At 40.2% G+C, this 69859-nt stretch overlaps 11 protein-coding genes across 13 annotated transcripts in view; 2 read left to right on the top strand and 9 right to left on the bottom strand.

The window, feature by feature from the left end:
• The window catches only part of LOC117150841 (ATPase family AAA domain-containing protein 1-B), a 2006-nt gene extending 1562 nt beyond the window's left edge, over positions 1-444 (bottom strand). For 2 of the 3 annotated variants that reach the window (XR_004460792.1, XM_033317910.1), the window contains exon 1: positions 1-440. This exon is cut by the window's left edge and continues 897 nt beyond it. Coding sequence is in view for 2 of the 3 variants with exons in the window: in XM_033317910.1 (XP_033173801.1) it covers positions 1-279 (279 nt within the window). In the remaining variant the exon portion in view is untranslated. The other variant, XM_033317911.1, reaches the window with a different exon arrangement.
• Positions 445-2234: 1790 nt separating this feature from the next.
• Positions 2235-3526, bottom strand: LOC117144045 (COP9 signalosome complex subunit 1b). Its single transcript, XM_033309018.1, has one exon. The coding sequence runs from the start codon at positions 3421-3423 to the stop codon at positions 2329-2331; it is 1095 nt and encodes a 364-aa protein (XP_033164909.1). The 5' UTR covers positions 3424-3526; the 3' UTR covers positions 2235-2328.
• Positions 3527-4347: 821 nt separating this feature from the next.
• On the bottom strand, positions 4348-5507 carry LOC117150909. Its single transcript, XM_033318057.1, has one exon. The coding sequence runs from the start codon at positions 5310-5312 to the stop codon at positions 4524-4526; it is 789 nt and encodes a 262-aa protein (XP_033173948.1). The 5' UTR covers positions 5313-5507; the 3' UTR covers positions 4348-4523.
• A 20647-nt stretch (positions 5508-26154) lies between these two features.
• On the bottom strand, positions 26155-26555 carry LOC117137391. The gene is made up of 2 exons (XM_033298813.1): positions 26544-26555; positions 26155-26484 (listed from the first exon to the last, which is right to left on the bottom strand). Exons 1-2 carry the CDS (start codon positions 26553-26555, stop codon positions 26185-26187), a joined length of 312 nt encoding a protein of 103 aa, XP_033154704.1. The 3' UTR covers positions 26155-26184.
• An 812-nt stretch (positions 26556-27367) lies between these two features.
• Positions 27368-27855, bottom strand: LOC117150713 (aspartate and serine-rich protein-like). The gene is made up of 2 exons (XM_033317728.1): positions 27769-27855; positions 27368-27693 (listed from the first exon to the last, which is right to left on the bottom strand). Exon 2 carries the CDS (start codon positions 27648-27650, stop codon positions 27390-27392), a length of 261 nt encoding a protein of 86 aa, XP_033173619.1. The 5' UTR covers positions 27651-27693; positions 27769-27855; the 3' UTR covers positions 27368-27389.
• Positions 27856-29154: 1299 nt separating this feature from the next.
• LOC117150787 (heterogeneous nuclear ribonucleoprotein A1) lies at positions 29155-29644 on the top strand. Its single transcript, XM_033317833.1, has 2 exons — positions 29155-29223; positions 29287-29644. Exons 1-2 carry the CDS (start codon positions 29212-29214, stop codon positions 29611-29613), a joined length of 339 nt encoding a protein of 112 aa, XP_033173724.1. The 5' UTR covers positions 29155-29211; the 3' UTR covers positions 29614-29644.
• Positions 29645-29864: 220 nt separating this feature from the next.
• Positions 29865-31232, bottom strand: LOC117150786. Its single transcript, XM_033317832.1, has one exon. It carries the CDS (start codon positions 31112-31114, stop codon positions 30068-30070), a length of 1047 nt encoding a protein of 348 aa, XP_033173723.1. The 5' UTR covers positions 31115-31232; the 3' UTR covers positions 29865-30067.
• Positions 31233-37217: 5985 nt separating this feature from the next.
• LOC117150810 lies at positions 37218-42628 on the top strand. The gene is made up of 5 exons (XM_033317869.1): positions 37218-38532; positions 38620-38765; positions 38825-39038; positions 39272-40581; positions 40763-42628. The coding sequence occupies exons 1-5, from the start codon at positions 37218-37220 to the stop codon at positions 42620-42622; spliced, it is 4845 nt and encodes a 1614-aa protein (XP_033173760.1). The 3' UTR covers positions 42623-42628.
• A 10197-nt stretch (positions 42629-52825) lies between these two features.
• Positions 52826-53612, bottom strand: LOC117146506 (cyclin-dependent kinase 8). Its single transcript, XM_033312764.1, has 2 exons — positions 53449-53612; positions 52826-53295 (listed from the first exon to the last, which is right to left on the bottom strand). Exons 1-2 carry the CDS (start codon positions 53458-53460, stop codon positions 53008-53010), a joined length of 300 nt encoding a protein of 99 aa, XP_033168655.1. The 5' UTR covers positions 53461-53612; the 3' UTR covers positions 52826-53007.
• Positions 53613-54195: 583 nt separating this feature from the next.
• On the bottom strand, positions 54196-54665 carry LOC117143415 (heterogeneous nuclear ribonucleoprotein A1). The gene is made up of 2 exons (XM_033308115.1): positions 54558-54665; positions 54196-54489 (listed from the first exon to the last, which is right to left on the bottom strand). Exons 1-2 carry the CDS (start codon positions 54567-54569, stop codon positions 54268-54270), a joined length of 234 nt encoding a protein of 77 aa, XP_033164006.1. The 5' UTR covers positions 54570-54665; the 3' UTR covers positions 54196-54267.
• Positions 54666-59608: 4943 nt separating this feature from the next.
• On the bottom strand, positions 59609-61815 carry LOC117137382 (angiopoietin-1-like). The gene is made up of 3 exons (XM_033298799.1): positions 61774-61815; positions 59797-60755; positions 59609-59737 (listed from the first exon to the last, which is right to left on the bottom strand). The coding sequence occupies exons 1-3, from the start codon at positions 61813-61815 to the stop codon at positions 59677-59679; spliced, it is 1062 nt and encodes a 353-aa protein (XP_033154690.1). The 3' UTR covers positions 59609-59676.
• Positions 61816-69859: the final 8044 nt, after the last annotated feature.

Here is a 69859-nt window from a genome sequence, read left to right as displayed (position 1 = left end):
ACTTATATCGATGTCCTCAGGAGTCACCAGATGCGAAGCGATCATCATCTCGTGCTCATTAAAGTCACGGGCTCGAAACTTCTTTGCCGCGCCAGTCGCCGAGGAGTTCAACTTGCGCAGCTGCTCTTCCGCCGCATATTTCGCCTTACCCCGGATCTTATTATTGGGATCCAGCACGTTGATCATCCATTTGGCAGTGTAGTACGTTAACGCGCTAAACACACACACCCGAATTACGACGGCCAGGATGTGGCACTGAGTTCCCTCCTGCGAGTCCATTTTTCACACACCAATTTGTATCGACAATCTAGTATCGAATAATATATAAATGTCTTTTATAAATTACACATCGTTGTATTACTAACTGCCTTCTGCTACGCGATAGTGTATATACAACACAGATTTACGATACGAAAAATAATATAGGACTGTCAAGTGGAGTAGAAAAATATTCCTTTAAAAAGGTGTCTAAGTTCGCACAGACAAAAAAAACAAAAGGTGTTTTTTAAAAATTTGTTAAGATTAAATAGGAAAAGTAGTTCTGCTAAATTAAATAAAACCAAAGCTACCTACTGCATAGAATAAGGAGTAATAAGCCATTTTTACCCACTGTGCATTGTCCAGATGCGTTTTAATTTCTGTTTAAGTTTTCCGGGTTCTGTTCTGGCCTCTGTTCCTCCTGCAGGATCTTGACGCTAACCTGCAAGAAATGCCGGCAAATAAAACTGAAAAAGCCTGAATGGAGGGCGGAGAAGAATGTTTTCTAGTTTAGTATCTCTCAGCGGAAGTCAATGTAACAAAAGATAAACTTGTCGAGCCAGCTGCTGTTCCTTGTTCCTTGTATCTAGCTGCGAGAATCCATCGCTGTTCCTTCGGTATCCTGCTGAATTGGACGCAGCAGCCAAGGACGAAAGGCCAGGCCATAAGACGGTCAGAAGTATTAACTAAACACTGCAGCAATTTATCTGCGAACCCCTTTACCACCCAATTTACCCAGCCCACCGAACGCAGGTCAGTTCTGTGCTTTGTCTTGAAGTTATTTCCGCTGCCCTCTCCCTCTTCACGGAAATCGCTGTGCACTGTGTTGTTTTGGGCTTCCTTCCGCATTACAAAAGAATTACTCAACACAATGTCTGGCCGAAGTTTCCACTACTACGAACAGAGCCCTTTTATCCACCGTTTCTGCCCAATAGTTTTCATATTCCTGGCTCAGGTGTCTCTGTCTGCCACCCAAAAATTGGTATTTCGCAAAAGTCTTGTTAGCATTTTAATCCAACATTTTCAAGTCTGTTTGCGCCGATCAAAAATTAAATCCAATCTAAGCCAGAAAATGTTGTAAGTTAACGGAAACCAAAGAGAATTTCACAAGCGCTTACTCCATGTAAAACTAAACCTTGTCTATAATCCACATGAATTTAGTTAGATTGAGCTATTTGTCAATAAAATGAAACGAATTGAATGAATTAAGGCATGTTTAAAAATTTCTTTAAACAAATCTAATTAAATTTGAATGATTTAATTTAAGAAGTGAAATCCATCTTAAACAGTGAAGTGGCTTATTTTTTATGAGCTCTAAAATCTGATCTGTTCTTGACCTTTGCCCACTTAACAGAGTTTTCCAGACTTGGGCTCAGCTTTCGGCGAAAATCACCTTTATCCCGAAATAGAAAATGGCGAAGGAAGCCCCTACTGGGCATTATATCATACCGCCTTCGTTGGGCGCCATTATGGATGCAATTTCAGTGCGCACTTTGTGCAACATCTTTAAGCTCGTTAGCGTGCCGGGAACCTTTATGTTGAACAAACAGCCCAAGTTCTTCCACTGTCTATTCGCCTTTCACTGAGCTACTTTTGAAGAGTTCATAAAAATCACTTCAGCTATGCAATATTTCATGATTTCACCAACTCCTGCTCCCTCACTACCTTTCGCTGGATACCACCCACTATATTCGTAGTCCTTTCCCCTTATTTTGTCCTCTTTGTCAGATTCCAAGTTCGCTCGTTCGTTCTGCTGAGCACACGAAAAATTTAATTATATATTTTGTTGTTATTACTGTGCCTATATTGTTGCAAAAGCTTGAGCTATCACTTGGAAAGTTTTGCAGCATTCGTCAAAATGTGACAAGACAACATAAAAAAACATCCTTTAAGTAAGATGTTTTTAAAGCAATCTTAAAATAGCTGGCAGTATCCACCGGAAAATATATTTAAAAAAATAAACCTTTTAGGTTGGACTTTATTTGTTGTAAAAAAGAAAATGTTCTTTAAATCAATAGGGTCCCCGAAATACAAATGCATATTCGGTTTTTATATGTCTTTTTTTAGCCCTTATCTTGATTTCCGCTTTTTCACAGATTCCGTCATAACTTCCCTGTTTTTTTTCTTTAGCATTCTGGCCATTATCAAATCGTAAAGCGCACTGACATGGGGAGACAAATAAACATCCAGCCTGACATGATCTTCGATTTCGCGCAACAGAGTCATACAGGTATCGAACTCCCTCGCGTAGAATTTGGCCAATATGGTCCACATTTTTGGCGAAAGCTGAAAGAACGGCTTAAATGCTTCCGAGTTGATAGCGTCCAGCTGTAAGATTTCTCGATCAAAAGTGGCTAGAGCGCAAAGGCCAGCATATAAGGTAACGTCTTCGGGTGCCACGATTTTATCGTAGTCGTAACGCCCATACGGAGTACTCAGAAAATATTGGGCTGCAGACTTGTATATCTTTAGGCCCATATGAGCCAAACCGGCGGCGCAGCTTAGACGTGCTGGAACCTCCTGGGCCAGATTTTCAAAGCCATAGGCATACTGCTTGGCCTCATCGATGTAGGTGAGTACGTGCCACCAATTTTCCATGTAAATTGATACCCTTATCAGGTTCCGGAACATATTGATTACATTCTCGCTGCTGGTACAGTAGGGCCTGGCTCGAGCATAAAATTTGACCGCCATCTGCAGGTTTCCACTCTTCTCGTGGTGATCCCCGATCTCCTCTAGAATGCGTCGCACATAGGAGCTGCCCGAATTCGATTTCTTGAAGTTCAGTTCGGCGTCTAGTTCCTGTAGCATCAGAGTGGCCTCCATGATGTTGTCCTCCACCCAGTAGGAATCATAGGGCACCACCTCTCTCCCCCTGCCACCCGACGTACTCGGCTCGCTTCCACCGGTGGCATGAAGTTCTTCGTTCCCCTTGGACTGGGTGGGGTACTTCCTGTCCACCTCAACGCACAGTGTTTTGTAGAGCTCGTCGTACAACTTGACATTGTAGGTGGTCTTCACATGATTGAGGGCCAACTCGAGGGCAGGAACACTTAGCTCCGGACAGACCTGGGCAATGAACTTCAATCGGATGAGGCGGGGAATGTCCGTATAGCGATCAGCGTAGCTGGGCAAATGCAACATGGTCTCCTCCCCATTATCCATGGCATTGGCTGTTATCAAAATTTAGGAGGATCGGGAAATCAAGATGGAAGAAATTCGGAAACTCTTTCCGGAATTTGTTCCTATTTTAGTCTAAATGTTTGTGAATGGGAAAGAAGAGCGTTCTAGTTTTTTAAATGATATTACTAGTATACTCTTAATAAATTCTTTTACTTACCAACATAGTTTCTACTTTATGTTCAAAATATTAAAGCGTGAAAATGTAGTTTTTACCTTGAATCCTGTGAAGAATTATTTTTCATTTTTGATTTCTCCCCACACTTGGCGTCCGGGTATTTTTTAGAGCAAAGCATTTGACAGCTTAAGAAGCCGGCTAAGAGCCAAATCAATTCAACGCTTTGCACGATTTTCCTCCATTTCGGTTTTGGCCATTTTCGATTTGCGTGCGGAAGCGAAAGACCAACGACCAGGCCAATAAATTCAGCCAAAAGCGACGCATCAATAAACCGTTAACTAGCGGTAACAATTTCTTATATAAGTACGATTCCTTTCCCTTCGTCTTCCCCACTGATTTATGGCTCTCTGATGTCTGCGATTTCTCAAGTCCTGGTAATTTGATTTTTGCATTTTATCCCTACCTCTCCAACCAACCCTCGTTTGATCCCTTTCAATGCCTTTTGCCAATTTGATTTGTATCTGTATAATGGAATTTGGTTATTTCCCTGGGAATTGTAACCATTTCGGACAATCTGCAGATACAAACTCGCGTACGGACTGTTGCATATTGCATTTTTGCGAGCATGTCAGCGCACCCGGCACCAAATGCCAGCAACAAATTCATATCATCTCACACTAAAAGGTCGAGTTAACCAGGAACCAAGTCTAACCAAGTTTTTACCAGGACTTACTATTTAAGAGTAATGTGCAAAACCCAATACTAATGAATTTAAACATACAAGTTTTATTCATATCGAACATTTTTATTTCTTTCTTTCTTTAATACGAGCATGACAACATATAGTTGGGATAGAATTGTCATATGCTCTCAAAATGCGAAAGCATCTTTTGTTGCGATAGGCCTCGAGACATTAATTTAGTTGGGTCAAAACTTGGTAAAAATCCTTTGGTGAAATCGAAGTTGATTAGCCAAATCGGCGGCGGTAGTGGCGCCACATATCGCAGATGGCCGGCTTGAGCAGGCAGTTGCACTCGATGGGTCGAGGATCCGGGAAGGGATCGCGTCGACACTCGGAGAAGCTTGGATACTTGGTCTTGGGTCTCTGACCACAACGTCTAAATGGACGACGGCACTTGGGCGGATCGCGGGCTTCCTTACAGCAGTTGGGCATTTTGAAGCGCGGACATTTCAATGGTTTCGTAGCGCAGGGTTTAATGAGGTTAAGCTCCAGTTTGCCCAATACACACAAATCCTCGGGGCAGGGGGGCTTGAGCGACTTGCGCTTGCGCCTCGGCATCGGAGGCGGTACGGGGACGCAGTGGGCCTTCCGCTTCCGCCGCTTGACCACACATTCGAACCAGGTCCGCGGATACTTCCGTTTGCCCATGTCCGAGGGCTTATAGTGGGTGAGATCGATGGCCAACATCTCGGTGGCGCAGGGGTCTTCTAAACAACTTTTGCGCGAATCGATGAAGGCGTGCATCTGAAACTCTGGATCCGAACGGCACTTGTATTCGGTCCGCCGCGTCGTTTGCCAACAGGCATCGTATACCTTTGACCTGTCTTTCTTCTCCAACGGCTTTAGGTCCTTGCGCGGCAGCAAGGGCGCCTGGTAGCCATTCTCCCAGCCATCCTGGGAGTACAAATTGTTCTCGGAGTTAAAATGGCGAAGCGAAGACGGAGGCAGAAAGCCTAAAACCTGCTTTTGCAGCAAGTGCGACATGCCAATCAGCGGTTTGCTTTTGGCAAGCATTTTAATTTTGTTTGATTAAAAATTTTTTGCAGCGAGTCTTCAAATCAAAACGAGATAATTTTGGGTAAAAACTGGTACGACGCCACGAGCTTACTTCGATTTCAATTTCGCAATTTAACTACTGACTGCACCGCATTTTTTGTTTTAGATGTGCTCCCTTTGGAGCGTTTGAGAAGACTGCACGTGGGGTATTGTGCTGGGGTCAAATTATTGACATATGAACTGAAAGAAATCTCATGGATGTTTAGAATTTTCCAATTTACCTACTTTCCAAAATATGTTCAATGATTCCACTTATATCAGGATATGTTCAAAAAAAAAAACAAACAAACAAATCTATAGTGAACATGTGAACAAAAATTCCTTTTCTCTTGAAAAAATATACAGAATTGCGAAACCATTTTCAAGAGTCAAAGCTTCCGAATTTTCTGGTACTGCTTTATTTCAACTGTATAAAAGGGGAAGCAGAAAAACCAGGGCCAGGTTCCGACATGCCACGCCCCGTTAATGTCCACTGACAGTTACACACTCGCCCACTTGACCGCTAATCGAGCACCGCGGCTTTGAGCCTAGATTGCAATTAAAATCGATTTTCAACTTTGATCGGCGCTCTTTGATTGCCAAAGCTGCCCCTCCCACAAGCCCCAGAGCCGCCCACCAGCCTGCGTTTGACGTCTATTGTGTCGATTTGTGTCTGTCAACGTCTGGGACTCCAACATCCATCCGAGTACCGCCCTTTGCCGTCAGCCCTTTGAACAAATTTTAATGAAATTAGAAATTTGAGCGCGCCGACGAAAAACTGAAAACGATGTCAACGTTTTCTGGGGTACTGCACTCTTGTCCTCTCGATTACTTGCCAATCGTGAGCCATTTTTGACTTTGATTGCCGAGCCTGGGAGAAAGCGAGTCCCCATTTCTCAGCTATCAATCTGGTCGACTTTGATGCTTGGACCCAAAATCTGTCGGCGCAATTGCTACTTTCAATCAAAGGTCACTTTACAACGGACAGGTCACAATGGCCACGCCGAAAAAGTCAACTTCGCTCTACCAAAACAATTTTCAAGCCTCCATTCTTGTTATGCAGAACTTCTTTCAAAGCACTACTTCTAAATTGCACAGATTTTATTGCTTTTTAAAACGACCATTTTGACACATTATAAACAGGCTATAAAACACTCAAAAAGTGCAAGAAATTTATATGGCACGTCTGCCCTTGTGAGAAAATTTAATTATATTTCAATTTATTTCCATTCCTTTTTCCCACCGCAGGAAATTAGCACAAACAAAAGATGACTAAGAAACGCAGCCAGGAGTGAAAGAAGGCTTCCACTTTTTGCACTTCAATTTACTGTCTTTGACGCGGTAGAAGAAGCTAGACAGTGTCGGCCACGCCCCCAGAATCAGCTTCGGGGGCGTTAGCCACAACACAGTTGGTAAGTTGAAAGGAATGAGCAGTTCTGGCTGTGCTAATTAAGTTTGGACTTGTATTTAATAACAACGCTTTCTGACTGCCGATGAGTAATTAATTTAACACAAAGAAAAGTATGCAATTATCAATAGTCTGTCTTAATATTTTATTTTCTTCTTCTTTTAAAATATTTCAGAGAATTAAATTGTATGTATTGATAACTGTCTTTTATAAATGATAACATATGTATTTTGTAAAATACATGTAAATATCAATGTTGTTCTAAGCCGTACTTCATAGCTTTTATAATTTTCCTGTGAAATGTGTCATTTTTTGTTTTTTTGTTTTAAGGCTTCCCAAACTGGATCGTCCAATCAAAGCAATTATCCAAAAACAAAAGCTGAATTCAGACAGAAGTTGAACTGACAACTCAAAAAATGGCAGGCAACAAGCCAATCATGTCTAAATAATTGTTTATTTTCATCAAAATTTATTGTTCACTGCACCTGCGGCATGCCCCAAAATTGAGCACATAGACTGGTGCACAGAAAAGGGGCAGTTGTGTTTTCCAGACTTGTATAGATTTTCATTTGTACTCAAAAACATGGAAACTGAATGCCCTCATGAGTGTGCAAATTTTGTATATAATTTGTACAACAAACAAATGACTGCCAGAGTGAGACAGAGGCGCAGTGAGTGAGACAGGGAGAGTGCGATTTAGGCTTTGTTCTGTGTTGACCATTCAGCTTGGGTAAATAAAACATGTAAGCTGTTTGTCAAATATTTACCATTGAGGCTTAAACGCCATTGCACGCGCGATATCGGACACTTAAAGCCAACCTTTCCACATTGACCTGCGATAGAAAAAAACTGAAATATTCGTTGTGAATGCGAATCCAAATTTACAAATTTAAGTAAGTTTCTTTTAATTTAGAATTTTAAAATAAAGATGGGCTAAAAATTGTGTTGTTTCACATTTGCTTGCAAGCTGAGAAAACAATGTCCAGTTTATAAAACAATATATGCAATAATCAATATCATACTAAATTTAATTGGTAAATTATAGAAAGAACGTGATAGGGCCCTGAATTTATGAGGAGTTCGGCTGCTGTTTTTGCTCTGTACACCTGACATACTGAACAGGCAGCCCGAGTGGCTAAGTGGGAGGCGAGGACGATGAGCGGCAAAGTTCAAATTCAATTACCTTTCAAATATTTGCATTTTGCGACACAAACTTTCATCATAATGCTGCACAATGGCTGCCACTCGAACGCCACTTGAAAGCGGCCAGTGGGCGGTGGGTGGAGCTGGGCTGGGCTGGGTAGTGGGAGTAGGAGTGGGCTTGTGGTGCAGGCACGATAAAGAACAGACCGGCAGGAAGCAGCACTCAAAACAGTTGCCGCTAATGTCGTCCTTCTTCTTTTGGCCCAAACGACAGCGACCCAACGTCGTCGAGTTCGGAAACGACAATGACGTTAACTTTCGCCGCCTACTGTATCCCGTCGCTCCTCGTTGTCGCCCACTTTCGAAACAATTACAAAACAAAGGCCAGGGACTCTGAAACCCCTGCAGCACAGCACGGTCGACGTTGAATGTCGGGCGCATAAAAAATACGTAAATAAGCCAATTTCAAAACAGAAATTGCAACAGCAACTATGCCGTCCTTTTTCCAAAAGCTGCATGCAGCTCGGAATATTCTCAATGTCCCCACGGCAAGATGAAAGAAATTCCCAGAACCTGCTTAGGCTCACATTTAAAAATTAATATTCAAAAAATGTGTAATGCAGAAATCTCAGGAAATTACCCATCTGAAAAACAAGGAAGTAATTGCTTCGTAGGTTAATTATTTTGAGTATCTCACCAATCTTCTCTTAAATATACTTAGAACTTGAAAACAAGTTTTAAGGACAAGCTTAAAATATTTTTGAACTGCAATACGTCGAAGTCTCGACCAGAATTGCCAATTGATGCAAGCAGAAATTTGTCATTTCCGAAGCAGACATCGAATGCATAATGCATCAAGGTACATAGTCACTCACTGACTCCACACACTAACCCTATTTACATGATGAATTCTTTGCCACGCACCAATTGAGGAACCTAGGTGACTGGCGATAGGTCCGCACAGAGCATAGGTAATGCCTTCCGTCGTCCTGGCAGTGGTACTCCGCGTGCATAGGGCAAAATGAAACTCCCATCTGCATACATATAATATGAATTCTGCATGTACTTACATTCATCGTACGAATGCCCTCTGGCACGATATAAAATGCATAGAATTTTCCCTTTAGTCGATGCGTTTTGAGTAAAATTTTTATATTATGCATGGCGCTGTCTCAACAAATAAGCTGGAATAAAAAAAATGAAGAATGCAACAAGAAAAATCATTTGCACAGAAAATCATTAATTTTCCAATATGCAGAGTATATTTATAAACATGAGTTACTGAAACATGTGTTTAATTTTAATTTGGAAGTCTGAAGTTGGTACACTTATGACTTGTCTAATGTACAATACAAACACCATTTTCTTAATTATTTCTTAAATTTTTCGTTTCCTTTGAAAACGGATTAAAAGTTATGTCTTTGAATATATCCGAAATTTATGAGTCATGCCAGGGACAAAGCACGGGCTTAAGGAACAAAAAGAACAAGCTAATGGGGAAATATGGTATATGGGGTGCTGCTGGCTCCCCTGACGGAATATGGGTACTATTCTGTCCGATCTGAGGCGGCTAAATGTGCAGCTGCTGTCGCTGCAGGAGTCGGCGAAGGACAATGGGAGCTGTCATCTACAATGAAGATGAGCAGCAGACTGGCTTGAATGAGCTCGGTATGGAAAGTAGTATATGGAAAGTAGGTGGGGATGGGGATTGTCTGGCCGCCCTCTGATATTTGCAGCCTGCATGGCCAGCCGGGCAAACAATAAGGGCTAACATTTATACAAGCCACCCACATGAGCACATGCATGTATCTGTATGTAGGCACATGCGAGAGGGGTCATACATACAGTCCAATCCTTTCGGCCAAGTTTGTTTCTGTCCTCGTCATCGTTGCAGTTCCCTTATCCCAGCATTGTCTCTATGCCGGTTTAATCTGTGTCAAAAGGCGTGAGTTATTACAAGCCGGCCACGCCCACTTAGCTGCAGCCTGAATTGTGGGTATAAAATGGGGCTGAAATCCAGGGCCAAGTCAAAGGTTTATCTCTTGTCAACGGCTTTTGTGCTCACGGCCTAATCAACTCATTTTGATCGGATTCCCCTTCAAAGCTTAAGTTACCAGAAACGCAATCCGTCTCGTTTAGGGCAATTATGCATGGATAATTAAATAAGAGGCATATGCCAAAACTTTTACTTATGGCCCATGCCAGCTAAAAAGATCTTGGCTATAATGGAACCAATTAAAATTCAAATACAACTTCCATACCGACTCTGACCAAACCACATACAAAAAGCCTATTCAAAGGGAAATTAAAATATGATTATATGAGCATAAAAGTAACATTAACTATAATTAAACTAAAAGGTTCTGGCAAGCATTTGCAGTCTGATGTTGGAAGTTCCCCCTCTTTTACTTTAATGCTAATGAACTTATTCCGCATTTTGAACTCGAATGCGGAGCGTTTTCGCTTCACTCGCCCACACCTGCCCATTGCAAATTGGCTTATGGCAATCAAGGGTCATTAAACAATCGAATCTGCTCCTATGGTAGGTAAAACAGAGAGCAGGCTATTTCGAATATGAAAGGATTGCCGACGATGGTTGGTGACCTTTAATGGCATCCTTTAAACTTAAATGTTTTTCCTGAATTTATAAAAACTAAATAGATAAGTGTATAAATTAAATATAAACTCTTATCACCCTGCTTACGTAGAGTAGTACCTGTGTTAATTGAACTGAAACTACGAGTATGTGTGCAGGCGGCATTTAGTTTCTTCTGTGCACCCTATATTTATTAACCTGCGCAGAAGTCCATGGCCGAATGCATACAGTTGCTGTTGTCTGTGCTCTTCAATCGAATCCTGGTGAAATTTTATTAGTTCAACAATATATAAAGCTATTTTAGTTGATATCTGTGAAGTGGGCGTCGGAACCGCCCCTAGTTATGTACTAAAAGTACATAGAAATGGGGGAGTTGGGAAAACGGGAGGATAGAAAAATATGGCAACTAACTATAGAGCAAAATAACCATGAAGCTGTATGTTTTGCAGTTCACTGCATTCTGCTTATTGTACCAGCCACGGCTGCCCCTCTAACAACTTAACCCACTATTTTCTGTAAAGTACTTTGCCGGATAACCAAATAGATGGTATGGTATCAGCTGAACCCAGTTAGAAGTGCTTGTATTTGATCTTCTTACCTCCTGCCTCACTTGACCGCTTTTCAATTTATTCACTTTTTCTAGGAATGTTTTCAGCTTTTTGGCTAAGACAGGCTAAACTCTAGATAAGTTGTTACATTCCTCGGAGATGGGATTGCTTTGTTACCGGTGCATAACGATTTATTTAGTAGTAGCTTTTGGCAGTTCTTCGACACGTCGACTGGTTATTGGTTTTTAAAGGTTTTCAGAAGGTTTCGAAACCAGTCGACCGTTTATCAATACTTAAACAAGCCATCTCATAATATATAAACGCCTTACCTCAGGGAAACCAAGATTGTTTGTTTAACAAGACGTACCTATTAGGCAATCCAATGCTTTTGGCTCTTCTATATATATATTAACATTTTTTTCAAACTTTGTAACTTAAGTTGTGTAGTGGCATACACATATTTTCTCAGCTGCATGCACTGTGCGATAGGATTAATGACACTTAACATCTGGCATGGAGCTCAGAACCAATAAAGGAAAAAGCCATTTTCTATAGATATCTACACTGCTACAAAAAAATGTATTTCCGAACCAATTTCTCATCTAAAGTAGTTAGAATAAAATTTATATATATATAAAACTATTTTTTAAATTGTCAGGAAAAAACAAATTTCAAAAATTGAAAAATATTGTAGGTATTGGTAAATAAACGTACGTACCAATACAAATTGAACTTTTAATTATATGCATTTGCTTTATATGTTGAACTTGTCAGCACTGACGAATTTTCAAAAAATAATATAAAAGAGGGCCAACAATAGGGGTGAGGAGTTTGAGCTGAAAAGTGTTTCCAAGTTAAATGAAGCGCATCAAACGTCAGTCGATAAATTTAAAAGCCAAAGCTATTGACTTGCAGAAATAAAAGCAAATAATGCTCCTGACCAGGCAGAGTCAGCCAGGATGGCAAAATGGAGGGATCGAAGGATGTCGCATGGCATGGTGGAATGGTTGCAGGATGACTGGATGGCGGAGGCCAATCGCCAACCCAGACCCAATCAAATACAGGAGAGTGGAAAAAGCGATTCCATGTGCATGCTGCTGACATTTTGCTGACAGCGGCAGCAGTGGCAGTGGCAGCGGCATCGTCCACCGGAAGTCCAAGTGTTGACAGCGCTCTCTACGGACCGCCAAAGGAACTGCACACGAAACTTCAGGAGAGAGACCGAGGGATGCCCGGGCTGAGTGAAGGACAAAAGGAGGACATGGTGATTGGCTACTTAACTCCTTGGCAAACTCCTGACTCCGAATGGTGGGCGTGGCAGCAGCGTATGTGATCCAGCCTCTTAACTTCCTTTGCCCAACCCCAAAATTCACCCACACCTCCTCCAGCGGGCAGTGGACAAAGTTTGTCTTTTGCATGCTGTCGAAACTTTTATAGAAATTCAATTTCTCCTATATCGGTTCAATTTTATTTTGTTCTCGTCGAACTGCATGTGTCGCCGGGGTCTATTGAAACAATAAATTTTTGAACTTGAGAAGGGTATATGTCTAACCCAGCCGAGAGCTTTGACCCCAGCCCAATAAAACGTATAAAATGAATAAAAGTGTTCGAGCAGAAGATAAAAATAAAACAAAGTTTGCCCATTGCTAAAGGTATTGTGCAAAGAGTTTTCGAAATGTTTCAGAGAAGGAACAAATAGTACAATGTCACCAAGTTTATACAGAGGTGGTCAAAAGTATTTACACAACGAGCTTTTTTTTCAATTAGTTGACAATTGAAAAAAAAGCTCGTTGTGTAAATACTTTTGACCACCTCTGTAATTGGAAAATAGTTAATCAAACTATAGTAGTTTTAAGACGGCAGGTTTACCTTGTAAATACAGTTATACCCCAACCAATAACTTTGGTATTTACGTAAAACTCTAGAAGTTATAGCTTCTTTTGTTTTTTATTACATTGTAACAAACATGGCTTTGTGTTACTTTTTTAAGCAAATAAAATGCAGCTCAACATATTTCCCATTTCAGAAAACGCTGACACAATTAGTCAAATAGGGTTTCATTCACTCTAATTTGTGCTTTCCGCAAACAAATTGCATATAAATTGCACTCATTTATTTGCGGGTTGGGAATGATGTTGCAAAAAATGGGGAATCTACATAAAAATATTTCGTGGGAACATAAATTTCATATTTTGCAATTTTCTTCTACTCTTCAGGGGATATCATGGGGCTGCCACGCCCCCAACTACACCACTACACACCTTCTGCTGTCAGCAAATGAACAACAATATCATCAACACAATCAAAAGAAAAGGGAAGGACAACTTTTACCTTGTCAAATGACTTGCCACGGCAGGTTCCCCTTTTCGGATGGTATTTTTGATGAGCCGTACTTGCATTGTGCCACTCGGAGTGTCTACCAAAGTCCTGTTTTCCACGACATTATTAAAATTATATATTTGCATGCTCGTTGCAATTTCGGCGAACGTACGAATGCAAAAGAAATGGGAGTATTTGAATTTATAAATATGAAAAGTCATTTCAGTTACCTTTTTTAAACTAAATGTCTACCTGTTACTCGAAGAGGAACAGGCTATTCTTGACGCGTTGAAGAGTATTTCACAGAAAAAAAAAGAGTTTTTGAGAACATTAAATATATGTTCTATTGATCAAGACCACTGTCGATGTGAAAAAATTTTAATATTTTATTCTGACTTCTCTGACCAGTATCTCATATTTGTGAAACTCGGCTATAGATTTCTCTCTTCTTTTACTGGCTTTTCTTACTTAAGTATTTTAATAAAGGGGAAAATCAAACTCGAATTGATGTATTACATAGAATTGCCTCATGCACTTCATTGAAAAAAGGGTTTCTCATTACATAAGTGCATCAAAGCTGAAAATAACATGTCCTTTTAATCAGGGAATGGAAATCAGCTTTTAACTTTGTTTACCAGGAAGTGATCCCGAAAATTCCTCCACGCCAATGAGTTAAGTGAGATGTTTTCGTATCTGTGTGCAAAATGCTGGCTCTTGAATTTTTGTGCGCACCTTCAAGTGGCATAGACGTCTGCACAAATAAGCCGAGCATAAAATGCCTGCACAGATAGCAAATTCAGGATGCGGGAGTCGCGTAAACCAGTGGCAGGTGCAAGTGTTCGAGTCCATGGGTTAAATTAAATTGAAAGGCAAATGCATAGAGCCAGGAAATGTGAGCATAATATTTGCGCCTTGTTAGTTTGTCAACGCTCCGCTGGAGCTGAATGATGACGACGACTACGATGATGGCGCTGAGTGGTTAGCGGAAGGAGTCGAATGGAAGGGGGCGATGGGGGAAAATGTTTCACATTTAATGATATTTAACGTCCGACATAATTAAAATGCTAAACACACTGGCTTACAAAATAATGCATGTCTAAACTTTTCTTAAAAACTCATTTATGTGGCTTATAATAACTTGCTCAATAAGCTTTTTAAAAGCCTTTTATTCTAAGGACTTCTGGTTCTATATTTGATAATTACTTTATATAATCTTAGGGAAAATTTAAACTTAACTAGACCCACTCTACACATTCAGCTCTGTAAAGCAGTGTAATTATGGTGCAAAATAAATAGTTCAGGAAAAATTAAGTAAAATAAAATGCGAACAATTTCTGCTCCAATTTCAGCTTGGCATTGGACTACTGAAAAAGTTAAAGAAATGCCGCACCGAAAGACCAAAACCCCAACCATGCAACTGCCAGAATCACGCTTAAGCTAACGATTTATGTGAGATTCTTTATGTGAGATTCTTTAAGCGAAATCCAAGTCAATTAGTTTCCTAATTCGTTTTACGAAAAGGAATTTATCGATTTTATCTGCAGACGTGCAGAAAGTAGTTAAGACCAGTTTCCTCAGAACCTACTTTCTCCCCATACATTTCTGCGAGTGTGTGTGAGTGTGTTTCAGTTTGGCTGTGCATTAGTGTTGATAATGATGTTGGCTATGTGTGAGTTCGTGTGTGTTTTATGCCCTCTCTGTGGGAGCGTAAGCAATAAACCAGCCGCATTGTTCATACGCCGCGTGGAACTTTGTAATAAAAAAATTGGGGAACCAAAAAAGAAAACAACAAGCGAACTCTGCTTAATTAAATTAGATTTGAAATTGTTTGAAATTTCATTTGATTGCTTAACAGGACCAACTTATTCTTTACAGGTAGGCACTCTACTCAAATAAATAATAAGTGTACATGTTATTCTATAAACTAAAACACATATTATATGTTGCAAATGTTTTTTGAAAATCTACAAAATTTTTACGAGTCCTTTATTGGTCCTTTAATTTATAGCAACGCTATAATTCTATTCTAACCACATAGACTTCAAAATAAACTAAAATATTATTTAAAATTAAAAACCTAAGTTCATTCCGCATTTGTTTACATTTTCCAGCGCCTCTCCATCTCTCTGCCCTCGTCTCCTACGACATCCTTTCAACCCGCGACGCGATCGCAATTTGTTGGCCTTCAGCAGGAAGGAGTCTTGTAGTGGCTCAGGACAAAGTGGTAAAAGTGTTCCGCAGTCTTAAAGAATTTTTAATTGCTTTAAAAACAAGTTGAATGCTGTTTTATTTATTTTGGCGGCGCGCGGCAAAAGGAGTGCTGGCGAATGGGCGAATGGCAGGCCTGGGGGCAAGACGATGCCATAGACAAATTCCATTAAACTTTTGGCTCCTAAACTGTGTCAAAGTTTTGGCCGGGGAGTAGGCTGCCTTGGTCCGCTGGCTCAGGATAATTCACTGGAGAAGCTTAGGGACGGGGGACTCGGAAGCTCTCTGGGTAAAAGTTTTAGCGCAAAGTAAACTCAACTCTGAATGAAATGAAAATGCCACAGAGGCAGAGTCCAATAGGGTATAAAAAGCGGGGAGGATGCTGCCACTGCTGCTGGTGTTCTCGGTGAGCAATCAATTTCTGTTGACGTTGACAACAAGGCAAAAGTCCGGCTAAAGTTAAGGCCAAAAAGAGATGGTACCGGGGGCAAGGAAGATGAGATGAGATGAGACGCGACCGAGGCAACAAATCAAAGTCGAACCGATGCCGATGCCTCTTAAGACGCCTGTCGAATTGTTCTGGACGCTAGGCGCTGCCACGCCTCCACTTCCTCCGGCCTTCCGCCCTCCCTACTGCAATATCTCAATCTTAAGCCTGCTGCGGTTGAAGTGTATTTAAAAGTTTGATTAGTTTTAATGTTTGTAGGGTAAGTTTTTGATCATCATCGTTTTTTGGTACTTCTTATAATTTCTATAAAGTTGATTCGATTTGCGACTGGTATTTAATGTATCTGCATCTGAATGTATGCCCAATACTGCCTATTCATCCATAAGCGAACTAATCACAAGCATATTGCATAAAATAGCAATTTCATAAATGGAAACATTTGTCTAGACACATTGTTTGCTGCCCATTTAAAATGGTATGAATAAAATTATGCAAATTGCTTGAGTTCCAATGTTGTATAAAAGCTCAATTGAATGTTATAAATTCAAGGAATATCCATTCGGTTCATGAGTGCATTTTATAATTTTTAGATTACTTTTGTTGATTTTTAAGAACCACGAGTTTTGTTGAATTCAACTAATTTGAATTTTGTAATAGAACTGTAATATTAATTAATTAAAAGCGTGCATTCCTCTGCAGTAAATTAAATTATTTCAAGTATAAGCTTTCGGACTTCAAAGTAATCTCCTGTCTTCCGTCTGCCACCTTTCAGCTGTTAAATTATAATATATAAAAGGAAAAAGGACCTGGCAGATGCAGTCATAAATTATGAATTATGAATGTCAAGGTGCCTACGTACGTGTGTGGCCCAAGGACTTCGTCCTTTCCGTTGCGTTCCTATTGGGCTGCTCGTCCCTCGGGTCCAATAATGTTAAGAGTCCCATGCTCTGCAGGGGGAGGAACCTCGGGCCAAGTTAATAGAAACACTTTCGGTGTGCTGAAGTTATAAACATTTATGGCAGCTACTTAAAAATGTCAAGCGAAAAAATTATGATAATGATACGTGACATTTGAAAGCAATAACAATTTAGTTAGCACGCACTTTTTGATTACTCTTCTTTTTCATCGCATCCAGCCATTCCTCTTTTTTGGCATCGACCTCATACTTTGCTTTGGGTTGCCTATATTATTTATGATTTTGGTCCACATAAAATGGTAAAATTGCTTTAAAAATTGCCTTATACACATTTAGCTGAGAAAAATGAAATGGCCTAATAAAATGCTTCCGCCGTTTTGTGGTGTTTAAGTAGGAAGACAGGTACTTTATGGAAATTATTCCCTTCTATGTATAGCCATATACAATCGTAAAGCATATTTTAATTCATATATCCTTCCATGCCAGCAAGTCAAACAGAACACCTTAAATAAAGCAAACACCTTATATGGAGGACACCTAACAAGGATTTCAGAAGCTGCACTTTTTGCAAACAAAAAAGATAAAGTCAGATATATGTATGTAACATGGAGTAAGGCTGAAGGCTGGCAACAACCCGGTTGGCAGCGCTGTTGAGCAGCAACATGATTGTCGGAAATCGAAGTTATCGACAATCAGTCATCGAAGGAACGATCGCAAGGCAGCAGGGAGTGGAGTGGAAGTCAGCGTTGCAGTCAGTCGAGTTCTCAGCAGCAGTCGTTCGGTCACAAACTAAGAATACTTTATATAATTACCGCATTTAGAATTAAACTAATAATTAAATTAATAATAAACAATAATAATAAACAATCTTACATGGGGGCTCGTCCAGTCCTAAATCGGTTATATGAAGGTGCAGTTGTTTAAAGAAAAAAGACATTGTTGTGTGCGTGGGTATAGTCTTTAAAAGTTGTAAAGTTGTGGCTATATCTATTGCATTTAAAGTTGGAAAAATCAGTTGTACAGATTTTGTTTGAACACAAGTCGGTAAAAGTCGGGAAAGCTGCTAGAGAGAACTGATAAAGTTGAAATTGTCGTGTGCGTGGATTTAGTCTTTAAAGTTGTAAAGTTATGGCTACGTCTACTGCATTGAAAGTTGAAAAAATCGGTTGAACTCATACAGACTCAAGTCGTTTTGCTGTTGTGGAATTTAAAACAATTAAATTGCAAAGGTGGTGAAATTCTTTTCTAACGAAAATCAAAATTTGTCCGTCTGCAAAATCGCCGTCTGCAAAATCGACTACCGTCGCGCCGTTAGAACATTGTCGTTGTTTGCTGGTGTTAGTGCCTTGTCGCGGAATGTTCACACGTACACCACCTACAAATAAAAAACTTAACACCGACCAAATACAAGCAATTCTAGAGAACGAAAGCGAGGACGAAAGCAGAAAAGAAAAAATGAACGAAGAAGATCAAAAGTTGGCGCCTGTAGGAGAAGCAGAGGCAAAGAAGCAGAATAAAGACGCTAGTGCTAAAGTCGAAGAGAAATTTGAACAAATGATGAATACTCTAACCCAGAGCATGTTGGCAAAATCTAAACAAGAGGGGCAAGTAATTATCGCTGCAGAAAAATTTGAAAAAGTTGTAAGTGACTGTGATGGCAAATCAATTCCTATTAAAAAATGGTTTGAAATTTTTGAGAAAAATGCCGAGGCATATGAACTTTCGGAGAAACAAAAATATGTTCAAGCCAGAAGTAAGATGATTGGATCAGCAGAACTTTTCTTAGAATCTGAATGTGTCAGTGGATACACTGAACTCAAAGAGTCACTAATTGAAGAATTTCCAGGCAGCTATAATAGCGCCGTTATTCACAAAAAGTTGCAAGACAGGAAGAAGAAGAGGGAGGAAACTCTACACGACTATTTGTTACAAATGAAGAAAATAGCAGCCTTAGGTGAAGTTGAAACAGTTGCTTTGATAACTCATATCGTAAACGGCCTCGACATTAAAAAGGAGTATAAGGGTGCTATGCTCCGTTGTAAAACTCTTAAGGAATTAAAGCAAGAATTCGAAATCTACGAGAGTCTGAATATTGTTGACAAGCCGAATATTCAACCAAAACCAAAGCAAATTACACAAGGTGTAAAAGCAGATCACTGCTTCAACTGTGGTTCGAGGGAACACAAACGAAAGGATTGTACACTTCCTACCAAATGTTTCAGCTGTAATCAAGAGGGCCATATCTCAAGCAAGTGTCCGGAAAAAGTAAACAGCATGCGCATTCACGTTGATAGTGCACGAACAAAGCCAGTAATCATAAATGGGATTATCATCAACTGTCTGGTGGACACAGGATCAGATGTGACCATAATTAAAGAAGCTATATTCAAGAAGATGAAAGATGTTGATTTAAACCGCACTGCAACAGTATTGCGAGGTTTGGGAAATGCCTCAACACAGCCGATTGGATGCTTCAGAGCATTAATCAAGACCGACCAGGTGGAAGCAAGCCACAACGTTTTAGTCGTCCACGATTCTAAATTCAGTTGCGATGGAATAGTGGGACACGATTTTATCAGCAAGTTTCGTCTTATCTGTAGTGCAGAAGGCTATACTTTTCTTGACCTGGAAGCAGATAAAAAACAAGCGGTTGAGTATTCCCAAATGTTTAATATTTGTGAAGAATCTTCTTTTACAGTTGCACCACAATACCGAGAAGACGTTGAACGCATGATAGAGAGAACATACGAAACACCACCCAAGCAGATAAAGCAATGTCCAGTCGAACTCAAAATTATTCCTGATGGCGTGATTAAACCCTTTCGCCATGGACACACCCGACTATCTGAAGAAGAAGCTATAGCTGTAAAGAAGCAGGTAGAGGAATGGGTCGAGCAGTCAATCGTCCGTAAATCTACATCAAATGTTGCCAGTCGCATAGTCGTTGTCAAGAAAAAGGATGGTACCCTACGCGTTTGCGTGGACTATAGAAAATTGAACACCATGGTTCTGATGGATTGTTTTCCGGTACCCATAATGGAGGAGGTGCTTGAAAAACTGCAGAGTGCCAAATGGTTTACAACCATGGACTTACAGAACGGATTTTTTCATGTGGCCGTAGAAGAAGCCAGCAAGCCGTACACAGCATTTGTTACCCGAGAAGGCTTATTCGAGTTTAACAAAGCGCCCTTTGGTTTTAAGAATTCCCCAGCAGCGTTTATACGGTTCGTTCAATTTATTTTTCAAGAACTAATCAATTCCAATATAATGCAGCTATATATGGATGACATAATTGTATATGCCGCTACCCCAGAAGAATGCATGGAAAAGACGGAAATGGTACTTAAGAGAGCTGCAGAATTTGGTCTAAAAATAAAATGGAAGAAGTGCAACTTTATGCAGAGGCGAATTCATTTCCTGGGACATATTATCGAAGGTGGACAAATATGCCCTGGAAAAGAGAAAACATCAGCAGTGAATTCCTTTGGAACACCTCAGAATGTAAAAGCCGTTCAAGGATTTCTGGGTCTCACAGGATTCTTCAGAAAATTCATACCTGGATACGCCCAAATTGCGAGACCACTGACGGACCTATTAAAAAAAGATGCCATTTTCAACATTGGACCAGTAGAGCAGCAGTCGGTGAATAAGCTGAAAGAGATTCTGGTAAACGAACCAGTATTGAGGATCTACTCACGAGAAGCAGAAACCGAACTTCATACAGATGCCTCTAAGGACGGGTTAGGAGCCGTTTTATTGCAGAAGTTCGAAGGCAGTTTTCACCCAGTCTGCTTTTGGAGCAGAAAAACTACAAAAGCCGAATCAAATCGTCATAGTTACTACCTTGAAGTAAAAGCCGCATACTTAGCTCTGAAAAAGTTCAGACACTATTTATTGGGAGTCCCTTTCAAGCTCGTCACGGACTGTGTCGCATTTAAACAGACAACAAAAAAAGCAGATGTCCCAAGAGAAGTCGGACCATGGATTCTATATATGCAGGATTTTAATTTTCAACCCGAACATCGTGCAGGAGAAAGAATGAGACACGTTGATTTTTTAAGCCGCCATCCCCAAGCATGCATGATGATAACATCCGAGTTGACAGCACGTATTAAAAAGTCGCAGCAGAACGATGATTCAATTAGAGCAATCCTGGAAATTCTAAAAGATCGTCTATTCCAACCCTACAAGCTAAAAGGTGGCCTGTTGTATAGTATGGTCAATGGCAATGAACTACTGGTTGTCCCTGCACTAATGGAGAGGGAGGTGATTCAAAGCGCACATGAAGTTGGCCATTTGTCGTTGCAAAAGACGATGCATAGCATACAGCAGCAATTTTTTATTCCTCATTTGGAATACAAGGTAAAAAAGCTAATTTCTAACTGTATAAAATGTATCATCCACAGCAAAAAGTTGGGAAAGCAGGAGGGATATCTAAATTGCATAGATAAAGGAGACGCACCGTTGCACACACTACACATCGATCATTTGGGGCCAATGGATTCATCGGCCAAACAGTATAAATACATTCTGGCAACAGTCGATGCGTTTTCAAAGTTTGTCTGGTTATTCCCAACCAAATCAACCGGACAGGAAGAAGTGGTCAAGAGGCTGACCGACTGGTCAAACATTTTTGGTTTCCCTAAGCGAATTGTTAGCGACAAAGGAACGGCCTTTACGAGTGGTGCGTTCGAACAATTTATGAGCAGCCATAACGTGGAACACGTCTGCACAACTACTGGAGTGGCCAGAGGCAACGGCCAGATAGAACGAGTAAATCGTTTAATTTTGGCAATAATATCAAAGCTGTCTTCAGACGAACCGTCGAAGTGGTACAAATATGTGCCTGAGGTACAAAAGGCGATCAACTGTCACGTGCATTCATCACTGAAGCTGTCACCATTTGAGGTCATGTTTGGCACCAAGATGTACACCCGAGTTGAGGATCGGTTACTGGAACTGCTCCAAGAAGAAGTGGTCTGTCAATTCAACGAGGACCGCTATGAGATGAGACAGCTGGTAAAACGCAACATCGAGCAGGCGCAGAAGGACTACAAGCGCAATTACGACAAAAAGCGCCGAGCTGAATACAAATACAAAGCAGGTGATCTGGTTGCAATTAAAAGGACCCAATTTGTAGCTGGCCGCAAGATGGCAAGCGGGTATTTAGGTCCATACGAAGTCACAGGAGTCAAAGACAATGGCAGATATGACGTTAAAAAAGCAGCAAACGTCGAAGGACCCAATGTCACATCCACCAGCTGTGACAACATGAAGTTGTGGAAGTACATAGCCGAAAATGCAGACCTATTGTCATCCGGGTCGGATGATGAGGATCAGGAGGGCCGAATGTAACATGGAGTAAGGCTGAAGGCTGGCAACAACCCGGTTGGCAGCGCTGTTGAGCAGCAACATGATTGTCGGAAATCGAAGTTATCGACAATCAGTCATCGAAGGAACGATCGCAAGGCAGCAGGGAGTGGAGTGGAAGTCAGCGTTGCAGTCAGTCGAGTTCTCAGCAGCAGTCGTTCGGTCACAAACTAAGAATACTTTATATAATTACCGCATTTAGAATTAAACTAATAATTAAATTAATAATAAACAATAATAATAAACAATCTTACATGTATAACTGGAAAACTTACTCAGCTAAGCACTTTTGTGGCAATCCGCGCTTTTAGCTTATACAACAGGCAAGTGTGGGTGTGTTAATTTTTCACCAATTGTCATGGTTACGAAATTAACCAAAAATGCAGAGAAAACTGGGCTAGGATCCGGGCGCAGATCCTCTGAGGAAAGCGGGCAAACAAACCAGAAGCCAGCAACTGCAACCAGCAGTGTGGCAGTGGCAACAACATGAACAGCAAAGCACACATCCTGTGTGTCAACTGAATAATTCGTTGCATGCACAAAAGGCATGCACTCACATCCGGTTTCCTGTCATTCTTTTTGCTTTCTGCTTGCCAGAGACAGAAAGGGCTAACCAACACTGTTACACTGCAGTGCTGGGAGTGGGAGTGGAATGTAGTGGAGTGGCCAGGCCTGCAATTTATGTCTATATATTTGCTGTTGTTGTCTTTATGGCGTGTTCGGTATTTGTTGCAACTTTTGTTTTGAATTCCTGCGGCCTTGTCACACGGCTCCATGAGTTTGCAGTTAAATTTATGTTTCATCCCACACTCACACACACACACATGGGTCCAACTCTTAACGAACAATGAGCGGGGCAGAAAAAAGTGTTGAATGCATCAGAGGGCATCCAGTCCGGGTCCGGGTCATAGGTCTTCTGGGATGGCGACGCGTCGCCCGCTTTTGTAAAGCAGCGTATAATCCACTGATTGCTCCCAAGGTTCAGCTTTCAACAATGAAGGACACAGCACATGCACAGAGCGAAATCAGAGGGCGCAAGCGTGAAGCATGGGCAGTGCGGAGAAGAAGAATGATGACGGGACACGTTACCTTTGGTTCTGCTATAGCTGTCGGGTCAACGGATGTGATGCACTTCGCTGTTGCAGGCACAGCAGTTGCCCCATTGTAGGTCCATCAGCTATTCCATCTGTTTGTAGTTGACCTATATATTTATTTAGGATATCACAATTTCGCTCAAAGCTACTAAACACGTTTATTGTACCTTTTTGTTTGAGAATATTTGGTAACAAAAAATTGTTTTCAATCAAATAGCTACACAGTTTTTAGAATTGTTCAAAAAAGTTTTAACATAGTTTCAACTATTTACTTAAGGTTTTAAAGAGTGTGTTTAAATTGTGCACTATCCCGGTGGCTCCATCATCCCTATCCTTGGTCCAACATTCTGCAAGTCTTGGAGTCCTTTGTATGTCCGCTGAATGACATCGCACCTGGCCTGTTCGAGGCTTGAACTTTCCACAGCAAAAGTCCCCATCTGAAGTCCCCAGCCAGTATTAATTTTGCATATGAATACGAGGACTATGGACCATTGGATGTGTCCTTGTTGTCAGGATAGTGCATTGCCGCCGCTGTATATTCCCAGCATTGCCATTTTCGTTGCTCCCGCGTCATAACTATTGTATGCGATACTTTTAATAAATAGATACATTCTAAATAATAAAAAGAGAACATTATCATACACATAAATAACTTGCAAGTATATTTAGTGACTTCTTGCATTATACCCGTTATTCGATAACTAGAAGTATGTAACGGTTAGTAGAGAGCGTTTTCGATCCCATAAGGTATATACATTCCTAATCAGGATGACTAGACGATTCGATTTAGCCATATCTTAGTTTGTTTCAGAGTCTCACGCCAACAATCCGCAGTGAACTGAATACCTTTTAAGAAATGTTATGTTTTTAAAATTCGTATCGATATGCCATAAATATTTTGAATACTCATACTCTAACTCATATAAACCTCCGATTTTCTTGCCTATTTTTCTACATTTGCAAGATTCTTCTAATCACTTCTAGAAGCTTAGTAAGGTGTATCTATTAGGCGACGTTATCCATTGTTTTAGTTGTATTGTCCATGACAGCAAAATATCTGTGCCATGTATAATTAATGTCTGAATATTGCTTTTACTATAAATAACTTAGTTTCTGAAAGCTTAGTCCCGACTTCAAAAACCTCACCGAAAGAATGCAATGAGCTTAGAATTTTCTAACCACAAACAATCGATGTTTTTGCTGCTGATTTCCATTTGCATTTTCCGACGCTACCTTCATTAGGCAGCACCCAAGTAAATCAAGTTTGCCTGCAAACGTAGCAGAAAAATTTAAATGATATGTGTGCACATCTGAACCAAGTATTTTTCTTTCACATACGCAAGCACACTCACCTGAAAAAAGGGGTAAAATAAAGCTGCCAACTCGGCAGTTGTTGTTGCACTGCACTGCATTTAAGTAAAATGAATTGCTTGCAATTTATTTTTGTTGCTTATCATATAAATTGCACTCGCTCGCCTGCAAGTCATTATTTGGCACATTTGCGCTCAATGAGTGCACATTGTTTCTACAACGTCCTCCAACCGTATCCCTCGGCCACAGTGTTAAATAGGAGTGACGAACCGGAAGTTTCCAGATACAACAATTGCTGACCCAGTGGGGTTTGGGTGGCCAAAATACACCTGATCGGTTGGTCTTTTGCACTTGACTGCATCCTTAACCTTTTGCAGGAGCTGAATTCGAAGACACCTGAAAGTGCCACTTGGGCATTTTCAGATTCTTTATTTACCACCACTTGGGCACTCCGCCCAACGCCCACCTTAACATCTAAAAGTGCATGTCGATCTTTACCAAGTAAAGTCAGTAGGGAAAGTGTTTGCACTATATTTTATCTCAAAGAGCAAAGAGTACATACACTGAATAATTTAAATTGCAAGCAATAAACACCATTAATAACTATAATTTACATTATAAGTTATAATTATTTCCAAGCATTTGCTAACATTTACATGAAATATTTTTATAACAATCGCTTGTTAGGTCAAATTCCAAGAACCTTTGTTATCAATGATGCTAAAAACCATATACACAATTTCACAAGAAATCTTGCCCCCCAAATACAAATTTTAATCGCATTGAATGTCGACACCAAAACATGGAAACAATAAATTCAGCACACCGAAAAAAAAGGATTAATTTGAAATCAGAAAACAAACCATGCACATGAACTCAAAGGTATCAATAATTTAAAGGGTACCTTTGTGTGTGAAAATTTGTGAATTAAAAATTGTATCTCCATTTAATATGATATTTGAATGGTTTGTCTACATCTCAGATGTTTTTTTTAAATTCGCTTTCGTTTCAAGTGCATGTTTCGAAAATGGTAAAGTAATCATTGGGTTACCCAATCGTTTGGTATATAAGCAGGCCGTGCGGCTCCCAGCAGATTCATAGCAACAATTTTAATTGGTGACGATGGACCTTAAGTGCTGCGTAAGTTCGCTTGGAGCAGCATTAAGCTGATCTGATAGCCGTGAGCTGGTTCTGACCCCACATTTGATTAATAATACCTCTCTTCAGCTGCTTTTGCTATCGCTTCTGTTTGCCGGGGCTTTGGGTCGCCCAGAGCCAGACGCGCCACGCCCAACTCTACCGCCCTGCTCGCCGTGGTGCGCCGGACAGCCAACACCGCCACCCGGAGCAGTGAACTAATTTGTCTTGTCATTCCGATTGTAACACAAAGAAATACCATTTTATAATACCTCTAAATATCTAGCCAGCCGAACAAATAAAGCTACTGAGCGACAATCAATCTTAATTTGTTTATTTACTTAATTCCATCTTTAATTTGGGGTAGTAACGCTTGTGGTACAATTTTTATGACCGCCGAAATCTTGGGTGCATCGTATATGGGTGCATTTATATACTCCAGTATTCCAAGCACATGAATACCTGTAGGAAGATGCTCTTCTCTTGTGTGATATATTTTTAGGAATGGAATCGCTAGTAGTGCAATTTTGTGTACCATCTAAAGTATTTGTGCAAAGCTTGTAAGTGCATTTAATCGAATTACAGTCATATCGGTGTGATGATCCTAGGTTGGTTGCAGCTAAAGCAGTGACCATGAAACTGACTAGTAGAACCTTAAACTATTAATATTCTTTTATCAACAACTTATATTAGCCCATTACGCCCCACTTACCATAAACTCCATATTGTATGTGATAATGCTCTCTATTGCAACCTGCGTCTTATATAGCGAAAAATAAAACGAGCTTACACTTTATCATTAAATACCCTTCTAAATACAATAGTTTAAAATACTTATTATAACCATTTAAGGTACACATACTTTTACTTAGGACCTCACCTTAAACTTATATGCATGTTTTATTTATATTTCTAAATCGATCGTAAAAATGGTCGTACTCAAAATTTTGTTGAGAGTAATTACATTTCCCTATCATCAGTATTCACTAGAAGTTGATATTTCCAGCCTTGCAATGTTTCTTCAAGAGAATTAGCTGATGCAACGGTGAATTCCCAGACTTAACCCCATTGAATGGAAGAAAGAATCGACATCGACAGCTGTTTTCCCATCTTTTCCTAAGAATTTTTTCAAGTATTTTTTCATACACTTAATCACACATTCTCGTTCGACCAGTCCACGTCCGTCCGCCTGCCTGTCTGTCCGTCGAGATCAGAGGAACTATAAAAGCTGATAAGTTTGCTAAGGCATACAGATTCCAGAGGCATAGACGCAGCGCACGTTTGTTTTTTGATGTTGCCACGCCCACAAACTGCCAAAAATGTCCCGGGTAATGGTTGTGCTCTCATATAGAAAGAAACAATAAACTTGTGTTAAAATCTGTAACTAATACGTTCAACAACGCTGACTATTGTTCTACTAAATTTTATAGGAATTTAATATACCCCTTTTTGTCTACGAGCCAGGGGTATAAAAGACAGCTGCTTTTCAGCTATTGTAAAAAGTAATTTCTGCAATTTAATTAACTAATTAAAGGGTTTTTAAATTTGGAAAATTTTTTTATTTAGACTGTATTTTAGTAACGTCCGTGTCCTTGCTGGCCATGTCCACCTTGTCCGAATCCTTGCTGGCCATGTCCACCTTGTCCGAATCCTTGCTGGCCATGTCCACCTTGTCCGCCGAATCCTTGCTGGCCGTGTCCACCCTGTCCGAATCCTTGCTGGCCGTGTCCACCCTGTCCGAATCCTTGCTGGCCGTGTCCACCTTGTCCGAATCCTTGCTGACCACGTCCACCTTGGCCGTGTCCACCCTGTTGTCCATAGCCAGCGGCAAAGGCCACTGCGATCAAGGCGAAGAAGACAATCTAAAAGAAGAGAAATAAAACGATGTTTCAATTCCGAACCCACCAAAATCCTGTCCAGGAATTTGCAGAGCTTACGAAGAATTTCATTTTGGTAGATTGATTGATTGTCGAAAACGTTCTAACTAAATCTATGTAAATGGCTGAGCTTTTATAGCAGGTGGAAGCCGAATGGAGCGAGTGGCACCAAAACAAAGTAATAAAAACAAATTTTTCTTATTTTTTGCTTATTATTTTCTATCGAAATCTATATACCCCAAGCTGTGGTTAATAGATTAAGCGTCTGCGATGAGGTAGCAAAATTCTGGCACTGCATTAACAGCGCTGATTTCTGATCAGGGGTGGAGACCTTTAACCTGATCTTTCTTCTTGTTAATTTGTTTTGCTTATTTTGGAGCTGATTAGCTATGTACCGATTAAAAGCTTTCCAATTGCCACTAAATCATAGTATAAGAAACGGCGAGACTTTTTAGCGCTGCATTTAATTTCACAAACTTAACAGCATTCTTTTAGGCTGAAAAAGGTAGAATTGGTTTACAAATTTTAAATGGTTTTGAATGTGACCACACACAGCGAAAATAATATTTAAATAATATTTCATTTAAAAAAAAATAATGTAAAGAAATAAACTAATAATAAATACAATTCCTCATAGACGGTACTTGTGGAGCAATTGAGTATGCCAGATTCTTTGAAAAGTCTGTAGAAGTTTGATGAAAGTTTTGTCGACCCTATATACCTATGATATACAGAATATATATATTCTTGATCAGCATCACTATCGGTATCTATCTAGCCTTATTCGTTTGTCACTCTGTCTGTACGCCTGTCCGTATGAACCGAATGAGAATGAGACCTCTAAAGCGTTCCAAATCTTTCAGAACGTTATCGAGCCCACTCTAGATTGTTCATTGATTTCATCTTGTCTTTATATCTAAAAATTTAATTATCTTAGTAGTTCTATTAGCTAAGAAGTGGGTATTTGATAATCGAGGAAATGAAAAAAGCGGTCTAACTTCTTAAACACTAAAATTCAAAGACATAATACGTATACAAATTAATCAAAGAATACAAGGATTTCATACTTAATTATCCCTCCTCATTTCGAAAGTCTAATGATAACCCAGAAAAGCAAACAAGCCCATTTGTTGCCGTAGCACGTTTGTAAAGCGTGAATACGGAACAAAAATGATCTAAAGTAATCTCAAACAACGTCTTCTTCTAAGTCGCTCTTAGTTTTTCTAAGCAACTGTTGCGGACTTATTAGATTAGCCTCGACTTCCCAGATAAGATTGATTTTGAAGGGTTCCCCCCGTGGAGTGAAACAGTTCTCAAACATTAAATTCCCAGACGTCTGGAAATTTTGTGGTATTTTTGTTGGGTTAATTGTACTTGATTTGGTCAGAACATTGATAATACTTCGGCGCGTGACGACATGACGAGATTGCAGGAGAGTATAAAAGATCGGAGGCGTCCAAAAATTTTATTCACATTAGCAAGACTAATCGAAGCATCAGCACCATGAAGTTTTTGGTATGTTTTACATATAGACTTCAAAGAAAATCTTTTAAGAACTAAGTTTTAATATTGTTACAGATCCTCTTTATTGCCCTCTTCGCCATGGCCGCTGCCCTACCTCAGTTTGGAATCCCAGAATTCGGTGAACAGCAGCAACAGCAGCAAGAAGGATTTGGCGGTGGATTCGGAGGTGGATTCGGTGGTCAGCAGCAGCAGCAGCAGCAAGGATTTGCCGGTGGTTATGGAGGCGATTTCGGTGATCAGCAGCAGCAGCAGCAAGGAGGCTTTGGAGGTGGATTCGGAGGTGGATTCGGTGATCAGCAGCAGCAGCAGCAAGGAGGCTTTGGAGGTGGATTCGGAGGTGGATTCGGTGGCCAGCAGCAGCAACAGCAGGAAGGCTGGTAAAGACCAATTAAGATTCAATAAAATACGACACTTTAATTATAAAAACAATTGGATTTTTTTATTTTAACGTGAGAAATCGTTCTCAAAACAAATGTATATTCATTACAAAAAATTTGTTTATATTTTCGGTTCATGGTAAAAAATTATTTTGCATTAAATTCGCATTAATAGAAGCGATGTCAATGCATTAATGGCGTAGTTTATATTTATTAAATAGTGCTCAGAAATAAATACACTTAACATAAAGGATGAAATGAAAAATTCTCTTTCAGATGTTAAAATGGTTGCCATTTTTACTCAAAACATTGTAAATATAAATAAAAGCCAAAATATAAAAGCCATATTATAAGTGTAAGCCAAATTTTCACAAAAATTTTGTTTTTCTTTGAAATATGTAACGCAACCACAAAGCGGATTCAACATGATTGAAAGTCAGATTACAATTTCGAGTATTCTAATCAATGGCCTCCTCCGCAGCCACCCTTTTGTGCTCCTCGATCTTTACCTTGTTCAGATCGACTCCATCTTTTTTGGCTCCCTGTATCTCGCCTTCCCCCTCCGATCCGTCTAGCTGGTTGGCCTGCCAAACTCCTGTCCACGGCAGAGACATCACCGACATGACCTTGGACAGACTGTTATGGTTTTCCTGGTCTAGATCACTCTCCCCATTTCCTTCTCGTATTCGTCTGTCTCCATCCGGCAGATGCAAGTCCTCGCAGCACAGCATGGAAATCAGCAAGTGCTCGGCGAAGAGGGTTCGCCGCAACCTTTGAAATTCGTCCGTATCCTGACACTGCACTTTTTGCTGTGCAATCCACTGAAGTAGAAAATATCGGTCGTCGTACTGTTCAAATGGCTCCCCGGCACTCAAGCCTAACGCCAAGTACTCTGAATTGACTGCCTCCTCTGGAGGATCATTGTTGCCGAGGAGCTGGTGATCGGAGCTCACACGTCCAGTCGACAGCCATTGGGATATATCGAATATCCTTGAATTCGGAGTTGTTTGCAGCTGCGATTGGCGGTGCTGGCGCATGTGATTCCGGGTAAATATTCGGCGTAGTGGCGGTGTGTCGGGCTCTAGGTAATTGGCGTGATCGATGTGGTTGTGCAGGAGATGTTTGGACAGGTGGCGTATGGCCACCAGTTCTACGGCCGACAGTCCGGCGCACATGGGGCAGACCACATACTCATTAGACACCCGATGCTGTACGTACACATGCTCGATAAACCGCTTCGCCGTGAGCGCTAGTAGGCCGCAATGTGGACAGGTGAAGCAATTGGACAGGTGGACCAGCTCTGGGACTTCGCCGTAAAGCAGAACCAGATCGTCCGAGTCAGGGAACAATTGCATGGGATGATTGGCGCGATGCTCTTCCGTTTCTATTTGATGATCGTAGCATATGTCACATAGATTATAGTTCACGCAGCGCAAACACCGGAAGCGGCTGCCCTGGAAGATCGTCATTTGACAGCCGTCGCAGCAAATGTGGCGGTGACCCATCCTCGATCCTTGTGCTAACTTCGTTCTTAGCGAATAGACCTAAACTCTGGTCGAAAAAACGGGCAAAAGGGTTCTAAATTTTAACAAATCGAATCTATACAATGACATGTTTTTCATAGATGCAATATATTTCCGGTAATGATATAGAATTCTAGATGCAATATATTTCCGGTAATGATATAGAATTCTACTTTTAAAATTATTATTATTTTTTTTTTTTTTTTTTTCTCTAATTCTATTTATTATGGTTTCAAAAGGAATCGTTCGTTAAAATTATATTTCAAACAAACTTACTCAAGCTTTCTACATATTTCCTTTGCCTCTTTTAAACAAATGTTTATTTTTGGTACCTTAAGAACAGCAAAAAAAAGTTAAATAAACATGCACTGTACTATTTTGTCCGGTGAGCACAGCGTTCTACTTTACAAATAACGATAATGCAATATGTTTTCCAAACTAATATGATACGAAAAATACACCCCCATTATTGATAAGGGACTAACTCATTTATGATTTCACAGTTGAAAGAAAGATAAATCTGTTGACACTAGAAGATAACTCAAAGGCTATTTTATTTTTACTCAAATCATACGGAAGCATGGGGGACAAGGCATCTTAGATAGTCGATAAACTGTAATCGGAAGTTAAATTTCCCTTCAGCTGAAAGTTAAGCTTGAATTTTTTAATTATATGTCCAAATGTAATCCAGCTCCAGTGTATGTATACCATACATAAAATTCAAAACCCAAAAAATCCACGAAAAATTGCCATTTTAGTAGGTATTGCGTTGAACACATCGGTTCTAAATGTGGCTGTTATGCCATTAGTTGTTCTTCTGTCTCTGTCTGGGCTTGAATCTCCATCTCGCTCTCTTCTTTTTAATTTTCCAAGCTTGGTGCGCGGCAGTTGTAATAGAAGTTTTCCGGCATCATGCACCTCCGCCCTTGCACCACCCCCTTTCCAGAACCATTGTGGTGGATTCAGTACACTCATAAAAATAAGATCTTCAATAAATAATGGATAACATATAAAATAATTATTTCATGGTTCAGTCCTTTGAAACATTCCGAAACCTGAACCGAATCAAATCCAAAATGACGTGTATACATTGAACTGGGAAACTATAAAAATATTCGGAACTTATATTTTAAAATTATTTTTGAAATGCATTAAAACCAACATTAAGATGTCAACTTCGGAACTTTGAAATTATAGGAAAATTTTTGGAAGTGCATAGCAGAGCTCCTGTTTTTGCGCTGGTGTTGGTAATTATATTATAGAGTGTGGCGGACGGAACGCAATCTCTTCGCCGGAGTGAGTGTGTGTGCGTGGGCAACTTATGTTTACCAAGTGCGAAAGTGGAAACGTGCTGCAAACATGGAGTCCTGCCGCCACTGCCTTCCTTACTCCCACTTCCCCAGTGTTTTACGCTTTATAATATGGCATTGTAATGAAATGTGCAGCAAACGATGGTCTGCAGACGGTCGGTCTGTCGGTCTGTAGCAAGTCGAGCTCTGCGGTTGCCTTTGGACTGGGGCAAGTTCTGCGATTGCGATACGGTTCTGCAGCGGTTCTCCGCCGGCTGTCCCTTGGCAAGAACAAGCCAAACAGCTGTTCCGCCTTTGTCTGTTAGTCTGTCTGTCTGCCTGGCCGTGTAATTTGAGTTGGTAATTAAAAGTAAAGCAAAAGGCAAACTGCTGCAACGGCCGCACATCAAGGCACCGCTTCACACGTATGCTCCGTACGCTTTCTAATGCCAAAGCAGTCTTCTAAGTGCTCCACATTGGTTTTTATTCGAGACTGCTGCTTTAAAAGGTGTCCTGTTTAAGTCGGTCTGATGGAATAGATCGGATTCTATACAATATCCTGGTGGCTGACGGATCTTAGCAGTAAAAACATAAAAGAAATTTTTAAAAAACTAAGAATAAATTGGTCATGCCCAAGAGTAAAGCTACAAAGGCGTTGTTTTTTTTAAAGTTCCAAACTTCCGAGCAGCGTCAAAAGGCTTGAAAGCCCTATTTAGTTGCGGACGAAATATGTACTTCTACGAAAATTTAAGGAAGAGAACGGGAAAACCCCATCAATCATGGCCTGTCGACCTTTGTTGATTAGTTTATCAATTAAACGTAATTGAAATTTTATTTTCATTAGCCTTGCAAAGGGTGTCGTTAAGCCCGCTTCAATTGTGCTAATTAATGGCAAGCCTGTCTGAGAAGCTTCACCGAAATCTCGCAGCCATAAGCGATTTGGAAAATCAGAGGCCCTGATGAAAATTAGAAGGCATTGCTCGTTAGAATTGGTAGGTGGAAAACGAAAGATGGATACTTCTAATTGCGCTACGATTTTCCTTTTGTCGGAAGCCGTCAATGAAAATTCGTTCCTTGGCCTCTTTTATTTATGTTAATTCGTTTGCTGTGCTTTGCTCGATTTCAGATTTTTTTTTTCGCTCCCCCCAGCGTGACGATATGCTCAATTGCTTTTGTAATCAATCAAAGTCAAAAGCGCAAAATGTTACTTACATACACGTTTTGGGGGAGGCGTTAAAGGAGCATGTCCTGATGGGTTCGGGGGCGCGGATGGGTTGCAAAGTGCAGCCAGGATGCTCGGGGCGGAAACTGGATTGTCATGTGTGCTCGCGGGTCTCCCGATGCTAGATACTCAATGCTGGATGCTCGATGCTCTTTGCTCGTATTTTGTGTTGGTGTTTGACGTGACACTTGAGCGACACTTGAAGCCCGATAATTGATATTGTGCAGCCTGGAGTTGGGTGTACGGATGGGGCAACGGATGGGACTACGGATGCGTCTCCGGATGTGGGGGGCGTGGCCAAGTGCCGGTGTGCGACAGTTTCGGATTCTTGTAATTGTCGCTGACACATTTTTGTGGTTTAGTTGCGGGTGGATGTCCGTCAATCACCGGTTAAGTCCTATGTTCATTTATAAGAAAAGGCTGTAATTACATTTCTATGAATTTTATCTAAATAGGACTATGTTCAAAGAGACGTCTTTAGATAATATTCGTTATCACATAAAGTCTAATGCATATAAATCAGAACCCCTAGGACCTTAGTTTGCTTAAATTTGGGTACTTTGAAGACTCCGTTAAAGCTGGTCAATGTGCCAACTGCCGCACACTTAGTGTCAACTTCAGGAACAGGGAACTCCTGCCCGCAGAAGGCCACCAGATAATTGTTAACCATTAAGTCGCACCGCAAATCAAGTGCAGCAATTGCAACTGGACTGCAATTCATTTGCGGCATGGATCATTAAAGGGTGCAGGGTCCGAGAACTTTGGACCGGAGACAAACCGCATGCAAAGTTGCCAACGTGGCCGAAACAGACGTCACCGCCGGAACCACTCCGGTCTAAAACAAACCGAGCTCCATCCCCCCGGGGCCATCGAAAATGCTTCAGCTGGAAAGTTTGTGAGCATAAAGAGTTTTCAGCCAAGTGATGGATGGAGTGGATGAGCTGCTGGCAGGGTAATGGGCACAAAAAGGATTGCAGAATGGTTTCACGCTGCTTTCAGATCCATTAAGCATTCCATGCCAATACGGCGATGGCAATAACGAGAAGGGGAAAATGGGACGATGAGGATGACGAGTGGCACAGCGCTTTGAACTTTGACTGAGGAAAATAATGACACGCGTCGCAACTATTTCGCATTTCGAATATTTAATCTACATAATTTAGATAACATTATTCGTCATTAGTGTCAGAAATCATGGCACATCTAGCGAAATCCTTTTAATGTCAAATACACCAGGACCTCCTTCATACCGAACCCTTCTCGACGACAAGTGATAAGTCGATTCAGTTAATAATGTCAGACCTTCAAATGAGCAGATATCAGAGTTGACATCTATTAGACGACTGCGAGACACTTTTCAGCCAGCCTGCCAGACCGCTCGCATTAATATTAATTTATCAGCAAAGCACATTATTTATGAAATTTTATCATTTTCGGTAATTAAGATGCGCCAACGGGGTCTATGACATTTTAATTAAAGCCAACCCGAAAGCCGCAGTCGTAGAGAGTCGCCGCCGTGGAAAAAAAAAGCAGATAAACGCCCCCGTCGATGTGCCTCTTGAAATTATTATCATCACACCCACGATGGCAAACAAGGGTAAAAAAAGAGCAAGTAAAGAAAGCAAAAGTTTGTCGACAATCCCGACGCACTTTTATGGCACGGCTTTTGGCTGCGAATGAAAATGAAGATACGGGAAAGTCCCGACCCGACACCAAACTGGGTGTCAGAGTCATGAGTGTGTAACACTTAGGGATGGCATAGAAGGAACTATTCAGTCCAGGGAATTTCGATTTATACAAGCCAGGATATAGGGAAAAAATATCATATAAAATGCATCTCAATCCTATTTCGCAGATGAATGCAGAATCTGTGGTTTTTGATTGAGATACTCCTACTCATTGTGTTAGGGCTCAACTTAAAATTAATAAATTAAAGTTCTTCGTTTAACAGAAGTGTAAATTTAACGATGTATTTATTTCTTCGAGCTTATGCTGTTTTGAAGATATCCGTTTTCTTGAGTTATTTTTTTAAGATTCCATCTCTACCGTAAAAACTTGGCCGTATGTGAGAGCGTACTTTTCTGCTTAAAGTATGATTGCAAGTGTGAAAATATATATGCTAAACGTGCCCGAACTCCCCGCATCGTCTTCTCCGTTGCGCTTCATGCGTTTTTGTTTTATGACGCGGCGACGTGCTCGGAAAATGAAAAGCACTTGACGCGCCAAAGTGCTGAACTTGGCGGTCCTCCACTGGCGCTCCGCTCCGTCCGTATGTGAATCCGTCCGTCCGCCGGTTCATCAGGCCCCAAACCACCCGACCCACAGTTGGTCCGCACATGCTAAATCGTAAAATGCTCCATTCTTTCATTTTTGCTTTTTTTTCTTTACTGTTAAAGTTTTTATACTCTTTTTGGGGTATGGTACACACGGCCAAAGGGACGGCCAATAATTGAGACAAGTCAAAAAATGTATTTAATAAAACTTAAATATTGAAATATATTTTAATTGTTTGAAAGCATAAAGCTCAAACATAGCCTAACCTATATCAAAATATTATTTATAAGACTTACTTGTTTATGGTCCGAAAGCTAAAAATTAAACGCAATGGATAAGGGTTAAGTCACAACTTGAACTTCTCCCAAGACTCTATGAGGACAATTTTCGGGGTAGAGTATCTGTAAAGCTTTTAGAGGAAGTGAAATCAGTTTCCACTTTTTCTCGGTGCCTTATTTTTTATGCGACGTGCGCTCGCCTGTAAATGGGTTTCTCCTTGGCTTCCATTACTTCTATTCCATTCTCATTTGTTCGAACAATTTAAGAAATTGTCGCCCTGTCTTGGAACAGCTTCCTGGCCACTCCTCCTCGCATAAAAAACACTATGCATGTGCGAAGTTTATAGTAAATAAAGTATGATTGTCTATTGTCAATGCTCGTTGCTTTTGTGGTTTATAAAAATTCAACACTCTATTTGCTGCTTTTTCCTGCACTCGCTCACTCTCAGTTAATTTCATTTGATTTATATGGACTGTGCAAATGGAAATTGGAATGAGAAAGCGGATGAGCTTGGATTTGAAGTTGGGGTTAAGCCGTGTTCTGGTAATCGCTCTTGTTGATGACGCCGATTCTGGATGCTATTGTGGTCAATAAATTACCAGCTGTGCAGAAAAGCCTTTTACGCTTTTGTTCCTTTTCACACATTTGAAGTGCACTTTATGCTTTTTGCATGCACAATTCGCAATTAATTAAAACAATTATGTAGGCAGCGACACGACAAGAACAACAACAACAGCAGGAACAGGAAAAAGGCAAACAAGAGGGCAGTGATGAAAAAAAATTAAAAATCCAACAAGATATACGAACATTTTCTGCGGTAAAATGTCATGTCGCCTGTCAACCACACATTCCCAGTTCGAGTATTATGCAATTAAAAAAATGAAAGAGCTGGTCCGCTGAAATTACCAAACCACGTCAGCAGACAGTTCTTACCTTGCTTCTTGAGTCAAAATTTAATCGAAAATGGAGGAAATTAAGCAAAAAGTTAAATATTTTTCGATACGATTGTGTAAACTATGATATGTTCCTGTACTTCATGACCATATCGATATCGCTGGTGTTGATCATGGAAAACAATGGAACCCCATTAATGTCCTTATTGGATGGCACATTTCTGGAGGCTTACAATCGTTCGACAGAGAGCCCTGAAGGCGGACTTACTGCCCATCCGTGGAGAAGTGCTGATTCTGGGAAAATCTCTTTTAGAGAACGTACTAGATTTAGTAAAATGTTAAATCGAAACCGTCGAAAGGTAATACGTCGAACGATTCCCGAAGATGAGGAGAGAAGAATTGAGAGATTGTGGGATCCCCTTCTTAATCAAAGCTACGACTTTTCTACCTTTGAGGAATATAATACGACTGCTAAGGCATTTCCCACTATGCCAAGTGAAAAGTTTGGTTTGGAAGATACTGCACGTATTTATACGAATATTTCAGAGCAAGAACCAGGTGAGAACTCAACTCACCTCTTTAATGATGAAGATTATTCATGGAGTCCAGTCAATACCGAAATAAGTTATGGTTACGAAAACCAAACATATGAAAACGAAATCGAAGGAAGCAACTCCCAAAATCCAAATGTCTCAACTGAATTCCCCCTAGTTGATGAGTATCCCATCTATAATCAAAGCTCAACCTGCATAAATTACAGCTCCCCAGAGTATCAAAATCAAACTGTCTATGATTATAATTTTACAGTACCTTGCCTTGTACCAGATGTTAATGGTAGCACAAGTTCTGTAAAAAACCAACAATTACTTGGCCAGAACTTTAGAACTGAAATGATGAGCCGGAAAGGTCCATTTAAGGTGTACCTATACATGAACCGCAATCCAGTTTATGGACAAGAGTATTCAGTTTTCACAACTATGCCGAGCCTGGGAAAGAAAAACTTTGCTGTCAACCTGACTCTAGATACCGATGATTACTTAATTGATGAGATATATACGGATTGGAAATACACCAAGAATCTGCGAAAGTTAATGCGAAAATGGGGCATAAGAAGTAAGCGAATCGCATACAATCGTTGTTATTTCCATCGATGTACGGCTCGATTCTACAATACGAAACATAAATACATTATGGCTAAAGTAAGTCCTTTGAACGACAGACGAAAGCTATTGGCACAAGTGGTGCGTTTCAAAATTAAAGTACGCAAACCACCAAATGTATACTGCCTACCTGCTTTGGAGTTAGAATTTTGCAAAAATCCGGAAAAGCCAGTATATTTCTCCCCCATCGGTCATCTAGAATTTTTTGCGTCAATTAGCGACGCATGCTCCACCGTGGAGTATGATACAATCACATGGCAATTATGTGATATCACAGAGAAAAGTAAGTTTTATATTATGTATTCTATTCATTTTTTTTTAATATCGATGGTAAAACAATTGGATAAATTTTGATATATTCTAACCGCAGAAATTATTGCTCGCATAAAAAATTCCACAGGACTGGTGGTGAAGCTACTGCCCTACAAGGTGCATATCCTAACCGAACCGGATAGGCGGAAAGTCTTTTTGTTGCGAGGTAAAGCTGTGATAAACGGCGTAACTACGGTAGCTCGTGTGAGTGGACCAAGTCTAGAAGAAATGTATAACCCCTCAGGGTTTAAACTTTATTTCAGTGCTATATGAAGTACTCCCCGCCCCCAATCGAACCCATTATCAAAGGCAATGAGCGACGTCTGGTCGATGTCAGAAAACCCATTTTTATCGACGGGTCCAGCTCCAAAGACAGGTTGAAAATAAGGGAATCTACAAACTCTAAGCGCTTCTTGTGGTCTTGTATCAGTTTAGACGATCCATTAAACAATTATTGCAAAAAGTATATGTCCAAGAGTGAGTATGATGAACAAAACTAGATTTGTAATAGCGGCGACATTGAAAAGTGCGTTGGAAATACTATTAACAGATATTAAAATGTTGGGTAAAATAGAACTAGCTAAATGCGTTAGATTTTTAAAATGCTCAATTATCTTGATAAAAATGCAATATTTTACTCTGTCAAATATGATACACGTACATAAATAAGCCATTACATACTTTAGGGTATATCAAATTTTTTTTTATAGGCCCCAAGTTGAGATTACCCCCATATGCTCTTAAGGAGGATGCCGTTTACGACTTCAGTTTGACGGTTATCTCACGCACCGATCCGCGGAATCGAATGACCGCAACCCAAACAGTAAAGGGCGTCGCCAAAACATCTTTCACGCCCCAAATCCTTTGCCGTCGTAATTGCGATCTTGGTGTTTATGCGCCGTTGGACAGCATACACCTGATCTCGAAATGCGATGACTGTCCGGGTATGGTGAAACGGTATCAGTGGTGGTTGTTGGACACAGAATCACAGCCCACTCTGGAATCCTCTGATAAATATCTGATTCTCCACACTGAAGAGCCCCTTGTTCAGATCCGTCTAAGAGTGTGGGTAAAGGGCCAACGGTGGGCAGATGCGTACTACACGCTGCGCCGGAACAATGGCCCTCAAAATGGTAGTTGCACAATAAAACCTTTTTTGGGCGTCGAGGGCTTCACAATGTTCGATATCGATTGCGCCGGATTTGAGTCGCCTTTCCCGCCAATAACCTATCGCTATATGGTGTCATATGCAGTTGTGGCCTCTAATGTGCCATACTCAAGGATTGTGCTCACCTTACCCGCTTCAGAGACTATCCATATTTCGATATGTGATGCCATTGACATGTGCGTCGAAAAAAGAGTAGGATTGAAAGTATTGGCGATAGATAAAAGCATGCTAACGGGGCTACAAGAAGTAATGAAATATTTGCCAAATTTCTTTAAGCGAGGTCATTGGAATAGGGCCTATATAATGGGGATAGCTGCCACCACTTTTATAGATACGTCACTCGATGGAGATGAATTCTACTCGTATCTGACTGGCTTAGTCGCCTCAACGGGCTCGCAGATGGAGCAGATAACCACACTGAGCTCTCACATGCTGATAAGGCTGCATCCAGTCGATTTTCGTGGAGCCACCGTCATGGCAGAAATGTTTAGCCACTTGGGCGACAGCTTCTCGGAGATCGTTCAGGAGCACGAATGGCTTCATCGGGAGGGCTACTATTCGTTGTCGGCCATGCATATGTTCTTTATGTCCATTTTAGGGGAAAAAACCGAAAGCCATTCAAACGCCATGTGTAGTCTACATAACCCCGCGTGCATGAATTTACAGAGAATCGATTTGGAGAAGCCGTTCGTCATTAAGTTTGATCCACTCATTTTGGTGCGCATCAATAGCTGGCTGATGAGTACATGGTTCCTGTACAGGTGCATTTACTTCCTCGGCGTCATAGCCACTCAAAGACATCATCCGTATGATGACGCATTAACAATTCTCCAGAGCGGCATTGCGTATCAGGTAATTCGAAAAATTAATAATAATGCATCATAAAAATTGTTATATCACAAGATATATATTATAATTATTATTTTATATTTGCGAACTATATTTAAGAATACGAAACGCCGTTTTCACGTTGCTTATTGATACAATATTTTATTGATAACATTTTCTGAATTTTTTGCATGTTTACAACCAGATTAATGTGACTGAGGTGACACAGAACACCAAGGACATGCAGCTGAAGACAATCGACAAAATACACGTTATCAAATTATCGGCAAAGCTGCTCCATGAACTGCAACGCAGACTGAACCATAGCTCTATTCTGCTACAGATCATCTCGCAGCAGAACTTCCACAATATCTACTGGTGGTATCCAGATCCATTCCCTTCGAAGACCAGTGTTCTTATCATTCACGCCTACAGTCCCGTTAAATTTTTTAGATCCGCCAAGGAGTTCCAGCTGACTAATCCTCTAGTATACAAGACGAATATCACGCATTTCAACGACGAGTCCTTCAATCAGTACATGACCAACAATAGTATCCAGAATAGTACGGAAGTCCACATTTACAGTGTAATGCTAAACCACAAGGCCATGTTGGCAGTGCGAATCGTGAATTGTTCGCAGCTAATGTACATTAAGATGCGATTGCACAGATGGCCAACGCTCGGTCAGATAAGGCAGCACGCTTGTCGGATAACCCCTGATATGCAGGGTAAACGCATTTGGATGGCCAACTCCTGTGAACGGAGCCCGGCATACGTGGCCATACACAAGCCGGGTGAAATTCGATATAAAAGCGGAAAAGATCGGTTAAGTCCGCGTGGAAGGAAGAAGGGGAACAAGACGCACGGTGGCTCGGAGACACCAGAGGTGAGAAAATATGCGGACTACATTGACTATGATAATGAGGATATAGTGGACGAGATGGAACGTCTGAACTACTCGATACTTTTGGAAATATACCAGTGCAACATCTGGAAGAACCGTTCATTGGATCCCGGCTGGAGCGAGGAACATTGCACCACCTCCTTTGAGCACAGTCGCGGGTCATCTGTTCAGTGCACCTGCTATACCTTAGGAGCCCTATCCTCTCGTATTTTTCCGATTTCAACGGAATTGTTTGTCGAGCACATACCCGTACCCATATTTACGTTCAATATGATCCTAATTATTTTTTTCGCTCTGCTTTTTCTGCTGCTCATCTTCAAGTTTCTCTTGCACCTCAACATTGTTTCCGCCTATCTGAAGAATCCGGAATTTCGATTGCAATGCGATGCGTCGTCAGTGGGAAAGTCGGATCAATCGTTTATTGGTGGTTCGGAGATTCTACTCGTGATTGTGACTGGTGGTCAGGAGTTCGCCGGAACTACATCAAACGTAAAGTTTTACCTTAAGTCGCCGCATCGTCAGCAAACATCGTACCAAATCACTCAGGATCCCGGACATCCGAAATTGCTCAGGAACAGCACCATTAAGATAACGGTTCCCCGTGGACACATCTATATACCAACCCGTTTGGCATTGCGTCTCGTTCCCAATGGTCGGTATCCATCGTGGTACTGTCGCTCCATAACAGTGGTGGATCTAAAGCTCAAAGTTCAGCAGCTGTTTCTGGTTGAGAGCTGGATTGACCGGAGTCACATTCACTTTATGCGATCCAAGTACTTCACATATGGCAACTATCGTAGATATCCGAAGTACACGTGGTGCAAGCGGTTCCGGAGTCGAGCAGAGCAGCTGTATTTCAGTTGGTATTTGATCAATGCAATAACCGGACCCTCGCAAAGTAAGGTTGGGGGCATCATCATGAATCAGTTCGAACGCACTTGCGTGTGGATCTGCAAAACTGCTATCACATTGGCGTTTGTAACCTTGTACTTCGGAAAGCACACGGTGTATTCCATTCAGGAAGAGACCAGGCAAAATATTGATAATTCCCTCCAAGTTCACTTGGTGGTTATGCTGGGATTTTTCGCTTTTCTAATTGGTTTAAGTGTTCATGTGTTATTTGAAGTCGTCATTTTACGTTGGTTGTGGCCACACACATAGTAAGGAAGCAAGTACTTTATTAAATGTTCATATTAATAAATAAACTAAATGAAACATATTGTATATTATTAGGCATTCACACAGTCGGCAAACTATGAACTAATTTTAAATGTTGTATATATTTTTTAATATCTATCAAAAGCGCCTCTATCAGTTTTAAAACTATATATTTATTGTTCGATTTCTATATTTCCATTTTAAGTATAACGTGTGGAGCACTTGATGGCAATTTTGAAATTTAAATAATTCAAATTAGCACTCGAAGGGCTCCGCCTTATGTTCTGGCAACTGTTTCCGACCGGGCTTGGGCTAATGGATTTTTCCACGCCTAATTACCATTACTTAGCCGAAAGGGGCAAAAAATACAGACACACATACACTCACACACACACGTATAAAAAGGTAAAATTGCATTAAAAATTATCGCTTTTTTTTTAGAAACTATGCTTTTCGTTTATTATTTTTTGTAACTTGAGAGTGTATGCAAATGGAATTTCATAGTCACCATTAACACCTTTTTGCACTGTCTCTCCTTCACACCTGTTTCTTGTGGTCCACACCTATTTTTTTGTTCGCATATTTTATGTGACGTTGGGTGAAATTAAAAAAAATAAAATAAAAATGCATTTAATTAAATGCCACACAAATGCTGCGAAAAACGTTTCCAACGTGTGATATTTTATGCCAGAAGTCGGGGGAGTTTTTTTTCTTCGCTGCTGTTGTTCTCGTTTCTCATTGTCGTGGGGACAGTCGAAAAATGCATTTTCATAACGTTACTGGGCATTATAAATGTGTTAAGTTGGGTTGGCTTGGGTCTTGAATAGTTTGTCTCTTGGAGAATAATTTACAATACCCAAATAAAATATTCTTTGTCGAGTTATTCAATTACTTGCGAAACGTATTTAATAACCAAACATTTGCTGACAGTGCCTAAAAGAAAGAATCTTTAAAACAGCTCTAAGCATAAATGATTTCCAATTCCCCTGATGATTGACGGCGTTCCAAATCTGGTCGCAATTCTGATGCATTTCCATCTGGCACTTCAGTATTCGCCCTTCAGGCTGTAAGCTAGTCGTGGATCTCGGAAATTTTGGCAACAGCTCAATCTGCAACCAGTTCCGATTTCTGCTTACCTTGTAGTTAGGCATGGATTTGCACATCTGCCTCCCATTTCGCACGGAGCGATTTTTTCCTCTTTGTTCGAATGTCGCACAGAGGATGCAACGGAAATTGTACTGAGGGCACGGCCATTATTCTCTTCACTCAGCCATAAGCCCAAGGAGACGACATACGCAGCTGAATTTGTCATATCGTAGTCCTTCGGGCTACTGCCTAGGTACCCACTACTGCAATTCTAAAAGTGAGGGTATACTTGGCGCAGGCAAATGATATATTAACTTTCATACCTGAAAGAATTTTCAAACTTTATCTCAATAGCAATTACATATTAGGGCTTACATTTATTTATTATTTATAAGTATGTGTATGTTTCAAAGTAATTTATTCTTAAAACTAGCATCTCTTAGTTTATAAATTGTAAAGCATATGCCAATAAGCTTTGATGTCATCTTTCTAACTAATATTAGGCAGCTTAGAAAGTGGTATATTCGAGGTTTTAATCTTTGATAAACATAATATGATTAAAATAGTGGGTAAACCAAAGTCGAAGAAATCTAGCAACGTTCTTACGTGCTTTTTCTGTTTATGCGTTTTTCTGAAGCCACCAGCCGACAAAATTGCAGCCGACAGTTTGGCACATTCCCATTTCGGGGCCCTGGCATAACAACGCCCACTTTTTGGCCACTGTTTGCATACGTGCCCGTTGTGAAATTGCCTGGGCGCACTCCTCAAATCATTGGCCGCTGCCACGCCCCCGCCCACAGTAACCGCCTGCCGCCCCCTTTGGCCCGTGGAGGCGCAACATGTTAGTGACACAATCGAAATGGAAAACGACATGGAACATGGCAACAATAACGAGCGGCAATAACAAACAACTTCGAATTTTCTCCCCACCATGAGAGACAGGTAAGAAAACCGTGCGGAAATTGAAGTGTGAAGTGTGTGAGTGGATTAGTTATCCTGAAAATTGTTGCCGCTTGGCATTGGCAAATTTCCTTCTGATTTGCTGCACTCACTCGCTTTTGGCCGACATATTTCAGCTTATGCTCACAGCTTGGGAGCTGGGGACTCAAGCTCAAAAAGATTTGCGCTCGGGGCAAACAGCAAAAATTTCCATTTAAGGCAAAGTTTGGCTAAGGTGCTGCAGCAACTCCAGCTTTCCCTCGAGGAAAACCGTCTGTAAATATATATGTATATCGGTGGCATTTTCCCTTCAGCCGTATATTCGCTTTGCCACCACATATTTTCCCACCGGTTTGTTTACGCTGCAACGACGCGACACTGCAGTGGCTCATAGGCAAATGCAGTCGGAAAAAAATGTAAGAGCCATGCAAATTTTGATTGAGTGACTGTCAGATGGGCTCTTGATTAGATTATTAGATATTATTTTTAAGAAAACATTTATAATACTTTTATAAAATACATCATCATTATTCCAACTGATTTAAATACGTAAATTTAACTAACTAACTGATAACTAAAGAATACTCTTTTGTCAGGTAAACTTTACAGATTTTCTATTTTGCTTTTGTGTTTTGGTCATGTATTTAAGCCTTAACTAAATAATTTAAATGCATTTTAAATTATTTTCTAACAATGTCACAAAACAAGTGAACTTATGTCATATGCCCCAAGATGAACTCATCTGTTCATGTGGTACTTCGCCTAAGTCGTCGTCTGCGGTATTCCCGGTTTTCTAACTTCCAATTCCCAATCCACCAACGCTCTCAGCGCCACATTGCACATACGCCGTGTGGTGCAGTGGAGTTCCGTTGACGGTATTTTGCCTATAAAATTTGCAAGAATTCGTTGTGTCAATTGTGTACCCTTGCCCTAAACTTTCTCTCCCTCCCTTCAAGTCTGTGCTGGCTGACTTGCCTAGTTGGCAAATATTCCTTTGCAGCCTTAAATTTTGTTTAACAAATTGGCATTTTTATTGTGACAGAACGGGGGCTTTAAGCCAAACACGAAGTCGTTTGCAGCTACGTTTTGCGCGAAATTGTGGCTGTAGCTGAAAGCAAACCATCAAGTCTGCATTACATGGGGCGTATGCGTAATTTCGGATGCAGTAAAAATCCAGCTGCAGATGTTTCGAAGCACGAAATTAATTACGAAAAATAAGTACGCAGATATGTATACACACACATACGCGGACGTATACTGACGCATAATAAGATGGAGAAGGACCAACGCAAGGAACAGAGCCAGAATAATAATAATAAGTAACAAAAATAAACTTTACACGCTCAAGAAAAGCAGGAAAACCAGCACGAGCAGAAGAAGCAAAGGAAGCACTGCGGCATAAGCAGCACAGGCTATAAACAAGCATATGCTAAGGCAGAAGGCATAAAAATAAATCCGTAGAAGGGAAAAACTTTTTATATTATCTGACTACGTTCATGCGAGTGTGTGTGCGATGGATGTGTGTGTGCGTTTTGTGTATATTTGAGTTTAGCAGATCACTCTCGAATGTCTGAGTATCCGCCGCGAAGGACCACGATGGAAATTTGCATCTGACGGCTGTCAAACTTTTAACTCTTCCAAAATAAAAAAATATCACAATTAATAGCCAGTTTCTGCACCTACTTAATTTGTAATGACAATATATACTACATTATAATTCACTTATAATTTCAAGCCAAATGATCGCAAAGAAGAGGCTTTCCTGTGCAAATCTAATTGTATATATTCCCCTGAAGAAAATGGTTTTCATTTTGTCAAGTTTTCTATCTCATTCATTTAATTTCCTTTGTCTTGCCTTCCATCTTGTTTTGCTTATTCTTATTCCAGGTCTTCGCATTTTAAGCATTTTATTTTACTGCCAAAGGCAAAGACCAAGCTTAGGGGTTAAACATAAAATAAAGGCAGCAATTAGTGCTATATAAAGAAATCATAAAGTGTAAATAATATTTTTCTAGCGCAAATGAAAAGCAAGCACCATAAGAAACAGAAAATACGTATTATTTACGGCTTTAGTTGTTCTGGCATTTAAAGGGCAAACACACAACAATCATTTGGCAAAGCCTATTTTGAAAAATTACTTGGTAAACAAAACATTAAAAATAAAACAGACAAATTTTCCAAAGCCCATGTCATGGCAAAAACAGACATGAGTGATGTTTAAATGCAGGAACCTCTTTCTTACAACAACTTTATTCTTTAAAATATAATTTCTTAGTTCTGATCGACACTTAAGCAAATATTCCTCAAAATAATTTAAGTACAATTATTTCCCAATGACTTTCTCTGTTCTTTATTCTTTCTCTTATACTTTCGCTATGCAACACGTCTTTATTTATTCGAATCGAAATAAATCTCAGAAAGCACATTTGTGTTACAACAAATGCATGCGAAATGCATTTCCTCATGCACAATCTAAATGAATTTATGACTACGATTCACAAAAACTCAATAAAATATGACTGTTAACTGTGAATTTGTCCTGCATTCAGATTGCATGCATAAAACCATCAGGGAAACCACCAAAATAAAAAAGCAACGCTATATACATATACATCTAGGTATATATAAAGTGTATCTGTAGGGAAGGAGGAGCGTACAAGGTAAGAGTTTGTCTCTTGGCTTTACTTGGAGTGCAGTGGGAATGAGGACAATTCCTGACGGGAATCACGTAACGAAGTGCATTGTTAAAATATAATAAAATTGCAATTTTGCGTTCATGTTGCAATGTGGCGTCATATCCTTTTTCCTTTAATTTTTCACGAATTCGCCATTTCGCAGTTCCGAAAAACTGAAACTATCCAACACTCCGGCACTCCGGCGCCACCCGGCCAGTTCCCAGTCCTTTTTGGGCGGAACATCCTCCTCCGTTTTCTATGCACACTCCATAGATTTTAATGCAATTTTCTCAATGGCGGCGGGGTGGTGGCTCTGCAGCCCCAGACTCTCTACGTATGTTTGAGTGTACATATTTTTATTTTCGCTTCTGTCATTGTCGCAGCTGCCAAAGCCTTTGTTCTTGGTCCGTCGAGGGTGCGAGTCGAGTGGTGTCAGGTCCGAGTTTGCAGCTTCGAGCTTCGAGCATCGAGCAGCGAATGGTTAGCTGGGATCTGGGATGTGGGAGGTGGAAGTGGGTAGTTGGACGATCCGGGTCCAAGTCCAAAACCCAAGTCCATCCACTCCCGCTGGCTAGTTACGTTTAGTGGTCAGTGTTGACCATTTTTGTACTTAAGCTAAATGTTTTCAATCATTTTTATTACACTCATTAGTCAAAATAATACAAGAACAAAAATGGCATATTTTTTAATATAATAATTTCACTTCAAAATAAAATTTGCATTGCCTGAATAAAGTAAAATATATATAGTCTGAACTTGGAAATCGAATAGAATTTTAGATATTTATAGGCAAGGATTTTTATTATTTTAAACTTAACTTTTTAAAAGCAGCTCGCAGCTTAATTTGTTTTTTAGCCGTGTATAAAAATTTAAAAATAGAAAAAACGATGCCTTCCTAGCAAATTCATTGACATGAGCCTAAATATATTGAACAAGTTGAGTATTATTATTTTCAAACTATAGATTCGACATCACTGTTAGTGGCTGCTGTTGTTTCTAGATGGTTTCAGTTTGGTTTGCCTGTTCGGCCAGCGTATCCGTTTGCTAGTTTCTCTCCGGCTTTTGGCCATATTTCTGCACTCAATTGTCCTTCAGTGCATTTTGTGGTCGTCTCCATTCTCCCTTCTGCATTGTGTTTGTCATCTCTCCCTCTTAGCCAGAGCTGTAAAGTATAATGCCTTTGTTTGTTCGCGCAATAAAAAATGATTACTTTAATTTCCGAGCCACATAAAAAGGCACGTCTAACATGAGAAATCGCTGTCATTGCCGGTTGGTCTTCTCAGCCACCTAAAGTGGCTGCATTGACCATGGACCTAAAAGGGGAAATGCATTAGGGGCATTGTCAGGAAAGCTTATTCCTGTCATGACGGTGTAATGGTGCAGATTATTCTTTTATATTTCCTTTGATTAGAATGCTTGAGTGTAGGCTGTTACTCTTGCCATTTTTAAAGTTTTTCACAAATTTCAATAACGCATTATTCACTACAAGCTTCTCTCTTTACATTGAATATTAATCAGTATGAGTTGATTATATTGCTAAGCAATAACTATTTTGGTTATGAACAAGTAATACCAGCAGAAAATTGCTACATCCTTTATCCTTTCTATACCACTTTTTCCCTTTTGACAATCGTAGCTTTGCAAATACAGAAATATGCCTGCCAAGTCAGTAATTTTTGTGTGTGCTCGTCCCTTTTTCCTGAACTTGATGTTTTTCTTCTTCGAGATTTTTTATTTTCTGTTATTTAGGCCCCTTTTTGTTTTCTCTGTTTTGTGTCAAACCGCATTGGGCCACAAAACAGAAGTCAGAGCCATATCCTGGCACGAGGTCCTTGGGTCGCCAACGCGCTGAGCTGCTAAGCGAAAACTTTATGCACCAAATTGTTTTCACCTGCTGTCCCAAATTTATAACACCTCACCCACCCATGGCCTCTTCTTTATATATATTTTTTATTTTTATTTGTATAATCCTTTCGGTTATGGGCCACGACACCCGCATCCTTTTTGTGGAGGGGCCGAGCAACTTTTGGGGATGACAGAAGCCAGCATTGGAATTTGCGAGCCGGCGCAGGGATTAAGCGAAAGACAAAAACCGGAGGCGACTCCAAAATGCGGATTCCACTGTTCACTGCTCACAATGCCGTTCCGAAAATCATCGGCACAGTGGGCCGAATTCGCACTTCAAGTGCTTCGGGGGCTTCAGACTCTCTTCATTTTATGGCCGCATCTCTTATTTTGCATAATGTTCTTGAGCGATTTTTACGACACCCTACTGAGGGTCACTCATAATGGCCGGCACACTTGTTGTGCCCGCCGGCTACTCGGCGAAAATGGAAGTTTTCTCGCCGAACACTTTTGAATGACCCTCATTAAACGACCAGAAATTATATTAAATTTGCCAAGGAAACAAAACGCCCGTCGGCAGCGGTGGCGAAAAATGTTGTTTGCTGCATAAAAAAGTTGTAAATATTTTTATGCCTGCATTAATATGCAACGCCAACCACTGTAGATGCCTGTCCATGGCAAAGTGGGTGTGAGTGGCAGGATGGGCTCCTTTCTGGCTTGCTGTCGCTGCTAATACCACCGCTAATAAAATCTTACTGCCGCAGTAGCGCCAGCCTCCTCCAGATTCGCCATCGCAGCCATGAAGCACAGCTGTGTGCAGTCATTTTTACTGCTGCACTGCAAAGGCATAGAAAGTCGGCGGTATAATGGGGGGATCCCTCCTCCTCATCCTCCTCTGCCGCCCACTTCCTTCTCGGGGCGGAGCCCTAAGAGGGCGTGGCCAGATCCAGTTGAAGCCAAAAGGCCAAAGTGTTTAAGTGCGCAAACTTTGTTATTAGATTGCCAGCGGCCACTAGTTCAACACAATGATCTTTGGCCGGAAATGAAGTGTGCTGTTATTCATGTCACGCACTTAACTAATTATAAATCACTTCTCAGTGTTTTAGTTTAATTGAAACTAACTAAATTAATTGTAAAATTTGGCAAAGGTTTTAAATAATACTTCTAAGCAGTTCATTTAAGTAACAGGGTTAATAACTTTCAAACTGATGAAGAATAGCAACTTTGGTTGAACGCTCATAATCATTGTTTACATAAAGATTTACCCACACGATTTCAAATTATTACTACTTCGAATATAATAGTTATTTTATCAAGCGTTTTTAAGCACATCAAGTACTTTTAATGGTCAAAACAACGACCTGCAGCTTCCGTCATATTTGAGCATGTCACTGGTGCCGCTTTGTTGTCTCAGCCCGCTCATTTCTCGTCATATGAGTACGGGGAAAACAGCATTTTGCAGATTGCAAATATTATAATATTCCCACACAGATGCCTTCTGACAGCTCAAGAGTCGCTGCCTGTAGTCCTGTCTATCCTTAGCGCACATAATCGGTCCCGCCGCTTTGGTTCGTATCGCATTTCTTGCTTTGTTTGGGCTGGCTGTCTAACTGTCAGTTCAGTTAGCTTTTGTTGGTAATTATTCAGATTTTGTTTGCATTTCATGCATAAATAAATCACTGAAAATTGCGGCTCAAAACTATAAATGCCAAGTCATACATCTGTCACTGTTTGGAGAGTAGAGAGATGGCGTTGAAGCACTGGGAAGTTGGATAATATTCTCGGACGGGCACTAAACTGCAGCTGCCTCTCATTAGTACACAGTCGCTATGCCTCGTGCTCCCTTTACTCTAATTTAATCAAGTTGAATGGCAAAAGAAATTACGTTTTCTTTTTCGGCGGGTGCTTCGAAAAATACACAACAAAAAAAACGACGAAGAAACGGAAAATTACCATGGCTAACAACATTTGGGGCCGCGCGTCCTTTATGTAAATTGCGGCCAAATTAGTGAGTCCAGGAATACCGAATCCCGGTACAGGTGAAGAAAAACAGACACTTAGAGGTTACTGGCACAGCTTTGGCCTCACAAAATGACTCCGGGCGAATTACTTAACCGCTGGCCAAGTGGGTGCACATAAAGATCCATTAGATGCAAAAGGTAAGTGGGTAAGCGACAACATCAGTGGCCCCATCAAATTTTAATTTGCATTCAAATTAAATGGCATATAAAATATTAACAATGTATGGAAAATGCTAATGTCCCATGTACTTCACTTTCCACGGACATAATACGATTACCGATTGTATCTAAACAGAATCGAATAAATCTTTACGAGCATATATTTAAATAAAACAACAATATTACGTCTATTAAAATTCAAATATGTTCACGATGCTTTAGCTAAACTATTTTCGAATCGGAATTTCCTTGTAATTTATTAAGCAAATTTACCAGCAGTTTTCAACCTTTTCTTCTTAATTGTTCAGTCATAAAGCCGTTCGGGTAATGATTGCATACGTATGCCTCGATGAACTTGATGATTTGATTAAAAGTTCCCGCAAAATGTGTGTTTTCCCGCTTAAACCGAAAATCATTAGGGGTTTCAATTTAATTCCCTAATCCGCAACATCCTTTTCTTCCGCCTCCTCGCAGAGGATTGGGCCCAGAATCTTTTATCTCTCTCCACTTTCCGCTTCCCACTTGCCACTCCCTATCGACTTCAATATAATCCCCAAAGTGCGATTTTCTTACGACCCAATCCACATCGTTCTGGCCCCACAGTCGACTGTCATCAACGACGTCAAAAGCGCTGCCCGCTGAGCCAACAATTAACAATTAAAACCCCAAAGCGCACAACTCAATTTTGCAATACACACAGAGAGAGCGAGTGAGGCAAACACTGCAATGGCAATCTCATAGATACGTATATAGTATATATCTTTGTATATGTATTCCGCAGATAGCAGGGGATAGATAAGGGTAACCCGCAACAACAATATTCCGGCACCAATGGGCACTTCTGCCACGGCTAAGTTCCCTGTGTGCTCCGTAGTCGCACTTACAACTAAAAACTTGTTACGTATTTAATTGCAATTAAAAAGTTGTTTTGTAGTTACGAGTGTTGGTGCTCTTGGCTTTCTTGGTGGGTGGCTGGCTGCATAGCTGACTGGCGTTGTTTTGTCAGACAGGCAACTACAGGATGGCTTCGAAATTGTCTCCAATAACAAAACCAGAACCAAAACCCCAAAGACTCTGAAGCCGGGATGAAGTCATTACAAGGCGAAATGAAAATGCGTGGAAAAGAAGCCAAAAGGGTTTTCCGCTTAATGACTTTGATGGTGTTTCGGTGCTTTCGGATAAAGGAACCAAAAATTCCACCAACCCTTCCATACCCACTTGCTGTCCTCTGATTTCAACGATAGCACTCATTAGAGTTTTGCGATTTTTGGCTTAAAACTTTGGCCATAACAATTGGCCATGGCCATCATCGCGATTTTGACACAAAACACGAAGCCATTGCTGAATTCACATCCAAATAGCAGGCAAATTGTCTGCTCCCTTGGCCTCGTAAACAAATTGCTTTTATTTGGTTTTGTGTAATTTTGTTTGACAAAGCGTTATTGCTTTATTAAACTAAAATTTGCTTAGCTTTGCATTAACTAGAATAAAATATTTAAACTTTATGAAAAGGCATTATTATGTCTTGGTTTATAATTGTGTAGTTTTAAACATATTTATTTATCCTGTTTTTATATCTACGATCATGGCTTTAAGTGATGGCTTGCTTCTGAGTTCTATAGATGGTGGTCAGTCTATGTCTAGTTTTCCTTATTAAGGAGCTTTAGCCGAAGAAGTTAAACAGGTTCTCCTGCTGCTGTTGCTGCTGACCTCCACCGCCTTGCTGCTGCTGCTGTTGCTCCTGGAAGAACTCCACTCCGCCGCCGAAAGGACCTCTGAGGATGACACCCTCCTCCTGCTGTTGCTGCTGCTGACCACCGCCAAAGCCGCTTTGCTGCTGCTGCTGCTGTTGTTGTAGACCACCTTCAAATCGTTCAATGCCCCTAATAATTTGACCAAACGGACCAAACTGGGCCGATGCAAAGGCGAGAAGCGCAACAAATACGATTATCTAAAAAAAATATACAAATTATAGATACAATTTAGTTACATTAGTTTCTTAAATATATTTTGTGATGCCCCGATCGAAAATGTTGTGTTAGGTTATTAGCCAATTAAATAAAATTTTTCCGCCTTTACAAACTTAACTTTTAGCAATACATACCGTGAATTTCATTTTGAATATTGAATATATTGAACCTTACTCCTCAAGCCAACAATCTTATTTCACCGGAATGCTAAAATCAACTGTTTGAGTTTCGGCTGCTGGCTATGAGTATTTATCTGAATTTTTGTTAGGCTTTATGCCCAACAAACTGGTTGGACACGGTGCGATCGCCGCTCGGACTTCCCTGTTCAAATCATTGTGTGTTTATAGGGGATTTTTTCTGTTGTTGAAAATTTTCAAGTATCTGGAGTTGACGGGCCCACTAAAAATACAGGTTTGCAATCAGCTCTTCTTGGCGTATGCTCTTCGCTAATCAAATTAGGGTTTTTGTTGAATTATTACTGTCAGAACATTTTGTTATTTAACAATTTTGCATGAGTCAGTATCTGTCTTTGGTTTTTATGCCAACATCATTTGCGAGTTATTCAAGTGTTTGTAATTAATGTTGTTATAGCACACAATTACTTCCCGAAATTAATGTTTAAAAATTTCATCAGCCCATAAAGTGATTTTCGATTAGCTAAATAAAAACAATTTTTTATGTTGAAAAAATAAATCAACGTATAAAACTGTGTTAATTATTTTTTCTTGATGTTGCTGGTATCCAAAAAAAAAACCCCCAAACGTATTTATAAGCAAGCGAAATAAATTAAGGTTACTCATTAATGAAATCTCTGTCGATCTAAAGGCCTACAATAAACCATTGTCAAAACATGTAAATGAGTATTTAAAAGACAAAAACTGTTTTGTGTTTGTTATACTAATACGTTCAAATAATTTATTTTAATTTTTAGTTGAGGAACTAAAGTAACAGCCTTAGAAGAAGCCTCCTTGCTGCTGCTGCTGCTGCTCGAATCCTCCAAATCCGCCGAAACCTCCGAAACCTTCCTGCTGCTGTTGCTGCTGTCCGAAGCCTCCGAAGCCACCACCTCCGAATCCTTCTTGTTGCTGCTGTTGGCCACCGAATCCTCCGAATCCTCCGAATCCAAATTGAGGAAGCGCGGAAGCAACGGCGATAAGGGCCACAAAAACGATCACCTGAATGGGCGTTTATTATTATATAGTCCTTAATCACTGCGAGGTGTAGCTCTGGAGGACAAACTTACCAAGAACTTCATGTTGAATTTGAAAATGAATTCAATTTGTACTAATATCCCAGAAGATGAGGATGCTTCGATGTTGCACTCGATACTGTGCCCTTTCTGTCACGTCTTTCTCTATTTATACGATTTTTGTGAATTCATATAATGTTTGAATTTCGGAGGTTCTTTACCCGCACTGAAATAAAAACTTGTCCCAGACACTGGACCAGACATGGGGGCTTTCCTCACAGGTGACCAGCGTTTCTCTTCCAATCCGGTTTTGAATTTGTTGTGGTTATTGACCGGTTTCCAATTTTTTTTTAGGGTAACAGGCGCCAGGTGCGTGGCTTTTGATATGAATTTTAATAGTTTGCTAATTTATATTTAAATATTATTTTTACTGAATTTATGACTAAGCTATTCAGTTTCTAGAGGCACGTTTCCAAGAATCAATATATTGAACACAAACTAGAGCTGCTACTTGACGTTGTTGATGATGCCTTTGTTTCTGGGGTTCTCAAAACAAATTTGCTTCCTTGAACTAATGTTTACAATAGAATCACATTAATGTGTTACGTGTATGTATAATTATTGAATCTAACTGAGCTGGACATTTGAACAAATCACCCTTTCCAATTGCCACATTTTTATCCGCGCAAAAGTAAATGCAAATGAGCGTCAAAAAAACCATATTTTTTTCAATTCGGTTACATTTTGCTGAGATAAACAAATTCCATTGACATAATCAAAAGAAACTTTGTTGTTTTCTTATTTCGTTGGCGTTCACTTCAAGAGCGGTCCAAACGAAGCGAACCAAGCTCACTCAATAGATAAGTGTCTCGATGGGGAATCACCTGCAGCGAATGGGGAATACTGGCGACCGGAGACCCTGGAAATTTTTCCGTACCTCGGCGAGGGTGAAGTGAAATTGCATTTGGTGTGCGGCGCCAGCGGCAATCGAGTTTGGCAATACGTGTTGCCTTTAACTTGGCTCTTAACCCTGCCATCCGAAAAAGAGGGTGATGCGAAAGACTGCGACGACGAAGACGGTGCCTTTTGGCATACTTCAGTGGAGCGCATAAAGCCCTAAATGAATTTATTTGGCTCATTTAAAGCAGCTAATTTATTTTTATTTCATCGAATTTGTGTTTAGTCGGGCACAAGTCCCTCTTCCCGGTTGGCAAGTAAGCTGTTTAGTGTGCGTACTAGTGACTTTATCCGTTTAATGTTCAAGTAACTTACAACGCGAACTCGCTTAACTTACTTACATCAATGTAAAGCCTCTACTTCAAATAAACCACCGCTTCAAACCTAATCATATAGCAGTTGCTTTTTGGAAATGTGCAGTAATTTTGGTAAAATGTCTAATGAACCCTTTTCGGGAGGCCTAGGCCCTTAAAATTGCAGAGCTCCGGGGAAAACACTCTGGGCCAACGTCTGCGTCGCGTGTCAAAGTTGCAACATTCAACATTCAACGCTCTTTGACTCCTTTGATGGTGGCCCAACACGACACCCAAAGCCGTGCACTGAAATTTGTTCAAATTCATTTCAATTACCGTCAATTTTCAATAATTTTGTTCAAATTATATTCCATTAGGTTCAAAGTCCTAAAAACAATTTGCATAAACATAATTAGCCTTTTGCTTACAACGCAACATTTTTGGGACATTCTTTGCTCTTTTAAACTTTAATCGAGCTGAGTTATAAATTATTTAATATTTGCGTCACCAAAAAGGTAAACAACAAACTGTTGACTACGTTAGCTTATTGATTTCTGTTAAGATGGTATTGGCGAATAAGAAAAAAGCTTAAATAAAATATTATTATTTAAATTATTAAAGATACACATTCTTTATTATATATAGTTTGGTAATACCCTACGTTTCCAACCAAGTTGGTTTTTTGGATATAACTACGTTTAATTTTAAACTTTTGGCACTAGTAACCTGGCTTGACTTCTTTGGCACCCCCCTCGACGTAATGTCTTAGGTTATTTGGGTGGCTAGGAATGCATTAGCCCAGTCAGTATGTTATGCCCCACCTGCAGTTGGGTGCAAATTCCGGGAGCTGAATTTGTGGGGCGGCGTGCGGGTGGTTCCATTTCCATCCATATGAATTTCACATGCTTAAGCCGCAAACTTATGTGCGCGCACAGCTTGAAATCCAAGCTCACGTAAACTCAACTGGAAACTAAACCCGAAAGAAATGGTATTCCGAAGAGGAAAATGTCGGCTCTTCCGTATCTGGTGCCGGGAACTTTCGCCAACATGTTAGCAGGGGCTTAGGACTTAGAACTCGACACTCAACAATTTTTGAGCCAAGTCAATGAGCAATTGACTGCCAACGCACCACCGCCACCTGCCCATACATAGATATGGCATGAACCTACATATATTCGTGAAAACTTCCTTGCACTCTGCGGGCATCTGCATATTTTTGCGCAAATATGTTTTAATATGGGTTAGAAAAGTTTCCCACTGCACTCGCATCGCTTCGAAGGGCGGCGAAGTTTTCTTTACTGCCTTTTGGTCCGCTTTTTGCCCTCACCGCGTTTTTTTTTAAACTAAGTGCACTTCCGGCTGGAACGCGAAGAAAACTGAATTTTACTTCTTGATGGATGTTTGTTTGTGCGGGGCCATTTGGAAACCAAACTTGGAAGAGATTTTTGTAGGCTTGACTTCATATTCATAATCCCAATCAGGAGTGTCAATTTCAGGAGCTAATTTCAGGCAAATGCGCATCAAAACCAAAAGAGCCACCAAAAATGGGTATAAATCGCTAAGTGAACCAGTCAAAAATAATATTAATTGTATAAATTGCAATAAAATAACCTTGCTTAAACCTTGGTAAAAATTGATTAAAAACTCAGCAACTTAATTATTGCCTTACTTGAACAGTAACTTCGAATACTTAGTAATGCCGCACAATTTAAATTTGGAAAAATAGCATGCAAGTTTCATTGTAATACAATGACAAGACATTTCGAAATGAATTTGAGTACTTCATTTGTTCCACAGTGTCCTCGTCCTACTCGCTAATTGTATTTCTTCACCTGAGCAAACTTTGGCCTTTAATCCCTTCGCCCTGCGACCAACAAAAGCGACCCGCACTTTAGGCCTCACTCGAAGATTATGTCGCCTTGGATTCGCTTAAGTTGAGCCCAAGTAGTTTGCAGTTGGGTAACCAAGTGAAGATGCATCTGCGGCCGAGGAACGTGAAGAAGATGCAGACGAGGGGCTCTTAAAAGTTTGGTTTTAATTAAAGGAAATTTGCGTGCGTGGCACTTGATTTGTAGTTTCCCAGCGCTTCCGTGTGTGCGGGCATTTTCCACCTAGGCACCACCCTAAAACCCCATAAAAAATATAAATATAATTGAAATTCTAAATTGCAATTGCCGCAAGTGCTCCTCCATTTGCAGATGCCAAGTTTCCGAGTTGCCAAGATGCTCCGATGCTGCAAATGCTGCAAATGCGGGCCTTCTCCGGCCTCAGTTCTGGGCAATTTCTTGTACCCGCTCGTAATTAGAAGCAAATGCAAATTTACACTTTGAGTGTGTCGGTGATGACGGAAGTCATTGGTAAAACCTGAAGCTGTGGGCGGGCAGAAAGTTCGCTCTGCCGCTGGAGTACTCCGGTTTCCACTGTTTGTCGCTGTGCCAGTGCAGATATAATGAGAAAAGTTTCAGGTAATGCAAGGACTCTGCCAAGGATGGAGGAGTATTGGTTAAATCTATTCCAGGAAAAACATCCTTATCATAAGCTTGTTTTAAATAACTGATTTACGAAAGGTAGTAGCTTCGAATAATTCATGACTCTCGTGTATTTATATCTTACCCAAATTATTCATTTCACAATCATCACAGCTTATCAACGGCAATAAGCAATACATTTTTGCCACATCTTAATTTGCGTCACAAAATATTTTCTGATATCAGAGTTGAGATTATTAACACATAGTAAATTATATCTCATTAGATCAAATACTTCCCAAACATCCTCTTGATTTAAATAATAATCAAATTGACATCCATGAGCGCACCCCACCGTTCGAGTTCATTTCCATACCAATCCATCTCGTTCTATACAAATGCACCTCATTCATGGCAAATTAATTACCGCAAAGCTATTTATCAACAAAAGGCGAGATAACCGGCAGATAAACGCGTCCTTGCTTTTCGAGTGGGCGGCATGCTTGGCGGTGTTGGCAAGGGGGCGTGGCCGTGGGCCGAGGAAAACCCCCCACGAAAAAGTTAATTTGGTGTATTAAGTGTAGCCGCAGTAGTAGCAATAAGTTGTAATGGCCACAGGACGATAGACATCAGTTTCGGTGGTCGGTGTGGGATAAAATCCTTTCAAGCGTGAAATGTCCGAAATGGAAATGGAATTACCATTTGGTGAGTTTCCTCTTCTGACTTTTAACTGATGGGCAACAAGTGGAAATGAATGAATGACTGGGGAAAAGTAATTAAAATCGCTTCGTTGTCGGCATTGCCGCCTATCTGTGGCAAGTTGAGACAAAAACTTTTCCATATTTCAAATCGAGATTTCGAAACATTCGTTTCCCAGTCACCAAACTGGGTTGTCAACGATGGCTTATAAGCGGCATTGCGGTTGAACGCATTTTCCTCAATTGGCCTTAGAATTGCCATGCACCCCCGCCCATGCATTTTGGCTCCACAGCCTCGTTTGATCTACTTCTTAGTTGGTTTTTGCGTCACAAGCTTTTTGATGACACTGAGAGACTGGGGCAACCGCAGGTAAATGAGTTTTGATATTGACATGAATTATTCGCCTCACTTAGCCCAGCAAATGGGGGCATGTTTGATAAGTATCTATGACGTACTTGCAAGCATTCTTAGGCATTTCTATTTGTTGGGGTAGCACTTGATAAATTAGCTTTTAAATTTTCATATACTTCTTAAATTTGATTTATAATTGCTGGAGAGAATACTTATAACAGCAACAACATATCCCCAAATGAGAAAAAAATCCAAACTCCCCCGTATCTCAGAACGGAAACTTTTGAGTATAAATAATATACAACCATTTTCTTAAGTATAATAAATCTTTTAAAAGGTATTCTTTTATGGTTTCCAGTCGTAGCTTAATTAAATATACGTACAATGCCATTCCGAAAAGAAATGTTAACTTTTAGGTCGTATTAGCATCAGAATTTCTTCAACATCATCAGGACTATTTGTAAAGCTTTTAAAAAGAAGGTCAATTAAAATGTTTATATATTCTAGAGCATAATCATCGCCTACCTTAATTGGTTTTTTTTTGAGTACCACCATCCGGCATTATTCATAACAGCGTAGTTGGTTTTTGTTCCGGCATTGTTCCGATCATAAGTCGTAAATTTGGCGTTAACTTGACTCTTCATAAAGAGTAATTCCTTGGACTTAGGTTTGCCAATCGACTTAAGACGATAACCTTCAGGTTCGCCGCCGACGTCAATCTCGTCAAAATGATTTGACAAAGTGGTTTCGTCTTTTAAATTAGCCACAACGTACAATTCATGGGGCTGCGATCGAGTCATTAAATGAAGGACTTCTAGTCCTCTAAAAAAGGACGAACCCCAAACACCAAATCCATACTTATATTCCGTCCAGTTACGGTTGAAATTTGCATTACCCAGATTGCGCAGTACGAGTGTCCAACCGGGTCCCGCGATTTCGGAATGGCACAGTACTTCAAAGGATTCAGCTCCAGGAACTTTGATTCGCCTCAGACCTTTTTCATAATCATAATCCAAACAGCTGCTGGGTAAATCCACTTTCTCCTTCGATCCGTTGTTTTGCGTCCAATAACTCCTCAGTTGATTTTCCTTTTCGTTTGCAATCTCTTTAAGTTCACTATTTGTCTGTTTTAGTAATACATTCTCTTCACTTAGATGCCTGATGGTTTCGTCGTTCTTTTCATTAATCAATATATTTAATTTCGCACTAAACTGGCTCACAATGTTTCGATTATTGTCAAGAGCTTCTTTGAGTTGATTATTCAATTCAAATGATTTTTCGTCTTCCTCCAATTGAACTTTCAATCTATCATTTTCAAGCTTAAATCTATTTATTTCGATCTCCTGTTCGCGAATTTTGTCTTGGAGTTGGTAAACTATTTCATTATTTTGATGGCACAATCCCACATGCTTTAACAAGGGCTTAATAGTAGGGTAGCAAATCGTACTGCATTTATCTTCTTGGTCGTCTGGTAGAACACAAGACTGAAAAACAACCAAAATTCATGGATAATACACTTGGCTAAATTTTTTTTTGGCTCAATAACTTGTATCTTAAAGTCGACCCATTGTTTTTCCATATAAGCTCAAATGAGATATCAATTACCTCTTGTTCTTCCACGAACCCTAATTCACCCACAGTCTTTGTAACCAAAAATGTTATTAAAAGCACGATATATTTATAAATTATCATTTCTATCGTAGTTCCAAATTTACTAGATTAAAATCGATAAATGTACGCGCTGTGAACTGTTTATTCACAAATGAAGCTGAATAAAGACTGACTTTACATTCCATTGAATGGCAAAATAAAGCCTTTATTCACTTAATCAGTGATTAACAATCTGTAAGACACAGTTCAATGCTCGCCTATCAGGATACGCCTGTATGGAGTGGGAAAAATAAGAGAGGCTTGGTCTTATCAGTTCTATTTCCTGCCTAACATTCTATATTCTGAATACATTCTTTGCTACTACCAACTATATTTTAGATATATAAGTTCCCAAATAATGTTAAAAGTACTAAAAAAAACTAGATATTTTAAATTTAAAATAGTTTTACCATTCTCCTATAGGTGTCGCTGCAGCGCGGCACGCTTAAGTGTACGTCCGCTAGAGGGCGACACCACTTTGCTTTATCGTGTATCCCTAAAAGTATGCAGCATTTTAGTAGAAGTCAACTTAAACACCTCTATATATTTGCCTATAGATGGCGCGGATTACAGAGCTTTTAAAGCTTTTATATTCACTAGATTTCCGGTAGGTGGTGTCACAGTTCTTACGTTTAAATTGTTTGAAATATTGCATTTTATGTATTACAATAATATTGAACAGTCATTATTCTAAAAAATTACATTGGCAAGGCGACTGTGCAGGCGCATAAATTGCGCCCCACAGCTGGTTACCAATTTCTTTTCCTTTAGCAATCATTGGCAAAACCACAAAAAGTGCTAACCGCCACGGACTGTATGTAAATTCCATGGTCAAATGATCAATTGGCTCACTGTGCCAGCTACTAAGCCAGTATAACCAGCGATGGGAGTCATAGACAACGCAACGCAGCCCAAGCGAAAGAAAATCCATTTCCCTCCGATCCTCTGGTGCACTTGATACCACATGCCCACCGGAAAAATCGCTTGCATGACTGGGAAACTGAGAAGTTGGAACTGCGGCAGTAATTGCTCTGGCACATTGAAGTGTTCCAGTTTCGATCTTCCTCTTTGCGGGACCCACTACGTTCGATTCGGGGATCGCCTCACGCACACCTATCGCAATCGACTGGTCATGCAAATCGCAGCCACTAGCCACTTGACCAAGCCTTGTTTACTCCTTGGCCCACTGAACTCGAGCATGCTGGCTTATGTGCACCGGAAAATGTTTTCCAAAAGTGTCTCAGGCTATTTATATTTTCTGGATCTTAACAAATTGAGGCAGCTTCTTGTTTTTATAATTAAGTGTGTTCCTTAAGGTGCAATCTGCTAAAAGTTTGGGGTTTAATATCTATATAAATATACTTATAATTCCTAGAAAATTATAATCCAACTTTGTGACGGTAAACTACTAAACCAAAATGAGAAACGACTTGAATATTCCATCACCAAAAATCCAAAATCTTACCAGAAGTTTAGTCAACTGCATGACAAACGATTTGAACGTCGATCTAATTTTTTTCTGTGTCATATTTTTTAGGCTACGCTTGGCTACCAACTGCAGTTTTTCACCATGGGCGCCACTTGCTGGGCGTTCATTGGGGCAACTTTCCAGGCCCAACGAAGGCTGACCCTAATCGATTGTCGTTTAGCTGCAGATTTTCTTTTCTATCGAATGGGTGGTAGTGTTGCTGGGCTCTCCCTCACCCAGTAACTTGCACTTGGTACTGGCGCTCTTACCCAAAAGCTGCCAAGTCATTTCTAATTGACCCAGCTAGGACGGCTAAAGTGGGATGACGTTTAGAATAATGTCTCATAGTGCAATGATTGATGTCAATCCGCGGGGTCGCCCTTTCTTCAGCCTCTGTGTCTGGGGCAATTGGGTCAACTATTGGAAAAGCATTTGGCATCGCAAAAAGTTCATTCTCATGGCCCGCAGAAATGTGTCAAGTCGCTGGCGCCTGGGGGTCTTTTAAAAGTATTTCCATTTTTTTTTTTTCATTTTCAGTTCGCCATGCAAATTAAACTTAATACGACGTACTAAGACTCGGCAAAGCAACCAGTTTTTTGAGGAAAATCACTTGACTTTGCTCAGAACGCACTGGTCAGGTGGAAAGGGGGCAACGACGTCATGTTCCAGGCCCGGAATCATTTACACCTGTTGTCGGTACGATAGTTTGAGAGTTGGACGCGTTGGCTAAACCTTACTGGGGTCTCCAGTTCCCAAAGCAGGGATTAGTATTCATTTGAAGTTTTAATCTCAAATCTGATTACCATGCCTCCTCCGTAAATGGCACATGGTCCATTTTCCAGACTCTCCTTTGCCAGTCAGATTTTGACTATCGTGAGAAGTGGGTTTTGGGTAAATACATATGTTTAAAAAATAATCACGTATATTTGGATAAAAAAATATAGAATAAAAACATATACTTTTACATTGATGATAGAACAAAGGAAACCTATAATACATATGAATGAATCCAATATAAAATTGTTAGCAAGCTATCAAATTATTTAATTATTTATTTTTTAGTCTCTCGACTTTCACTAAAATATTTGGAATTTTACCGGGTTACTTTAATCGAGGAAGTTAAGTGATAATTGCAAATCGACCGATATAAAATGAAGATTTAAGACGTGTCAATCGAAATGAATGCAAATAAATCAATGCGTAAAAAACACACCTCTGGATTCGACGTTCAACATTTCACTATCTCGACACTTCTCCCTATGGATCCTTTCTTGGCATTAAATCGCATTCATTTAAAATTTATCTCTTCCTTTAAGTGTCAAATCACGCGGCCTACCGTAAATGATCTCGGTTGAGGCCATTTTCCAGCCCCAACACTAGACACTTGGATCTGGCTCGGGCCTGTGATTAGACTAGTTTTTAATTTTTATGCTGTGTTTAAATATTTTGTGCCACACCTATGCCGGGCGACACGAGCAGCGAGGCTGGAAAGCAAAAAGCAAAGCAGGAACGCTTCGTGTGTGCACTTGTTTCGAGTCCAGGTAAAAGCAGCTGGAAGCCAAATTTAACGATGACATAAATACTAAAGATAACGAGCAGCAGGTGAGCCCGAGCGAGTTTCCCTCAAATGGCCCGGCGAAAAAATCTAAAATGTAAAATCACAAATGGTCCCCCCTTTCAGGTTGGGCATGGTTCGCTTGAAGGACGTTTGCAGCAATGTAAATTTAATTAAGTGCTCGGACGTCTACGATTTTGATTGCAATTTGGGTGTGGAAGTTAACTTGAGCACATCTAAATAAATGCGGATAAGCTGCGAAAATCAAGACATGATTCGTTTTAACGTTTCTACAGAACATTGGTTTTCGAATCAACAATTTACATTCAATTCTGCTTATGGCTTTTTGATTTTCGGAGTGGCTAACAGTCAAAGAACGTTTATATCAACGGACAAATGGTTTTGGCAATTTATAGTACCTATACCTAAAAATATATAAATAAATGTGGTTTATAATTATTTGGAATTAGCATTACTTAATCTTTTATTTGATTATAAGCCACAACAACTGCTGCCTTCCATTACGCATTTAATATTTGTTGTATTACCTAAGTATTATGATTGCGAATACTTTATGAATAACTGAAGAGCCTAATGCGTGTATGAATGAATATTTGTTATTTGAATGCATTCACGACTCGAATGCAAACATATCTGCAGCTCGACAAAGCCCGAAGCGATCTGCCCAGCTGCACCTTCTTTTTTGCTTTTCTGCACAGCCCAATCCACTGCCCATATTTGTAGCATGCAGCAGTTTGTTGCACATTATTTTGTCTGGCCGCCGTCCCAGAAGCTGTTGTTCATGCTCATGCTCTTGCCGTTGTTGTCGTTCAGCTGATAACTGGAGCAATAATCATGCAAAGCACAGTTAAATGAAGTCGCGCATGAAATGCGCCAGCATAGAAAAAAAAATCATAATGAAAGCAAGAAAAAAATTTATATATATATGTAGTGCAAAAAGAAAACAAAATTAACAAGAGAAACGTAGTAATTGGCAGTCAGGCCAGAGGAAAGAAAGAATTTCTTTCGAAATTATATTTAACAATTTCAGTGAAAATGGCCAAGAATTAAGAGTTTGGGGCCTGCCCCGTTTTAATCATCGGTTGCATGCAACACAGCCAAGTTACAACCTGTTGCTGTTGCTGTTGCACACACGACTGCGCGCAGATGATCGAGATTCGCATATAGCCACCCCAAAACCCCCAACCACCGACCATTGGGTGGCTTTCTGGGTGTTGTCTTGTCATTATCTTGCTCGACGGCATTAATCAGAGCGACCTGCTCGCTGCAGCCAGCCATCCGTCGATTGCATTCGAGTAAACCTATTTAATTAGAATAGATTCCGATTCCGATTCCGAATCCTTTTCCCACCGACTTGACTTTAACCTGAAACAAATTTGTACGTCGCAGCAAGTTAACGAGATTTTGATTTATTACATTTCTATAATTTGAAATAGCAAGGGAGAGAATCGGCGGGGTGCGGACACAAATTGTAATGAAATTCGTATTTTTATTTCGCACTGTCGCCGGCAGTCAACAATGTTCTATGAAGATTTATGGCAACCAATTGACCCAAGTTTCGCCAAGGTGCTGGCCCAAGAAGCTGTCAATTGGCCGCGGAGGGGGAGTTGGCAGCAAATTGAAATTGAGTTTCCAACGGCAGAAGAAAGGCCTCGCCAGTCAGCGAATTGCGGCATTGAATGGGCGTTATTTGATGAATTGTTATTGCTAAAAATTTATTTGGCTATCAGTGTTTTATGCGCGATGCTGTCTGAATAGGAATTTATTAGCTATTAACAAAATAAATAAAATATAAATAAAATACATTTTAAAGTTAGGTAATAAATAGCACAACAGCTGTAGCTAAAACTACACTAATTATCCCTAAAATTTCACTTGTTCAACAATCTTGACTGCAATCTAATTACACCCTAGCCAAGCGGCGCACACAATCCACTCGACCGAACAAATCGCATCCACGTCTCAACCTAAATTCAAAACAAATTTGATTAATTTCACTTGAATTTCACTTGCTCGCCCAGCACGGCGGCATCTTTCAAAAAATCTTACAGAAAGGGATCACAGATGATCAAGAGGCATCGACTCCCAAGAGTTTTCGGGTAATTAGAGTAGAGCGGCAGGTAAGCGCCTTAGTGTTGCAGTGTTTTGTAGCCCCAACTGTAGTTGCTGCACATTTTCACCGGGCAATTAAAGCGGCAATGAGTGCATAGAGGGGAGACAGATAGCCACACTGAGAAAAACTAGCAACCTATTCGCACTGTTTGATGATCCGATGAACACAAGTTCACAAATAAAATATCACAATGTTAGTGTGGGGAAACGCAATATTTTATTCTATTTACATTTTTTAAGAATTGCTAGCCAACTTTTATTTTGTATTATACACGTTTTGAAGACACTCTTTTTTCTCAGTGCAGCCAAGAGTGAGCAGTAGACTTTCGTGCAGCACTGTAGCCGAATTGGCTGAGGCTGCACCCGCCCGCTTCTAACGAGCGAAAGTGTTGTAAAATATTTTGTTCGCTTTTTGCTCCATCTGGCTTGGTTCATGTTTATGCTTTAAGCACATATTTCTCTGGTGATTTTATTGTTTTCCCATTTCGATTTTTAATTGCATTTTTAGTTGTTGTTTGTTGTGGGCTTGGTCGCGCTCCAATTTGTTGACAAACAATTTTTGTTCACGATGCGTCACAGTTGATTGAGTGACTCGCAGGTGATAGGAAGAAAAAAAAGGGGGAAAAGCCGCTTTCGTGTTGCTTATGTATTTAATTAATTTCAATTTCTTTCGTTCACTTTGAAGTGTGGAAATGTGCAGGCCAATGCAATCTCTCAAAACTAGTTGAAAATCGTTTTGTCCACCGTCTGTGGCAACAAAAATGCAATCACAAGAAAAACTTACCTACAATTACTTTCATTTTCACAATGGGAAAGAGCAAAACCGTTGCACGCGAAAATGCACATTGTCTGTGACAGAGCGATGAGGTTTCTTTTATAAAAATGACATTACTAGGGCTTTTTTCGAACAGAAAATAATTGTCTTATAATTATAGGTGGCTTGGCAAAAAAAAGTTAATTGTACGTAGACTTCAAAACAGAAGAATTTCATCCCAACAAAAATGAAACCACATAATTAGAGTCATATACTCATATACTCATATACTCATATATCATACTCATATGCTTTCTTGTGAAAACTATTTGCATAATATCAGAAAAGTGATTTTGATATTTCCAAAAGTTGATTCTTAATTTGAAAATTAGTAAGCTGACTAAAGCTACTACTACTACTATTGATATTATGTTATCGGGAGATGCAGTTGCATATTTAGTTCATCATTCTTTATTGTCCGTCCGGATTGAATTATTTGACATGTAGATTAGTATAAACTGAAATTTGTAGTAACCAAATTCAAGCATTCTGGCTATTAAAGTTATAGATCTCGACTTTTATACAGACTTGTGACACTGTAGAGTGGAAATGATTCATTCTTCCTGATACATACTTAATATATTTAGTATAATCAATAATCATAATAAACCGTTAAGCTTTAGATAATACTAGTTTCACAACTGCCAGTTAACCTCTTACATATTTTAGCTAGTTGAGATTTAACATGTAGATACACACAAATTAGTTAATGCCTGAGCTAAAATATTCGCAAAACTAATTGAAATCACTCGTGGCGTGTTCTATCCCAGTTGATCCATCACGTTTGCAGAGTTCTGTGACATTTGCCACTGTGGCTGGCTAAAAACACATCGAATTGCCAATTCACAACACGATCAGGCGCAAAGACCTCGGATAACAACGGCCCCAATGGCAATTTGTTGGCCCATTACAAGAGCATTAAGGCTTAAAAAAAACAGTGAGGGGAAAGGGAAAATAATGGAATAAAATTGACAACCACCGAGCCCAGCTTGCAGCTCTTTTAATAGACTGAAACTGAGGCGCGGCAAGCTCTTAACGCCCCCCTTTCCACGAAAAATTCACTACGCACTGGCATGTGGCCAAAACCAAACCAAAACCAAAACCAAAGGCAAAGCCAAAACCTCGTTCGCTCTCACTCATATACGCATCGAAAATTGGGTGCGTTTATGCAAAAAAGTGACAAGTCGACGTGGTTGCGACCAGCCCCCGTTTTCCCCCAAAAATCCCCCCTTGCGCCGCCTCTGCAGAGCATACATATACATTTATATATATATATATATATCTGTAGGTGAAATCGCTTGGCGCACGCCTCAGGCATATTTTCATGCGTTTATTATAGCTGCGTTCGCTTTTTTGGACGCCGACACCGCCGAATCGTTTCCAGCCATCAGTCCGCCCGTCCGTCGTCCGTCGTCCGTCCATCTGTCCCACTGTCCATCTGTCCTCCTGTCCACTTTTCCACCGCCGACTGCATTTGAAACATGTTTAAAATTTATGATTAACACACGTGCATTCAAATCTTTGCCTCATCGGTTTTTAATTCTATGCAGCCACGCTAAAGATTTCTATTTGCCTATGTGAATAAATTTTATGTGCATATTGTATTTATTTATAGTTCTTAGTGGTGGGTGGAGAATTGTACGGACAAGGCGGAAAAAGTTAAAACATTTTAACCAAGGAACTTCTGATATTTTGTTTGGCTTTGCCATTTGTTAATCTAAGAAATTTGTAGTAATGCTTGATGTGTGTTATCTCAAGACATAACTCATGGCTGATATGATGAATATGATATAATATTATAATTTATTAAGATATTTAGTTTATAACCTTAATAATATATATTAAATTTCTTGGTGAATGTTGAAAATACAACGATTATTATTTCAAAAATGTTGTCTTGATTTAACAGAACCTGAAAAATATCTGATCAAATGTTTACTGTGTGACCCAAACATACCTGAAATATTTTAAAGAAAGCCATTTTTATTATCGTTATCAACTATTGAATATCTATAAACATCACATTAGAATAACTTTACCCCTAAAAACGAATTCCATAAAGCGCTTGATGTAAAACATGAACATAACTTTGGGTAGAGTTTAGAGCTCGGAATATGAATACTTATGAGTGCCTAAGCTCGACTGGGTGTGGCCTTTTTATGACTCCCTGACAAGTGTCGACAGATTGGCTGAATGTGTTGAGCTCGTGGCTAATCTACAAGCTGCGATCAGATTGTAAACCATATTCCATGCATTTCGAACAGCGTTTTCCCATTCAAGCGATGACAAGCCGAGCTCAAAAGTTTTCCATTTTTGCCCAGGTGTTTTTGTGTGCAGCTAATTAAAGAGCACACTCACTCCCATCAATGTCCAACTGTGGACGTCATCAACGTCGTCGCCACCATCAAAATTTCACCCAACCAATCCGACGAATGTCCATCAAACATAAATTGTAACTTGCGCTTTTTGCCATTTTTTTTTTTTTTTTATTTTTTATTTTACCCAATCTGTTATGACAGGTTGCGGCCGTTACACTGTCAAAAGCGAATCGAATGAAAACGAATGCAAATACTGTGGAGGGGCGGGCCGGGGAAAAAAAAGCACTCTCCCCATCGAAGTATTCATGTGGGACAGGCCGCAATTCCAATTTTGATTAAATTATAGCAAAATACGATTTCTGTGCTGTGTTTTTTTTTTGTTTGAGGGGGCCGGCATTTTTTGGCGTATGTCAGCCAGCGAAAATCCAGTGGCAGCAACAGCTGCGCCACCAAGAAGCCAAAGGCAACCGAAAGACAGAGGCTACTGCTACTTACACTTCTTCAGTTTACACTACTCCACTTCCACTTGACTGCTACTCGAGGAACTGGCGGAAATACAGTGGGTAAAGATTGGCTTTTTATTGGCTTAAAATTCATATTATGCTAAATTTACAAGAAAATGAAAACAAATTTAAAATAAGATATCAATC

This window comes from Drosophila mauritiana, chromosome 2L (genome assembly GCF_004382145.1).
Source record: "Drosophila mauritiana strain mau12 chromosome 2L, ASM438214v1, whole genome shotgun sequence".
NCBI classification, from domain to species: Eukaryota; Metazoa; Arthropoda; class Insecta; order Diptera; family Drosophilidae; genus Drosophila; species Drosophila mauritiana.
The sequence above is the reverse complement of the archived record's forward strand: the minus strand, read 5'-3'. Positions and strand labels throughout refer to the sequence as shown.

Bases quoted from the DNA above. Each gene is read 5' to 3' on its own strand.
- LOC117144045 (XM_033309018.1), bottom strand. From the start codon at position 3,423: ATGGATAATGGGGAGGAGACCATGTTGCATTTGCCCAGCTACGCTGAT.
- LOC117150909 (XM_033318057.1), bottom strand. From the start codon at position 5,312: ATGCTTGCCAAAAGCAAACCGCTGATTGGCATGTCGCACTTGCTGCAA.
- LOC117150713 (XM_033317728.1), bottom strand. From the start codon at position 27,650: ATGGACAACAGGGTGGACACGGCCAAGGTGGACGTGGTCAGCAAGGAT.
- LOC117150786 (XM_033317832.1), bottom strand. From the start codon at position 31,114: ATGGGTCACCGCCACATTTGCTGCGACGGCTGTCAAATGACGATCTTC.
- LOC117150810 (XM_033317869.1), top strand. From the start codon at position 37,218: ATGTTCCTGTACTTCATGACCATATCGATATCGCTGGTGTTGATCATG. The intron at 39,039-39,271 runs GTGAGTATGATG...TTTTTTTTATAG, and splicing joins CAAAAAGTATATGTCCAAGA to GCCCCAAGTTGAGATTACCC. The intron at 40,582-40,762 runs GTAATTCGAAAA...GTTTACAACCAG, and splicing joins AGAGCGGCATTGCGTATCAG to ATTAATGTGACTGAGGTGAC.
- LOC117137382 (XM_033298799.1), bottom strand. From the start codon at position 61,815: ATGACTCCCATCGCTGGTTATACTGGCTTAGTAGCTGGCACA. The intron at 60,756-61,773 runs GTGAGCCAATTG...GTTGTTTTTCAG, and splicing joins CTGGCTTAGTAGCTGGCACA to TCTTGTGTTCTACCAGACGA. The intron at 59,738-59,796 runs GTAGGCGATGAT...TCTTTTTAAAAG, and splicing joins TCAAAAAAAAACCAATTAAG to CTTTACAAATAGTCCTGATG.